Here is a 72,089-nt window from a genome sequence, read left to right as displayed (position 1 = left end):
ATCTTTTTGTCAAGTAGATAACAAGAGAAAAGTTTTTAAGAGGTTTATAAGTTTTGTTTAAGGGTTTAGTGTTTGTTTAAAAAGCTTTTAAGCATTTGAGTGTTTCGGTTTTGTGATTCAATTCTACAAGAGCTTGAGGAGATCATCTATTGGTGTTTGGGCATTCAACTATTCTCCCTCCAACTCTTGATATATTGAGAAGTTTTCTAAACTCTATTTCTAGCTATTTTATATATTTGATTATCATTGTTATTTAGCTAGAACTACATTGAGTTTAGTTTTAATTTATATCTCTTTGTTCACACACAACCTTTTGAGCTTATTGTATTTACATTCATAGTATAATTTGGGGTTGTGGGTTTGTGACTAAGAGTTGTGCTTAATTGAGTTCTCACCTTGTTTTGAGAACAATCATTTGTCATATTTGTGCTTATTATGAGAATCACTTTGTAATACACTTGTACACCGAGTGAGGAGTGTGTGGTGAGAGTCGGGGATCGTCCCAAGAGGAGTGGCGTCGGTTGACGTGCCTAAAGAGAGGTTGTAACCGAGCACTTGAGGGAGACACGGCTAGGTCCAACACTTAGTGGGTGTAGAGTGTGATTGCAAGAGTGTGAGTTGTAGAGTTTTCGGTTAGCTAGAAAACCGAGTGTGTAGAAGAAGTTCCGGCTTCCAAACCGGATTGTGTTAGTGGATTTCTCCCCGGGAGTGGGGAGCGGAGACGTAGGACGGAAGGTCCGAACTCCGTGATCATATCTTGTGTTTGAGTGTGCTTTGGCGTTTATTTATACTTGTGTTTATATTTCTTATAACCCCCCCCCCCCCCCTCTAGGGTCTAACACATAAACATATAGAATATAATAATATTACCTTGGAAAAATTCTCATAATTAAGATCCATGGTTATTAGTATATGATCTTTCCTTAGGAGTCTATTAGCCTCATAGGATATACCATTAAAGTGAAAATTAATTATCAAAATTGTAAATGGTATAAAATACTGTGAATTCGTGCAAGTTATAAGATGAAACATAGGATTGCGATGAGAATGAAATTATTTGCATAAAAATTATTTTTTTTCATAAAAGGATCTTGACCTTCATGTAATTTTATTATAAATTGTACTTAATGTAAATTGACTGTGTAATTTTAACTTTGGTTATGATAGTTTTAATACTTCCGATTAACTATATAGTATATAGACAATAGATTATTTTACTTTTTCACATAAAATTATTTCACAGCCGAGTTAACTAAGAAAATAAAAAAAAAGATAATAATAATATTTAATCACGCGCAATGCACGTGCATCTAATCTTGTAACTATAAATATAAGATATCAGGAATGAGTAATCAACTTACTCATTAATTAAGGAACAACATGACCTATCAAGAGATATAATGATCTGCATAATGAATTAACTTCGCCGTCATCATAAGTTTAAGCATCTTATTGAGCAAACTCAGCTGTTAGTAATAACTATTTTTCCACCCGTATCTCGCGGTAAGCGATAAGTGGAGAAAAAGAAGAGTATGAAGTGACATCTCAATTGATTATCACCAAACACACAGTTTTTCACCAAAAACATACACAGGTACATGCATCAAGACATGTAAGCGAGATAGCCACTTGAGGGCACAATAAAGGACCAAGTGTGCATAGAATAGATATGAGAATGAAACAGTACAACAGTACTCAAAGGCATAGAGGAGTAAGCCTAATCCCCAGCATCCATTCGAGCTTCGTACCCAAAGGGCATAGAGGACTAAGTCCAATCCCCAACATCTATTCGAGCTCCGGATCAGTTGAGTCTTCATTGTACGGCACTTGGGCGCACATTGTAAAACTACCATAAATGGGGGTGCACCCCAGATATAAATGGCAAATCCTCTTCTTGTCTTTTTTTCACTGTCCTCTCGCAAGCATCTTATTACTCAACACAAATACAACACAGGCTTTGAGTGAGGGGAACACTCACGCCCTATGGGATTTGAGCTTGAGCGCCTGACCCTCGTAAAAGAAAATCTTCCAACCATTTCAAAGAACAAATAAACTATTGAGGATTTTATTAAGATTGTGTGTAATACATTGGTAAATATAGAAAACCCCCTTAACATTGGACGGCTATCAGAAAACTCCATTAACTTTCAAAATATGATAAAACCTCCATTAACTATTGGGATTATAACAAAATCCCTTCAACTTTTAGATTTTGCCGGAAAATCCACTTTAACTTTGACATTTTATCAGAGGGTTTTCTAATATTTTGAAAGAAGGATATTCTTTAAGAAAACCCCTCAGGGAGTTTTTTCCTTAAAAACCCCAAACTTAAGGTTTTTTTTTTGATATTTTGAAAGTTGAAGAGGGTTTTCTAATGACCATGCAAAGTTAAAGAGGGTTTTATGATGTTTAGGCTAATATATTTATTAATATAATATTATGCTCTAGTCAAGAAGGCCTCTTTAGGGGGAAAAGAATATTAACAGATGTAATACCAATTTTTTTTGAATGGGGCTAAGATATACCAAATCCCATGTTTAACAAACAAACCCCCCATCCTATAAAATCTCTAACCACCTATCAACATTATCTCTTTAAAACCTCTATCCATCTCCTCTACCTTTTCTTCACTTTAACTCCGAAAAAAAACGAATACAGGGAGAGGGAGAGGGAGAGAGAGAGAGAGAGAGAGAGAGAGAGAGAGAGAGAGAGAGAGAGAGAGAGAGAGAGGCATGGAGGTTACTCAAGCCGAGGGAACAAGTAGGGAATTCTAAATTCAAAGTTCTAATCTATTTCTCGGAAAGCATTTTCTTATCCTTTAACTCTTTTATTTTCATGATCTTATTATCTGAATATTCATATTTCTTCGTAGAAAATCATGAGGAATAGATTGTAGTTAGGTTTTATTTAAGTTTGATTGCGATGCTGTAAGAAAAATCTTTACACCTTATGCAAGCATTTTTTAACTTAAACTCTTTTATTTTCATAATTACCTTGTCCAGTTACTAGTATTCTCCTCCTAGAGTTATGATTGTAGATAGTTTTTATTTCATTTCTAAGCAACAACATTCAATGAGAAAATAACCTCTCTTTTCAATGAAAATTTCTTCTATAAGAATTTTTAACTAATAAAAAAATAGTTTATTATTTTTTCGAAACTATTTTATTTCAATTAGTATAGTTTTATAAAATAATAATAATAATAATAAGTAATTTTAAAGATTTCTAACTTTTTTCAAGATTGTAGTTATAACAGAGAATAATTTTAAATTGTTTATTGTAGTCAATTTTTCACAATGTAGTGGTTGGAGTTGTGGTTAGATGACTTAGTTATTAGCTCTTATGTCATGGGTTTGAATCCTTTACACTACAATTTTCAAGTTTCAATGAAAATTTCTTCTATAAGAATTTAGGGAATTTTTACCTAATAAAATAATAATTTATTATTTTTTCAAAACTGTTTTATTTCGGTTAGTATAGTTTTATAAAATAATAATAATAATAATAGGTAATTTTAAAGATTTCTATTTTTTTTCAAGATTGTAGTTATAACAGAGAATAGTTTTAAATTCTTTACTGCAGTCAATTTTTCACAATGCAGTGGTTGGAGTTGTGGTTAGATGACTTAGTTATTAGCTCTTAGGTCATGAGTTTGAATTCTTTACACTTCATTTTTCAAGAATATTATAGTTATAACAGAGAATAGTTTATATTGTTTACTGCAGTCAATTTTTCACAATGTAGTGGTTGGAGTTGTGGTTAAGTGACTTGGTTATTAGCTCTTAGGTTATGGGTTCAAATCCTTTACATTTTATTTTTCTTACAAAAGCGATTTGGGTCTGTTGTGAACTCAAACCCGACCCAGTTAGGATCCAATATCAGAATTTCAGACCCGTTTGGGTTTATAATTCAAATTGCAGACCCGTTTGACCCAGTTTGGATCCAATATCATATTTCAGATCCGTTTGGGTTTATGATTCAAATTACAAACCCGTTTGACCTAGTTAGGATCCAATATCAGATTTCAGACCCGTTTAGGCCTTTTGCTCACTAAAATCGGTTTTGCAGATTTCTATGCTGTCAAATTAAAAGCGTTTGGTCCACTTTGACACTACACAATTATGTTAATTATTTATTTTCCTTTTATTAAGATGAATGATGATATTGTTCGATCTCTTGATATTTATTGGATCACCTGATACTATATTTGATCACCTAGTGACATTTAATAGGGTTGATTGTGCATGAAGACGACTTTCGTTAAGAAATATGATTCATAAACGTGTTATCATAGCATGGTTATACCATCGACGTCTATATCCCGATGTGAGGAGTTTCTCTTTATTGCTACTATTATTATAATAGCATTGACTAGACGATGCATTCATCTTGATTGGACATGTTCTAGTCATGGTTATTTTTTATAGTTTTACGGAAGTCGTTCCACGAAAACTCTATGGTTAGTGAATAATATTTCATGCACAATCACTTAAAATTTACAGATAAACGCGGGTTTTATAAAGGGAATTGGACGGTGTATATAAGCGGGCTCATACGCATTTTTGATATCCAGATTTATATATATATAAGCTAAGGGCCCATCCTGACTTGTAGCCGTGTTCCCGGACAGTTTACAGGAACCCAATTTATATACATGAAAATATTCTTCTCTAATCCAAACAACATCTAAAATAATAATGATGTGTTTGTGTGCCTTGTGATAAACCTTGTTTGATATCTACAATTAGCCTTTTTCTTTTATCACATTTAATTGAGTTTTTATCTTTTTTTTATACCTGCTACATACACTTACACATGCACAATTTTCTCATTTTACATGTTTGTTGGGAGTTTTCTGACTCCCCTGGGGTTTACGCACCCCATACTCGGGAACTGTTCTTTCTTCGTAGGATCGAGAATATTTTGAGGAGTAAGTCTAGTGACAATGATCACATTTTAGTCCATTAGTTCTTCAGTTCAGTTGGTTTAGGTAGTTATTTGGTTTAGACTTTTTCTTAAGTCACACATGACTTTTTTTTCTAGACTATGATGTAATTTTTTTTATTACCCTCTCTCTTTGAGGATAATTGTGAGCTCATAGTTGGACTCTGCCCTTTTGTAGGTTTCTTCATCTATATAGTACTTTTATTGTCTTAGTTACATGCTCTATTGGTGTAGTTTTGGCTTTATATCTATATACACGATGATCTAGAGGCGTGAATGTGGTTGAATGGTTGTATTGTCGGCCGAGTCACATTCTAAGTTATTACATTTTAGAACCGGGGCGTGACAATAAAGAAACCTTTTCTCTTCAGGGGTTGTTTGGTTCGTTTCCTAGATATAAGGAAATGCATTTCCATATACAAAAACACAAGTTTTGAGTTTTCCAAACTTTTCCAAGAAATAGATTGTTTCGCTTTGGTTTGCACAAAAAAAAAATGGTGGGAAACCAATGTATTTATTTTTCTTGTGTTTGGTTCGCATGGAAAAAAGGGAAAACTTTTGTTTATATGGCAAAAAGCCGACGTGGCTGCAGTTTTCGTCGATTTCATAAGGTTGAGGAAGGAAGTGGGGGAGAGAAAAAAATCTGATGTGGTGGCGATTTTCACCAAGTTTCCCTTCTTCAACCCTAGCAAACCAAAGATGAGAAAAGAAACCGACGAAAAGCTTATATCATACGTGGCCACGAAAAATTTGATGTGGAGGCGGTGTAAAACTTTTCCACTGAGTTAAAAAACGAACCAAACAGCCCCTCAGCATGCAATTGAGAAGTTCAAATTAAGGAACGTAATAATAAAATCCCCAACACATTCATCCCCGAACTCATAAATGGTATGAATCAATCCCTTAATGTGCGAGATTCTAATAGAATTTAAACTGTTTTGTCTCAATCCATTTAAAATTTTCTTGTTGCCAGTATGAATCCTATCGGGACTGTTATTATAGGAGTAGAGTGGTTTATAACATAGATAAAATAGCTACAATTCTTAAATTGATTGTCTAACCATCTGTGAATTGTATAGATTGCACCATTTCATGAAGTGTCCTGATAAAATATTTACTCTCTTGTTACCAGCTACTGAGATGAACTTGATAATGTGAGAAGTTCTCCTTTAAGAGAAAAGACTTTATTAAGCACTTCCATTCCGTCAATAATCAAAAGAGTTTCATTTTCCCCCTTTTGCCTCGTGAACTAGTATACGGCACAGTGTTCTGTGAAGGGGCGTTATTGGTTGGGACAAGTTGAGACTAAGTGGGATAATTATTTCAATGGAACAATTTTCTCAATTTGGGATATTTTGAGTGGTGTAAAGTGGGACAATTTAGGATAATGTGACAATTTGAAGTTTTGATTTGATAATTCATCAGTGATAATTGATGATGTGATATCTTATTAAAGTACAATATTTATCTATCAATTAAGTCTAGATAAATTTACCTAATTGGTTTAGTATATTATTTGGTATGTTATTATAATACAATACATTATTTTATTTTATACTGAAATATAATATATTATATTATAATTACTAATTAATTATAATTATATTTAATGTTATTAATTAATATGATATAATATATTATAATAATATGATATATTATATAATAATTGATATAATATACAAACAATATATTTAATATAATATTTCAATAATATAATATTTAATAAAATATTATAATATTTTTTAATTTAATATATTATCATACTTTAATATATAGTACTTTATTATAATTTTTATTGTAGTAATAAAATATTATTTAATATTATAACTACCACAATATTGACAATATATTTAAGACTATTAATTAATATAATAAAGTATAATAGAAAATAGTAAATTATTATATAATAAATTATATTATAATATAATTAATATATTATTATATTAAATATATAAAAACTATATTATAATACAACATTTTATATCATAAAAATACTAAAATAATATTTTTATTCTAACTAATAAAATATATATTAAATAATATAAAGTAATATGATAATAATATAATACTAATATTATAATATATGAAATATTATTAACCAATATGTAATAATGATATACAATAATGTTATATTAAATAATATTATATAAAATTTATTATCTTATGTTATAATAGAATTTTATAATATAATATAATTAATACATATTATATATTATAATACAATTAACATATATTAGATATTTAATAAATTAGTGCTTCAAAGTTATCCCACTTTTCTCGTGATTGTCCCAAAGTTAAGAATGAAGTATGTTTGAAGGTTGGAACAAGAAGTTTATAAAAAAGTGGGATAATTTTGGAAAAAGTTGGGATAATTGTCCCAATCTCATTGTCCCAATGAATAACACCTTAAAGTGAAATCCCAATTTTATTGTCCAAATGAATAACACCATAAAGTAAAGTCCCAAAAATTATCTCACTTAGCATAAAATTACACTAACCAATAACCCCTCCTAAGCTTATGGTATCAGCAGATCAAAATATATATAAGTGAACTATCACACTTTTTCTTTATTGAATGAAAATAACCCTCATGACATGAGAAACTAAATCACAAGAGAAAGTTAAAACCTGCTTCTCCCCTGTGGACCACATTTTGTCTGTAACCCGGACCACACTGCATGTAGGTCGCTCAAACCTTTTTTTCTGACTGGCCAGTGACTCCGAGCTGGAGGAGTGAAACCAAATCACCAAAAGATGTCTCTGAGTGAAAATACAAACTGATAAAACAAAGAAACGATACCAAAGCAAAAGAAGTCAGTGAGTTAGGACCAGACATCCTCTCGGTCCCTGGGAACAAAATCTTCAAATCCCCAAAAACCAGAAACCAGAACAGAGCAATGCCACTACCCCTGCGGGTCTGGTAGACCATTGCTGCCTTAGCTTGACTCAGCAATATCCGGAAGGCCCGAGCTGTGAATGAGCTTTCTCAACTTGATAGCTTTCTTAGTGGAGGAGGCCCCTGACCATAAAAGAAGAAAGTGAACAGCCTTGTTGATGATAAGCTGAGGTGAGGAAGACAGATTTGAGAAGATGAGGTCATTTCTAGCTTTCCAAAGGACCCAACAAACTGCGGGAAAGCTAAAACTCCAAAGCAGCCGGGCCAAGGCAAGTATGGTCTGGTCTGAGCAGATGGAGAAGCAGTGGTAGATGTTGGTGGGAGGGGAAGCAATACCAATTTTTGGTAGCCAGGTGACCCAGATTTGCATTGAAAACTTGCACGTGAAGAAAAGGTGGTCGTGGGTCTCTGGTTCATTGCAGAATGCACAAGAGGAATCTGCCATCCAGCCCTGAGCAGATAATCTGTCCTTGGTTTTCAATCTGCTATGGCTAAGAAGCCAAGAGAATATCTAAACTTTGCTAGGCAAGAGCTTATTCCAAACAAGAGCGTTGAACGGAAAACGATGACCTCTATCCGAGATGAATTTATACATGGATCACACCGTGAAAGACCTAGAGGCTGAACCTGGCCACAATGGTCTGTCAGCAGAAGAAGAGGGAGCAGAGTTGGAGGCAAGAAGAAGTTGGTTAAGAGCATGCACTTGGCCTCTATCCTGATCAGAAGTAGGTCGCCTGAGAATAGGTCTCCAAGACCAAGACCCACCCAATAAACGCCCTTGGGACTCAACAGATACCTGATTGGAGAAGGCCAGGAGGTAGGCATTGGGAAATAAGCTAGCAAGGGAGTTGTCTCCTATCCATTTGTCTTCCCAAAAGAGAATTCTAGAGCCTTTACCTAGAACCCATTTGACAAAACCATTAAAGAATTAGTAGCAAGAGGTAACATCCTTCCAGAATTTAGAGCAATGGTAAGCAGAGGAGGGTTTGTGCAGGTTGGAGTGATAAATGGACTTGAGGACCTGACCTACGTGATTGCCATTATCAAGGAAATTCGAAAGCCATTTGGAAAGCAGGGAGATGTTGAATAATTTAAAGTTGGAGACTCCAAGACCTCCACATGCTTTTGGAGAGCAAACAATATCCCATTTGACAGGGTGGATGGGTCTAGGATTAGCATTCGATCCTCCCCATAGGAAATCACGTCTGATTCTATCAATTTTATTGATGAGCCAAGCCGGGAGTTTGAAGAAGGACATGTAATAGAGGGGAATGGATGAGAGGACTGATTTGAGGAGAACTAGCCTTCCACCTATGGAAAGCTGCTTACTTCTCCATATGGAGAGCTTGCGGTGGAGAGAATCAATCAGAGGCTGCCAGTCTACCCTGGAAAGGGATCCTCTTTTCAGGGGAAGGCCTAGGTGTAACGCCCCGCCCCGGAATCCCGAAGTCGGTACGCTATTAGATCTGATGGACAGGCCTCACAAATCACCACATGTCTTTTCAGCACGTTTTGTCCTCACTCACGTGCTCCCTAGAAAACTTCCCAGGGGGTCACCCATCTTAGAATTTCTCCAGGCCAAACACGCTTAACTTTAGAGTTTCTAAGAGTTGGGTTCCCGAAAAGAAGATGCATCTTGGTGGTATGAGTATTCCAATCAAATCTATCAATACTAATCACATCACCCTCTCAAGGGTTGGGGTATTACATACTCCCCCACTTAAATTCACAACGTCCTCATTGTGCCAAATCATATCATCCAAGACCGTACCATCCGCGTGAAATTCTAGAGGTGGCTCCTACGGCCTCAAGAGGTGGCTCCCGCCCTCTCGACGTAGCACTTTGCGCCGCATAGCACTTAGCTCTCACAATTCCGGTTGGCTTGGCTCTGATACCATTTGTAACGCCCCGCCCCGGAATCCCGAAGTCGGTACGCTATTAGATCTGATGGACAGGCCTCACAAACCACCACATGTCTTTTCAGCACGTTTTGTCCTCACTCACGTGCTCCCTGGAAAACTTCCCAGGGGGTCACCCATCTTAGAATTTCTCCAGGCCAAGCATGCTTAACTTTAGAGTTTCTAAGAGTTGGGTTCCCGAAAAGAAGATGCATCTTGGTGGTATGAGTATTCCAATCAAATCTATCAATACTAATCACATCACCCTCTCAAGGGTTGGGGTATTACACTAGGTATTTAAAGGGAGGGGATGCAAAGGAGCACTTGAGAATATTGGCTAGGTGGGGCCCCTTGGTAGATGATTTACCACTGTAGAATAAATTAGATTTGGAGAAGTTAATGGATAGGCCAGAGGTACATTCAAAGAGATATAGAATAGATTTGAGATTGTAAATGTCTGAGGGGTCAGCCTTGCAGAAGACAAGTGTGTCGTCTGCAAATTGTAACGACTTTATGTCATTGTGGGAGCCTCTCAAATGGAGCTCAGCAAGATCCCCGTGGTCGCAACTGTTGTGAAGCATCCTGCACAGGACGTCTACCACGAGAAGAAACAACATGGAAGATTGGGGGTCCCCTTGTTTAAGACCCCTCTGTAGGCGTATAAAACTACTTATAGGTCCCTTAGCACAGCTCGGCACAAACTGACGAACCATCGGGTGACGTATCTAAACACGAGCGTCAGTCCACAACACCGAAGCCAAGTGACACGCAACGAAGCGGATTAACGAGGCGACGAGGTTAACGAATTGCACGCAAGCAACGGAATAGATCCACTCGCGTGCAGAATCAAGCTAACGGTTCGGCGAGTCAAAGAGTCATCCAACTGTAGAACGGATTCAAACTCGAACACCGAAGCGGATTTACTGCCATATCGGGATCCAGACTGCCATATCAGAGTCCAGATCAGCGACGAAACTCAGACGAAGCGCAAAACCGGACAACGGACACAACACCTGGAGGACTCGGCCAAAACCGAGCCACCTCTAGGTGATCGGCCCAGATCTGTGCCAATGCACAGATCTGAGAGCCTATAAATAGGAGGGCATGGTTCATTTTTGAGGGGTTGGAACTTTTGGAGCCGAAACTCTGCCGGATTGAGAACTCACCATCGGATTTTCAACTTAGAAGACTTGGACTTCCAGATCTGGTTCTTGGCGATCATCCACGCCAAATAAGACAGGAGTTCGAGAGGGATCGGATCTAAGATCTACGCAGTTATCCTCCGCATCAAAGCTTGGCCTTTGATCCCGAGAAGGCTACTATTTCCTTGGTGAAATAGTACCCCCGATTGTTATTTCCTTCGTGAGATAACACCCGTTATACTGTGTAGATCCGACCGGATCTAGATCACGCGGTAGTCCACGAATAAACCCCGGCACAGGCGAAGAACCCACAAAAGCGAGTGACCGCAAAACAGGAGCTCGCGATTCGTTCAAGGAAAGTTATAATTTTTATTTCTTTTTTTGATCTCGTTGTAACCGGATCTTAAAAAAAAAGACCGGATCTTTGTAACCGATGGAATCAATGAAGAAAGTAATTTTTCCCGCGAACAATCTGGCGACCACAGTGGGAGCCACCGATCTCACTGCCGAGATTGATGCGTCGCAGCCGCGGATCTCAATCCCGGTCGAGGAGGAGGTCGAGTATGAATTTGACCAATAAAAGTTCGAGGAGTATCTGTCATCCTCGTCCGGATCCACCTATCCTCGCAAGTCCAAGAAGTTCTCCTCCAGGAGAAAGGTACGTTGGTACGAAGAAGTTGAAGCTACCAACGACGATCTCACCCTGATTGACGCCAAAGCTGCGTCGGGTGAGGCTCCACCAACCTCCAACCAGATCAAGCTGGTTCCAACCAATTCCTCCGTCACCAAAGGAACGGTGACTCTTTCAAAGAGAGCCCGCCAAAGGCAATGCCAACGCTTGGCCAAAGAATTCGCCAAAGCGATGGAGTCCACCGACGGAATCTGCTACAACGCGAGTCTGAAGAACAAGGGAGGCAAACAGCCTCAACGACTGATGAATGGCAGCTCCTCCAAGCCGCCAACAAATGAATGAATCCGTGTCAAACGGAATCGTTCAACACTTGAAGAGCGCATTCGCAAGTGCCGCGCAATATCAGCGCAGGCACGGGCTCAAGTCCAAAAGGCCCGTAGAAGACTGCAGAAGGAAGTGGCCAAGAAGCCGCCACCAACCCGTCAAGTATGGAGGCCGAAGTCTGAAGCGGCGATTCAGACTAAGGCACAATCAGTGCAGCCTTCGAAGCAGGTTCAACCTCCGGCGAACCACTCCAAATCGCCGATAATTCCCATGGCTGCTCCGGGAAATCATGCAGAATCATCCCGAAGGAAGAAGCCAGTTTTGGAGCGCCTCGGTCCACTTCCCGATGAACGAGGCAAAGCTCCAGTCCAAGATCGTTTGGGCCCGATAAAGAAGCCCAGAACGACTCAACACGCTGGGGGTCGCCGTCACTTCCAATATGACAAAGAAATCAGGGCAGCAACGCGCACCAATTTGCGCATTGAAGTCCAGGAGCCCGCTGAGAACTCACGCCCACAAAGGCATGTTTCGAGGCGTGTAACTTTTGAAAACCCAAAGAAGACAGTTCACCCTCAGAAGGAAACACTATCGTCAGATGACGATAGTGTTATACCTGAGAAGTCGTGCCCACACACGATAGGTTACTCCGACTGTCAACTGCATCAAGACGGTCCCCGAAAGAGTTTCGGTCTTCGAAAGGCTCAGTACCGAAATGCCAAAACCAAGGACTAGGCGTTTCTGACAAAGAAGAACGGTAGGTGAAGACGGAGAATTCCCGAGGGTCACCACCAATATGACCAGCAAAAGGACGTCGACACAGGATAATCCCGAGTCGATTCTGGAAGTACCCTGGCGGATGACCCGTCTGTAATCCAGAGCCATCATACGAGGAACTTATGGTAGGGTTCGGACAAGATTACCGTCAGAAGATGAAGTATCAGATTCCTGCTCTGCTGTCGCATCAGACAATACGGTATCCAGCGAGGGACAACCCCGCGAGTCATTTATGATAAGCGCAGAACAAGTGGCCAAGATGCTCGAAGAAGCCATGGCTAAACAACAGGAGAGCTTCAGGTTCGAAATGCAGATGACCATGCAGAGTATGAGAGAAATGCATGACCAACAAATCCAAGCATTGACGAACCAGCAAGGCGAGCCAAGTCGTCGTAACCAGGTTCATCAGGAAGATGAGGACACGAATGCGAACGAGACTCATAATGCCAATAATCCTCCCGTCAATGCAGAGGGTGGTAATGAGAATTCTGATGAAGACTCAGGTGAAAACCTAAAGATTAAAAATCTCAAGAGCAAAATTAATACGTGGATTTCCGCTCAAGAAATGAAGAAGACGGGCATCCCTTGTCCATACCCACGAGAATGGGAATCAATCCCCTATCCGGCGAAGTTCAGTCTGATTAACTTCACGCCGTTTGATAGGAAGGGTTCACCCACTCAGCATTTAATTTACTTCAAATCGCACCTGGGTGTTATCTTTGGTAATGAGCCTCTGATGGTACGGTCCTTCGTTGGCACTCTTCGCGGAGCCGCCTTCGATTGGTATCGTCGCCTCAAGCCAGGAAGCGTGAATAGCTGGGACGACATGGAGACTAAATTCCTCGCTAATTTCTTCGACGACGACACAGAGATATCCATCGAGTCGTTGCTTGACGAGAAACAGAAAGACGGGGAATTGGTTGACACCTTCGTCAAAAGGTTCCAGAACAAGGCGATGAATTATCGGGACCCGATCACTGAGGAGTTCATTCTCCAGACTTGCCACAACAACCTCGCATTAGACGTGTTGGAAGCAATGGGGACAGCACCGTCCAAAACATTGAAGGATTTGAAGGTCCGAGGAGAGCAAGCCGAGCGATTCCTCAAAAGGAAGAAAGCTGAGAGAAGCCGACCAACGGCTAATTCTCCAAACTCGAACTTTACCTCCCGTGGTAAGGGCAAGGCATCTGCAGCTGCTGTTGGTACTAATCAAATGTCCCAACAACAATCCCGAAGGCAGCAAAAGACTTCGGGTCTGAGACTCCAAAACGAATACTCTTTCAAGGACGAAGACGTTCCAGCCATCTTCGAATCCCTCCTTGAAAATAACAAGATCAAGCTACCACCTATCACAAATCAGGAGGAAGCTGACAACACGACGGACCCAAAGTACTGTGCGTACCACAGGAGGGTCCTTCATCTCACCAAGGATTGCTTTGCTCTCAAGAATAGCATCCAAACATTGGTTGAAGCCGGCGTTATATCGCTCAATTAAGTTGAATGAAGACTCCGACGAGTATAAGAGTATAAACTGCTTCTCAATCCTCCGACCGGTATAAGAGGTTAAACTGCTCCCTGATCCTCTAACAGGTGCATGAGGTTAAACTGCTTCCTTACACACTCCGAAGAGTATACGAGTATAAACTGCTTCTCACTCCTCCAACAGGTGCATGAGGTTAAACTGCTTCCTTACATACTCCAACAGGTATATGAGTCTAAACTGTTTCCTTTCTTTCACGGGAAGTTCCTGGAGAATACCATGCCTGATATTCTTAAGGATAACCCGGACACCCAACTGAGTACAATACCATACCCAGTTTTGCAAAGGAAGCTGGGGGTGGATGATTCATGTAACGGGAAGTTCCCAAAAGAAATCCATATAGTGTATTCTTAAGGATAACCCAGTCACCGCAGCAAGATGATGAATAAAAAATTCCTATTCAAATTCTCACAGCGTCTGTGCACTCAACACTCTCATTGTTAGAGTCTGGACATAATATTCGGAATTGGTCAAACCTTTCTACAGTTAGGACCAAAACCAAAACCCCCTCTCGATTCCCCCAATGAACGAGAGGTCCACAAATCGAGCGATCAAACCTTCCTACAGTCAGGATCGTCTCAAACCTCCCAACTGGTCAAACCTTCTTACAGTTAGGACCACAGTCAAAATCCCCTCTCGATTCCTCCAATGAACGAGAGGTCCACTTTCAAATCGAGTGATCAAACCTTCCAACAGTTAGGGTCACCTCAAACTCCTGTTTGGCCAAACCTTCCTACAGTTAGGGTCAAAACCATAATTCACTCTCGATAAACGAGAAATTCACCTTTAGTTCGGTAATCAAACCTTCTGACAGTTAGGATCATCCGAAGTTTTCGATTCTCGGAGTGGAGGTCCCACTCCTAGTTTCATCGTTCCGGATTCTGGGGGTGGAGATCCCACCTCGAGTCTCCTTTCCAGCTGAAGATAGAATATAAAATTCTTCTTCTTCAGTGTCGGGAGATAGAATATAAAATTCTTCCTCTCCCATTTCGGGTTCGTCTTTGCCCCAAGAGAAGACACCAACCTTTTCCAAGAATTTGTCAATCTAGGATTCATCCTAGGAAGTTTATCTCGAATCCTAAGCAGGGATAAGTCTGCGCCTAACACGCGATGCCGGTTTAGTCTTTTTCCGTAGAAAAAGACACCAGAGTTCGATTCTGGGGTATTCCATCCTGAAACCTAAGCAGGGATAAGTCTGCGCTTAACCCGTGCTGCCGGTTAGTTCTTAACCGTTAAAAAGAACACCCGCCCGCATATTCAACATTATGACAGATTGTTATTAATAACACCAAAATCCATGCCTTACACGCATGGGGAATTTCATCCTGAATCCTAAGAAAGGATATGCCGACGTCTAACACGCGTCGCCGGTTTAGTCTTTTTCCGTAGAAAAAGACACCAGAGTTCGATTCTGGGGTATTTTATCCCGAAGCCTAAGTTGGGATAAATCAGCGTCTAATACACGTTGTCGGGTAGCCTATTTCCGTAACAATGGCGAATTCTACGTATTCGAAGTCGTAGCGCCAAGTCTAAGAGAATTCACTCTCTTAGCACAACGTTACATGCGGAACGGATTTAGACAATCCGCATGCTAGCCCGACTCAAACGGTAGTCGGTAAAGGCTAATCAAATCCGTTGAAGGCTGGGGGTTAGCCAAAAATCCTAAAGTCAACGCCTAACACGCGTCGCCGGGTAGTCTATTCCCGTGAGAAAGACGAAGTCTACGTATTCAATATCGTAGCACTAAGAGCGTTAACTCTCTTAGCACAACGTCACATGCGGAACGGATTAGACAATCCGCATGCTAGCCCGACTCAAACGGTAGTCGGTAAAGGCTTATCAAACCCGTTGATGGCTGAGGGTTTGCCAAAAATCCTATAAATACGAGAGTCACTGACACATCAGCTTCATTAGTTGGTCTCGTGACTTGAGCATCCGACGACATTCGAACCCTATGGTCAACGCCAGTCAACGCGTAACACTAGGTCAACGCCAGTCAACGCGTTGCGATCAAAAAGTCAACATACAACGTTCAAAACCCTAAGGTCAACGCCGGTCAACGCGTAACCCTAGGTCAACGCCAATCAACGCGTTACGATCAAAAAGTCAACGTACGATGTTCGAAACCCTAGGGTCAACGCCGGTCAAAGCGTAACCCTAGGTCAACGCCTATCAATGCGTTGCAATAAAAGAATCAATACTCCGAAAAATATACGAGTATAAACTGCTTCTTAATACTCCAATAAGGTATACGAGTATAAACTGTTCCCTATTTTTGGTTGGGAAGTTCCTGGAGAATATTTTTCTAAAAAATATTCTTAAGGATAACTCAACAACACTACGCCGGACAACGCGTCGCAAATAAAGACTCAACGCCAACAATCGATGGTCAGTTCTATGTTGAACCAACAAATACGAGCTAAAAATCAGAAAACCAGGAATCGACTTCAAGTCCAAAATTCCGACAACGGTCAGACAATAAATGCAGCACCGGAATCCTTACAGACATTCGACAAAGCACCGAATAGCCTGAAGGATTGAAGGAATCAAGAACAGAAGCCATTCCAAGGTCCCGCTACACCGACTGAAGGTTGGGACAATCATATCCAAAGTATTCCAGACTCTTCTATAAAAGAACGAGACTAAAATACTTTGGAGGAGGTATCTGTAGGCGTATAAAACTGCTTATAGGTCCCTTAGCACAGCTCGACACAAACCGATGAACCATCGGGTGACGTATCTAAACACGAGCGTCAGTCCACAACACCGAAGCTAAGTGACACGCAACGAAGCGGATTAACGAGGCGACGAGGTTAACGAATCGCACACAAGCAACGGAATAGATCCACTCGCGTGCAGAATCAAGCTAACGGTTCGGCGAGTCAACGAGTCATCCAACTGTAGAACGGATTCAAACTCGAACACCGAAGCGGATTTACTGCCATATCGGGATCCAGACTGCCATATCAGAGTCCAGATCAGCGACGAAACTCAGACGAAGCGTAAAACCAGACAACGGACACAACACCTGGAGGACTCGGCCAAAACCGAGCCACCTCTAGGTGGCTCGGTGGCCGAGCCACCTCTAGGTGACCGGCCCAGATCTGTGCCAAGGCACAGATCTGAGAGCCTATAAATAGGAGGGCATGGTTCATTTTTGAGGGGTTAGAACTTTTGGAGCCGAAACTCTGCCGGATTGAGAACTCACCCTCGGATTTTCAACTTAGAAGACTTGGACTTCCAAATCTGGTTCTTGGCGATCATCCACGCCAAATAAGGCAGGAGTTCGAGAGGGATCGGATCTAAGATCTACGCAGTTATCCTCCGGATCAAAGCTTGGCCTTTGATCCCGAGAAGGCTACTATTTCCTTGGTGAAATAGTACCCCCCGGCTGTTATTTCCTTCGTGAGATAACACCCGTTATACTGTGTAGATCCGACCGGATCTAGATCACGCGGTAGTCCACGGATAAACTCCGGCGCAGGCGAAGAACCCACAAAAGCGAGTGACCGCAAAACAGGAGCTCGCGATTCGTTCAAGGAAAGTTGTAATTTTTATTTCTTTTTTTGATCTCGTTGTAACCGGATCTTAAAAAAAAAAGACCGGATCTTTGTAACCGATGGAATCAATGAAGAAAGCAATTTTTCCCGCGAACACCCTCTGGCTGGGAAAAGGATTAGTTGGGGATCTATTAACCATAACAGACGAGGTAGACGATATCAGGATGGAGTGGATCCAAAAACACCATTTGGGGCCAAAGCCTCTACACTGAAGGATGGACAAAAGGAAGTCCCAACTCACATAATCAAAAGCTTTGTGAAAATCGAGTTTAATGATACAGGCTTTTATCTTATTGGAGAAGCATTGGTGAACCATCTCATGTCCCAGAATGATGGAGTCCATGGTAGATTTGCCATGCTGGAAAGCCGATTGAGTGGGGTGAATTAAGGATAGGAGAAAATGGCTTAGCCTGTTGGCTAAAACTTTGGTGAAGATTTTAAAAAGGCCGTTGAGGAGACATATGGGTCTGAATTCTGAGGCCTGGGTGGGGGAAGATGTTTTGGGGATAAGGTGAGATATATGTGTCTGAGTAGAGATGTTTAAAAAAAGCTTGGATGTCAGGTTTGAGGACATCCCAAAAGGATTGATAGAATAGGATGGAGAATCCATCTGGACCAGGGGCTTTATCTGGGTGAAGACCAAAGACAGCAACTCAGATTTCTAGCTCTGAGAAAGGGCTGTCTAAGGAAAGGAGAAGAGGGTTTGAATGAGGGTAAATGAGGCTCCAATCTAAACCTACTTCGCAAGAAGTCAATATCCAAACCTATTCCTGTGTAGATTTTTTATTTTAAAGTTTTGACCACAACAATTGAAATCTACTACAACCGTTATTTACTTGACATGAATAAATACATGCAGACAAACACAGAATCATTATATATTGCCCAAACATATAATGCTAGCAAGCAGCAGTTATTTATACACTTATTTATCAAGCAAAACTCAAAGCTCAAATGATTGGTAGGAATCTATCTCCTGTTCCCAAAATCTTCATCATAACATGTACATGACTTTCTAGAGAATAACAAGACAGCATGAATTTAAAAGACAGAAACAAGGGGAACAATGAAGTTACAGCCTCACAACCGTACGTACACCCATCACATTATTACAAACCTATGATTTTTACCCGCACCACCACCAAACAAAATCCAAATTTCAATCACATGCGCCTGTCCTTTCCGCCAACCAATTGAAAACGCCACCAAAATTCAGTTCTATTGTCAAAGAAGCAATAAATCAATAAAAAAAAATTCTGGAACATCCTCATCAAGATTAGATAAATATTCCTCCAATGATCATAGCATCAAGTAAATATGATCAGTAATAGCAAAAACCCAAAACCCCGAACCTAAATCTCAATCAAGCAGCAACCACTTCAAACTCCAAGCCAAACTAAATCAAGAACTCAACCTGAACTACTACACACAATAGTAGATCTGATAGCTACTAACTATTCGAAGTACACACAACTAAAGCCTCAAGGAGAGATCAACGTCACCGCTGTCTTCACCGTTAGAACAACTATCACCCCCCTCACGACTGTCTCTCTGATGAGAATAAGAACCTCTCCGCCAGTTAAGGCAATCAATCGCCGTCGTCGCTTCCGCAGCAGCGGAATCCACATTGGGCCCCACAACGGCCGGTTGATGGGCCCGGAATCGGGCTGCTGGGCCGTAGCCAAAGCTCTCAGGGGGATAACTCGTCATCAGAGAGTGGGAGGCAATTGCAAATGGAGACTGATGGTTCATCGAAGGAGAAGTATAGTGCAAATGTGCGTTCAGTCCAATGCTCCTCTCCTTCTTGTGTGCATTCTGGTGGCCGCCGAGGGCCTGAGACTTGAGGAACTTCTTGTTGCAGAAGAGGCAAGGGAACAATCTCGTGTCTCGACCATTGGTAGCTGAGGTTGGTGATGATGAGGATGAGGATGAGGATGAGAAGTCATGGGAAGGGGAGAGGGTGAGAGAGAGGTCAAGGGGATTAGGGCTTGGAGGCTCTTGCTGCATACTTTGGAAGAGGGCTATCGCTAACAGGCTATTTTCGGTTAAGTGATAACTTGACAAGGGACTACCAACTTATATAAACATAAATGACCCAGTTCAATAGTTCATCACATGGACAAAATTGGACCAACCAATTATTTAGAGGAGGATGGTAACTGGCGCCCTCCTTCATGCTGTATTAATTCAGGGTGATATTTGGGGGGTGTACAGTGTAAATCTTATCATAGGAGGGTGGTAGTGAGTTCCGCCATCAGGTCAGGGATTTGTGGACGGGGAGCAGCAGCTCCCAACGGGTTGGTCGAAAACTACATAGGACCAATAACTGCAGCAGCAGCAGATTTTTCTCATTAAACTAAAAAAAGAGTCCGTACAGATATGGCTGCTTATGGTAAAGGTTTTATGTTACTGATTTTACTATACAATGAAAATCAGTGGGCACCCGTGCAAAGCATGACTATCATTTTTTATTTCCGTTACAACAATTCTATATTTAAATACAGTTTTTGTAAGTGCTACAGTAATATTTTAAATGCTACAGTATCCATTAGAATAGTGTTACAGTAATATTTTAACTGTACAGTTCCTGCGTGTGCTACAATAATAATACTACAGTAAATTATTGTAGCCTGCATAGTGAATCTTCGCTCCTCCTGTCTATGCTACAATAATAAATGATACAGAAATTTGCTGTAACATGAATAGTGAATTTTGGATCCTCCCATTATTATAGAGGAATAGATGGCCCGACCAGGAACTAATTCTTCTCTGTATATATACATCTCTAGTGCCTGCCGCACTAGCGTATAATCTCGTATTTTGTGATTATTGCCTCTTCGAACATGCGTAAGGGTGTCCCGCCCAATAATTGCTTAGAGGATGAGATAAGCTCCAGCCTTTGTGCTATTATCTTCACACTGAAGGGATCAATTTCACAAAAATATCACAATTTTTTGGGATAATTTGTACTTCGGTGTCATAAAGTTGTCACCTTGTTTTAACTGTCACGTGACAAAGTTAACCTTAACGTTGGGTAAAGTTGCCTTTTGGAGCAAGTTTAGACTTAAAAAGAAGATTACGAGCGCCAAAGTGTCAAATATAACCTTCGTACTTCGTAGCATCGAAGTTAAAAAGTCAGGACAACTCTATGGTACCGAAGTGCAAATTTTAGAGAAACTATCACCTGCGTCGAGACTAAGTTGTGACACGCACGTGTGACATGCTTTCAACATTTTTACCCTAATGTGTTTAATTAATGTCAAGCCAGGCAATTCATTCTCCTAATAACAGTACCTACATCTAAGTTGACGCTGGTACTATATCTAGCATATATATACAGTGAAATTAATCGTATATCTAACTCAAGAAACGATAAAGGATATATATCATCCAGGAGAGGCGACAAGTCAGATTTTGGATTAAATCATAGCCATTTATGGATCCATCAGATGTTTGTGGGATCAACTTAATTTGGAAATCCTATGTGATCTAAATAAAACAAGAATTGATGTAGGACACTTAATCTAAGTTGGAGTCTATTTAGATTAGGAAATATAGATTAGAAAATAAATTCAATTTTAGAGTCAAATTAGATTAGAAAACAAAATTTCAATTCAGCGCGAAAGTGATAACCTCGGAATCCACTAATGGTGTTCTCTGAATCCACAAAGAACGATCTCCGAATCCACGAAGAACTTCGAATCCACGAAGAAATATTAAAAGAGAAATTTTATTGATGAAAAATTATTCTCTTTTGGGAAATACTCCTTATAATAGAGGAAACAAATCATGAATCAAAATTGATTTTGTTTCCTAATTTAATTTGACTCTAAAATTGAATTTATTTCTTAATCTATATTTCCTAATCTAAATAGACTCCAACACAGATTAAGCGTCCTACATCAGTCTCCTCTGCTTGAAAAGAACTCGACCCCGAGCTTACACTTGCATAAATAGTTGTTTCTTATGACAGGTAATACTCAAAAAAATCGGCAACATTGAAACTAGGAGAGATACCCAAATCCGTAGGAAGGTCAACCACATAAGCATTGTCGCTACTCTTTTTCAATATCTTACAGGGATCATACTTCTTATTCTTCAGCTTGTTGTAGGTGTCCACGGGAAAACGTTCTTTTCATAGAAACACCATCACCATGTCTCCCTCTTCAAACACCTTCTTCCTCCTGTGTCGATCAACATCATCCTTATATTTAGCATTAGACTGCTCTATCTTCTCCTTGACTTCATGTTGGATAGCCTATATCTTTTCAACCATATGATCTGCAGGAAAACTCTGTCTGGGAAGCTTAGGCAGTGAAGCAAGGTCAAGATAATAATTCGGAAGCCTTCCATACACAACCACAAATGGAGTCTTGCATGTAGTTCGATTTTCTCCATACAGTTATAAACAAATTCAGCATGTGCCAGAGCAAGATCCCACTACTTTGGACGATCGCCAGAGATGGATCTAAGAAGGTTACCGAGAATGCGATTTACTACTTTAGTTTGGCCATCCGTTTGAGGGTGATAAGCAATACTGAACTTATGAGAAGTATTGAATCACTGCCACAAAGTCCTCCAAAAGTGGGATAAGAACTTAGAATCACGATCGGATGTGATGGATTTTGGCACTCTATGAAGGCGAACTATCTCCCGAAAGAAAAGATTGGCAACGTGGCTAGCATCTGCAGTCTTCTTATATGGAATGAAGTGCGCCATCTTTGAAAACCTGTCAACCACAACATAAATAGAATCCATACCTCGTCGGGTTCTAGGCAGCCCCAACACAAAGTCCATAGAGATATCATGCCATGGCGCATCAGGAACAGGTAAAGGTGTATACAATCATATATTCTGAGACTGTCCCTTAGCAACTTGACAAACTGGACAACGCCGCACATATTTTTCTGCTCCCTTCTTCAGCTGAGGCCAATAATATCGCTCTTCAATAGAAGCAATCGTCTTGTCTCACCCTAAGTGTCCTCCTAACCCGCCAGCATGAAGGTCTCTAATTATCTGCTCTCTTAGCGAACTCTAGGGTATGCACAATTGATCGTCATGAAATAAATAACCATCCTGAATATGAAAGCCTTTGACTGATATATTCTGTTAGCAGTCATCCCAAATCTCCTTAAAGTCTTCATCCTCTGCATATAGCTCCTTTAGGTATTCAAATCCAATCACTTCTGCTTGCAAAGTCACCAACAAACCAGCTCTCTGACTGAGTGCATCTGCAACCTTATTCTACTGCTCAGATTTGTGCTTCAAAACAAAGGTGAAATGCTGCAGATACGCGATCCAACGAGTATGCATACGGTTGTTGGTAGTCTGACTATTAAGGGACTTCAAGGCCTGATGATCAGTGTGAAGCAGAAACTCTCGTGAGATCAAATAGTGCTCCTAATGCTTCAAAGATTGAACTATGGCATATAACTCTAGCTCATATGTGGTCCATTTTTGCCGAGCTTCGCTGAGTTTCTCGCTGTAGAAAGCAATTGGACGCCCTTCTTGAGATAGCACACCACCAATTCCTACGATGGACGCATCACAATCAACTTCAAACACCTTTTGAAAGTCTGAAAGTGCAAGCACTGGTGCAGTGGATAACTTCTCCTTAATCAGTGCAAAGCTATGATCCGCTTCTACTCCCCAATTAAACTTGTCTTTCTTCATGCATTCAGTGATAGGAGCTACTATACTGCTAAAATTTCTGACAAATCTCCTATAGAACGTTGCTAGGCCATGAAAACTACGAATCTCATTGACAGTCTTCGGTGTAGGCCACTATCGAATAGCACGCACATTCTCTTCATAAACATGAATGCCCTCTGCACTAACAACAAAGCTTAGGAATACAAGGCTACTGGTCATGAAGTTGTACTTCTTCAGATTGATGTATAACTTGTTCTCCTGCAAAGCTATTAGTACCTTCCTCAAGTGGTCCAGATGTGTAGTCTCACTCTGGCTATAAATCAGGATATCATCAAAGTAAACTACAACGAACTTGCCGATAAAGGGTTTTAATACCTGATTCATCAAACGCATAAAAGTGCTAGGACCATTAGAAAGATCAAAAGGCATGACTAACCATTCGTACAGGCCTTCTTTTGTCTTGAAAGCAATATTCCACTCATCTCCTTCTCTAATCCAAATCTGATGATAACCACTCTTGAGATCTATCTTGGAGAACACTTTTGATCCAGATAACATATCTAACATATCTTCCAGTCGTGGGATAGGAAATCGATACTTCACGATAATATTGTTGATAGCCCTACTATCCACACACATGCGCCACTCTTCATTCTTCTTTGGGACTAGTAGCGCTGGCATGGCACACAGACTCATGCTAGGTCGTATAAGGCCTTTCAGGATGAGGTCGTCCACCTCCTTCTGCAAAATTTCTCCTTCCTTTGGGCTCATTCGATAGTGTGAAAAATTTGGTAGTCGAGATTCCGGAATGAGGTCGATCTGATGCTGAGCATCTCGAAGTAGTGGTAATTCAGATGGAAGATCGTCAGGCATCACTGCATCGAATTGCTGCAAGAGGGTCTGTACTTCAGGTGGAATTTCGGCGGTGGTAGAATCCTCTTTTCCCGAGACAACAAGAGCATAAACATCATCAAACTGCTTCACATCTTTTATAAATTCTTCATTATCAACGACCAAAAAAGTCTTCTTTTCAGCAATATTAGTTTTGACAGGTCCCTTCTCGGTTAGAGGCTTGAGCACAATTCGTCGACCATCCTTCTTAAAGATATAAACATTATCCTTCCTTCAATACGTGGCATCAACATCAAACCGGCATGGCTTGCCTAGCAGCATATGACAAGCATCCATCTTAACTACATCGTACAATGCCTCATCAACATAAGTTCAGCCAATGGAAAAAGATACTCGACACACCTCATCAACCTGCATGTCATTATCCTTATGAATCCAACCGATCTTGTAGGGAGCGGGGTGCTTCTCCGTCTTCAAACCTAATTTCTCCACCATGCACAGAGAGATAATATTCTCACTGCTCCCACTATCAATGATGACATCACAGATCTTCTGTTTTACTGTGTATCTCGTGCGAAAGATGTTATGCCTATGTAGTGGTTCTTCTATCTTTGGGGCCAATAATAGTCACCGCACAACACATGAGAGTTGTTCTCCATCATCATCAGGATCCAATCCACCATCATAGTCTTCAGCCTCGTCTTGGTCTATGTCCTCGTCTTCGTGATCCACCATATTCACAACACCTCTTTTAGGGCACTGATTGGATCGATGACCAGACTGTCCATATCTATAGCACTTGATCGGGTCAGGCTTGGCATATGGGTTCGGTAGTGTAGTCTTCTTTCTTGTTGTTGTTGTTGCTGGACCATTTGCCTTCTCCGTTGTAGCATCTTGATCAGAAATAATTTGAGACTGTTTGTTCCCACCACGATTAAAGCTCGTACACAACCTTTCGAAAGCTGCCCATGATCCTTTACTATTTCGTCCGAGTTGTCGCTCCACCTTCTCAGCTAGGCTAACCCTGTCAGCTAAAGTATAGGTCTGCTATAAAGATACACGATCCTGAATCGCCATCCTCAATCTCTCCGTATATCTGGACATCTGTTGTGCCTCGCTCTCGTTTAAGTTATTGCGGGATGACAGTCGATGGAACTCCTGCGTGTACTCATCCGCGGTTCTACCACCTTGCTTACAATTCTGGTGTTGTCCAAATAAAACTTGTTCATAATCACTTGGCAAGAAATAGGCTCTCAGTAGTTTATTCATCTTTCCCCATCTATCGACCTTCGGCTTTCCTTGACGAGATCGATTCAGACAAACAGATTCCCACCAAGCTGAAACTCCACTTTTGAGTCAGTAGGCCACCAATTTTACCTTACGTTCTTCTGGAATCTCTATATACTCAAAGAATCTCTCTACTTCTGCAATCCAGTCGAGGAATTCTTTGATGTGAAGTTGCCCATTGAAAGATGGCAGATCCATCTTCATCTTGAAACCTCCAGCATAATAATTATCCCTTCCTCGACGGTCTTTGCGATAAAAATCACGACATGGGGCTGCATAGTTATTTTCCTCGCTGTCGGATTCATCATATGGAGTCGGTGGAGTCGGATCACGTCGTTGGCGACCATCAACGCGATTTTGAACTCCCGCCATGTTCAGACGCTCAACTGCTGCCGCAAGTCGCTCCATGACAGTCTTCATCTGATTAACATCGGCCTTTAGCACGTCGAACTCAGTTCGAGAAATAGGGGCTTCATCACCTACCATCTGATCGGAGGAACAAGGTTCTGATACCAATTAACGCAGCGCGGAAGTGATAACCTTGGAATCCACCAAGGGTGTTATCTGAATCCACAAAGAACGATCTCCGAATCCACGAAGAACTTCGAATCCACGAAGAAAATATTAAAAGATAAATTTTATTGATGAAAAGTTATTCTCCTTTGGGGTTACATGACTCTTCTTAAATAGAAAAACAAATAAGACTCCTAGTAAGATTAGAATTATAAAAAAAACAATATCAAATAAGACTCATCGTAAGACTAGAATTATAAAAAAAAAGTGTTAAATTCTATCCTAAAAAGACTCCTTATAATAGAGGAAACAAATCATGAATCAAAATTGATTTTGTTTCCTAATCTAATTTGTCTTTAAAATTAAATTTATTTCCTAACCTGTATTTCCTAATCTAAATAGACTCCAACTCAGATTAAGCGTCCTACATCAAGAATCCACCAGATGATTTAAATTATAAACTTATTGTATTTGAATTTAGATATTCAAATGAAACAAAGTACGAATTAGTTTTCAAACAAAATTATCAAATAATGGATCTCAAGTGCCTCCTTATCTGTATCAATTCCAACATAGATTTTTTTTTTGTAATACTTAAAAGATACTAAACCGTGATCCTAATATTTACCTCTCAAGCAATTTCCTCAGGGAACATGATGCTGATGAAAAGCCATTATTGTTGAGATGCTTTAGTCCAGAAGAAACTGTTGGATTTAAATCTAATTAAATCTATTTGTGGTCACATATGATTAATCTGTGTGTATTGATATCCTTCAAGATGACCCACTAAAGTGATCAATCAATTTGGGTTAATGGATATTTAAATATAATCATGGGGTTATATGTGCAGATACCAGGTTGTAATTGTGATTTGATGAGGGGCCAAATTGTAAATGTACAATATCTATAAATAAAGAGTTATGGTCCCTAATCTAGGATTACATTCTCTAATTCTCTTCACCTCCATCTAGAGAGAAATTTGGCTAGAGAAACCCTAAGGTTAGAAGATCCAAAACCCATCTCAAGTTTAATCTATGGATTCAGGTATAAGCTTCCGCTCTTTTCTTTTGATTCTTGTAAATCTCTTTGAATTAATCATGGCTTTATGGTTTAGATCTCAAATTTTTATAAGATCTGATTCTTGTAAATCTCTTTGAATTAATCATGGCTTTATGGTTTAGATCTCAAATTTTTATAAGATCTACAAGTGGTATCAGAGAAACCCTAAGGGTTCGTGAGTGAAAACGTGGTGAAAATTAAGGAGGTGGTTACCTCAGATTTTGGCGAGGCTTGAAAGCTTCAAACGAACTTCGCATTCGTTCTCAGGTGAGCCACGTGCTCAATTTAACCGAACTTCGCATTCGTTCTCAAGTGAGCATCGCGCTCAAATCAAACGAACCTCGTGTTCGTTCTAAGGTGAGCCTCGCGCTTAGTTCTAAGGTGAACCTCACGCTAAATTCTTAGGTAAGCCTCGCGCTCAGTTCTAAGGTGAGCCTCGCGCTAAATTCTAAGGTGGGCCTCGCGCTCAGTTCTAAGGTAAGCCTCGCGCTAAATTCTAAGGTGAGCCTTGCGCTCAGTTCTAAGGTGAGCATCGCGCTCAGTTCTAAGGTGAGACTCGCGCTCAATTTAAGTCGAACCTCGCGTTCGTTTTCAGTCGAACCTCGCGTTCATTCTCAAGTTGAACCTTGTGTTCGTTTTCAGTCGAACCTCGTGTTCTTTTTTCAAACGAACCTCGCGTTCGTTCTCAAGTTGAACCCTGTGTTCGTTTTCAGTCGAACCTCGCATTCATTTTTCAAACGAACCTCGCGTTCGTTCTCAAGTTGAACATCACATTCATTTTCAGACAAACCTCGCATTCGTGCTTAGGTGAGTCTCGTACTCAATACAGACGAACCTCGCGTTCGAAGTCAAGCGAACTTCGTGTTACTATGGTTAAGCTTCAGCTTCTCATATTAAATTATGGGTCCACTTTGGTATACTTAATTTATTCAATTAAGTTATGGGCCCTATTTAAGCTATGGAAATTTAAATTAATTTAATTTAAATTTAATTTGGTTTTTAATCAATTATTTAATTCAAATATTATGACACTAAGGTATTAAGGTTGTCTCTCACTCCAATTGATTAATTGAAACAAGAAGTTGCCAAAGTAACCTCTCTTGTGTAGATTGTTCATGAGGAATGTGAGATGTTTGTGTGTATGCTTTCGTGTAAATATTTAATCGGCCCAAAGGAAGGTTAATATTTATCTAGACTGTATACACATATGCGATGATAAGCGTGTGACAATTATAAGGTTTACAAGTGAATAATGAATCGATCCAAAGATAATTTCATTATTTGACATGAGTTATTGTTAATGTTTAATCATTGCAACAAGGTATCACTTACAAATTAATATTACTGTCCAAAGACTTGATATTAATGTTATGCCAGATATCTTGGATGTGATTCGTTATTATTTGAATTTTATTGATTACTAATTATGGTTATTGATGTGAGCATTTTTGTTTTATTTCAGCTAATGCATCTGCTGCAACAATTTCTGCTAACATCAACTCAATTCTCATGCTAAATGGGACAAACTTCAAGGTTTGGAAAGAGAACATATTAATTGTTCTTGGCTGCATGGATCTAGACATTGCATTAAGAATTGCACAACCCCAACCTCTCAATGCGGATAGCACTCCTGATGCAAAGAAGGAGTATAAGAAGTGGGAGCGTTCAAATCGCATGAGTCTTATGATCATTAAGTGCGGCGTTCCGGAAGCCTTTAGGGGCATAGAATCCGAAGGGATTACTAAGGCTAAAGATTTCCTTGCCGAAATTGAGAAGCGTTTTGCAAAAAACGATAAGGTAGAAACAAGCACGCTCTTAGCTCGCTTGATTTCAATGAAGTATAAGGGAAAAGGAAATATCAGGGAGTACATTATGGAAATGTCTCATATTGTTTTAAAGCTTAAGGCACTTAAACTCGATCTTTGTGATGAGTTATTGGTGCATCTGGTTTTGTTATCTCTTCCTGCATAATTTAATCAGTTTAAGATCAGTTATAACTGCTAAAAGGAGAAATGGACTCTAAATGAGCTTAATTCATACTGTGTGCAAGAAGAAGATAGGTTGAAGCAAGATAAGACAGAAAGTGCTCATTTGGCCTATGCCAGAAGAAGATAGGTTGAAGCAAGATAAGACAGAAAGTGCTCATTTGGCCTATGCCTCTAAGGATAAGGGTAAGAAAAGGAGCAAGATAAGACAGAAAGTGCTCATTTGGCCTATGCCTCTAAGGATAAGGGTAAGAAAAGGAAGAATGACAATGAAGGTGCTAAGGGTCCAGTTCAGAAGAAACAACATAAGGATAATCAGGGTTGTTTCTTCTGTAACAAGCCTGGACACGTAAAGAAGGATTGTACAAAATATCACGCCTGGCGTGCTAATAAGGGTACGTTCCTTACTTTGGTCTGTTCTGAGGTTAATTTAGCTTCAGTACTTAGAAACACTTGGTGGTTAGACTCTGGTACTATTACTCACATAAGTATTTCTATGCAGGGTTGTCTGAGCTACCGAAAGCCAAGTGATGTTGAAAGACACATCTTTGTGGGCGACGGACAATCGGTAGATGTGGAAGCAATTGGTCACTTTAGGTTGTTGTTAGGAACTGGTTACGGACAATCGGTAGATGTGGAAGCAATTGGTCACTTTAGGTTGTTGTTAGGAACTGGTTCTTATTTGGATTTTAAAGATACTTTTGTAATACCGTCTTTTAGACGAAGTTTAATTTATGCTTCTGTATTGGACAAATCAGGTTATTCTTGTTTATTTGGAAACAGTCAATTCAGTTTATCTTTTAATTCAATCAGGTTATTCTTGTTTATTTGGAAACAGTCAATTCAGTTTATCTTTTAATTCAAATATTGTGGGAACTGGTTACTTGAGTACTTATGACAACCTATATAGTTTATCTTTTAATTCAAATATTGTGGGAACTGGTTACTTGAGTACTTATGACAACCTATATTTGCTTTATACAATTGCTTCTTATAATGAATCCTTGTATGTGGAATCACGTGGTACTAAGCGTAAATTAAATAAGAAAAATTCGACGATATTATGGCATAAGCGCTTGGGTCATATCTCAAAAGGTAGAGTTGAGCGTCTTGTGTCTGATGGCATTTTGGATTCCCTTGATTTTTCGGACTTCGACGTATGTGTTGAATGTATCAAGGGAAAATAGACCAAAGCTAAGAGATTAGGTACCAACAGATCTTCGGATGTCTTAGAATTGATACATACGGATATTTGTGGGCTATTCCCTACGGAATCCTGGAATGATCAATAATATTTTATATCATTCATAGACGATTACTCACGTTATGAGTATCTATATCTTATTCATGAAAAATCTGAGTCTCTGGATATGTTCAAAGCCTATAAACCTGAAGTTGAGAATCAACTCAACAGAAGAATTAAAACCGTTAGATCTGATCGTGGTGGTGAGTACTACGGTAGATATGATGGTTCAGGTGAACAACATCCAGGACCATTTGCTAGATACCTAGAGGAATACAGTATCGTCCCATAGTACACCATGCCGGGTTCACCTAGCATGAATGGTGTAGCTGAAAGACGAAACATGACTCTTAAGGATATGGTAAAAAGTATGATTGCTCATTCTTCTTTACCAGAGTCTCTTTGGGGAGAAGCACTAAAAACAACAGTTTACATTCTGAATAGAATACCAAGTAAAGCAGTTGCTAAAACACCTTATGAGCTTTGGACTGGTCGAAAGCCCAGTTTAAAGCATTTACATATTTGGGGATGTCCAGCTGAGACAAAGCCTTATAGGCCAAATGAAAAGAAATTGGACTCCAAAACAGTTAGCAGCTACTTTATTGGTTACTCTGAACGCTCTAGGGGCTATAAGTTTTATGATCCCACACTAAGAAATATTTTTGAGACGGGAACAATAACATTCTTTGAGGATGTTGAGTTTGGGGGAAGAAATAAGGTTAGAGACATTAGTTTTGAGGAGGAATTGGCTTCAGATTCAATCCATACAGTTACTTTTGACAATATTCAGGTTCCTATACCTGTTGTTGCTCAAGAAGTAAATCCGGAACCTCAAGATGATAATGTTGAACAACTCCCTGTTCCAGAAGAACAAACTCAACAACCTCAAGAACCAGTGCCATTAAGGAGATCCACGAGAGAAAGGAGAAATGCTATTCCGGATGATTATATTGTATTTCTCCAAGAACATGAGGAAAGTAGTGGAATGTTAGAAGATGATCCAATCAACTTCTCTCAGGCCATGAAAAGTTCTAACTCTCAACAGTGGATTGATGCCATGAATGAAGAGTACAAGTCTATGCAAGACAATAAGGTTTGGGAACTTGTCCCATTACCAGAAGGTGCAAAACCAATTGGTTGTAAATGGATTTTTAAAACCAAGCGGGATGCAAACGGTAATGTGGAGAGGTATAAGGCACGTCTTGTGGCTAAAGGCTATACTCAAAAGGAAGGCATTGATTATACAAAGACTTTCTCTCCGGTTTCATCGAAAGATTCTTTCAGAACAATCATGACACTTGTTGCTCATTATGATCTTGAGTTACATCAGATGGATGTTAAGACTGCATTTCTCAATGGATACATTGATGAGATAATTTATATGGTGCAACCAGAAAACTTTGTGTGAGGAGACCCAAAGAATATGGTCTGCAAATTAAGGAAATCCATCTATGGACTCAAGCAAGCTCCTCGTCAATGGTATCATAAGTTTTAACAAATAATTATCTCGTTCGGTTTTGAGATGAACATTGTTGATGACTGTGTATATCACAAGTTCAGTGGGAGTAAGTATATCTTTCTGGTTCTGTATGTCGATCACATATTGCTTGCCACTAATGATATAGAAATGCTTCACAAAACCAAGAGATTTCTATCAAAGAATTTTGAGATGAAAGATCTTGGGGACGCCTCTTTTATATTAGGAATCCAGATACATCGAGATCGCTCTCGGGGTATTCTTGGATTATAACAAAAGAGCTATATCGATAAGGTACTTAAAGATTTGACATGCAAGACTGCAGACCAGGAGACACCCCTGTGGCTAAAGGAGACAAATTTAGTCTTAATCAGTGCCCTAAAGGTAACCTTAAAATTCAGAAAATACAGAAGATTCCTTATGTTTCGGCTGTAGGAAGTCTAATGTATGCTCAGGTATGTATGCGTCCGGATATTACGTATATTGTTGGGATGTTAGGCAGATACTTAAGCAACCCTGGTATGGATCATTGGATATCAGTCAAAAGGGTTATGAGGTATCTTTAGAAAACAAAAGATTATATGCTCACATACAGAAAATCAGAACAGCTGGAGGTCATTGGGTACTCTGATTCTGATTTTCCTGGATGCCAAGATAGCAGAAAGTCTACATCAGACTATATTTATATGTTAGCAGGAGGAGCTATATCATGGAAAAGTGTTAAACAAATACTTGTAGCTTCCTCCACTATGGCAACATAATTTGTAACTTGCTATGAGGCATCCAATCAGGGAATATGGCTGCGAAACTTTGTCACGGGACTGCGCATTTTGGAAAATATGGAAAGACCACTAAGGTTATATTGTGATAATAAATCTGCAATAATGTATTCCAATAACAATATGAGCTCAACTAAGTCAAAACATATTGACATTAAGTTCCTGGTTGTGAAAGAAAGGGTACAGAGTGGACAGATATCCATAGAGCACATTGGGACAAACTCCATGATAGCTGATCCTCTTACTAAGGGATTACCACCCAAGGTCTTTCATGAGCATACTGCTCATATGGGTGTGGTATTATTTGAGGATATTATGTTTTAGTGGGAGTTTGTATTTGTGGTGCTTTATGTTTGGTTGTATTGTCTGATCAGAATAAAGTATTCAGTTAAGACACTCTGTTACATTATGTTTGGTTTTGACCTCACTAAGGAGGACCAGTTGAAAATAGACATGTACTGATCACATTGCATGTAATTTTTATGCTGTATATCCATGATTGATCTATGTCATTTGATTGTATTGGTATATGTGACCATTGATGGGTCGAGTCACGATAAATGTGACGAAGACCGCTTTGATCCTATATTGATATAGTTAATGGACGAGATTGTTCGAAAATACCTTTTCAGTGATAGCAATTTTGAGCTCATAAGGTTATACATAATTTAAGGAATCATATGGTACCCAAGTGGGAGATTGTTGGATTTAAATCTAATTAAATCTATTTGTAGGCACATATGATTAATCTGTGTGTATTGTTATCCTTCAGGATAACCCACTAAAGTGATCAATCAATTTGGGTTAATAGGTATTTAAATATAATCATGGGGTTATATGTGCAAATACCAGGTTGTAATTGTAATTTGATGAGGGGTCAAATTGCAAATGTACAACATCTATAAATAAGGGGTTATGGTCCCTAATCTAGGGTTACATTCTCTAATTCTCTTCACCCCCATCTAGAGAGAAATTTGGCTAGAGAAACCCTAAGGTTAGAAGATCCAAAACTCATTTAATCTATGAATTCAGGTATAAGCTTTCGTTCTTTTCTTTTGATTCTTGTAAATCTCTTTGAATTAATCATGGCTTTATGGTTTAGATCTCAAGTTTTTATAAGATCTAACAGAAACATGAAAATTTTGCATGAAATCCCAAACTTCCAGACGTTAATTAAAACATTTTCCAGGAATGACACAGAGTCGTTTCCGAAAGTTCTGACCCAAAATGCTTCCACGAGACATCACCAAAAGGGACCAGAAATTCAACAATAGGTTCAAGTGTCTACATACTATATTCATCTACGTAGTAACATCCCCCAAAAAAGAAAAAAGATAAGAAAAAAGACTGCAACGATCTGTATTTATTATTATCATAACTTTGTAGCATATATCTCATTTTAGCGCCTCCAATCAAACATATACAGAGGCTAGAGTTATGCTACTATTTTAGCGCCTTCCATCAAACATATACATATTATAAACAACCGGTGACTTCTTACCTAGTGCTACCACAACAATTTTATATAATATGATGCGTAGTACGTATCTAAAATATGTGTCTTATACGGGAATTGATTATTAAACAGTTCTGCAGATAGCTTTATGCGATTTGATGCACTACGGCCAGAACCAATACGAACGCTAGCTTTGTGCGTAACTGATGAAGTAAACTTGTATAAAGTTATTAGCTAAGAGTTCCCGTGTACTTTCTAAACTACAATATAGAGAATAGGATGTGAACTGCTCAAGTGCAAACAAAATCTCAATTAAGTTACTAGCAATAGATTTGGTTATAGGTCTACAAATAAAATTAGTGCCCAGACCAGCTGGCTACACAACACAGAGTCGATCTGCTGCTCAAGCCGCCTTCAGTTAAGCTACATACTTGGCCATCAGGATCTCACTTTCAGTTTGCCACTGAATCTACAAAGAAAAGCTTCAGCAAGAGATTGTGAAGAACAATTATCGACCAGTTCCTGCCTCAATCCACTTATTTGCTCTAGCATGATCATCCGCAACTCACACAATCCAGAACCCATAGGATGAATCAGTTAGCATGGCAGAACCTCCGGTGAAAGATTTCAAGAGATAGGCCATGGTAGTTCAAAGATATTTTGGCGCAAGCAAAGTTATTCTCCTACCGACAGCTACTAGTTTTACCCTAAATTTGAAAGTGGTCGTTGCATGTCAACTTTGAATCCCTATTAGACAGTCTCGTATGAGCTTTAAGGATAATGGTCCATCCATAGACCTTTGCTGTAGGTTCACCAAGCCAAACTCATAAACTCATGCCTACAGTAATATATCGTACAGTCATCAGCATCTATGCATGTCTTTTTGAGCAGTATCTCAAGTTTCAGTATAAAAGCCAACTCTCTCCTATAGGTTCCTTTTCTCATGTTCCCCATCTTTTGCGTGTGTGTCCAAACCATATTGCAACACATCCTAACCTGGGCCATGCACTGTAAACATAACTATCAAGCATGATATACAAGAACCTGAAAAATTAATGTAAGCTGGCTATAAAATAGTATTACGAAACAAATCACAAAAGAACTGTTGCAAATAATAGATGGCATAACTTCATCATCATCTTTTCAAAAGGCACAGATGGTAAATTGAGGTCATAGTCAGGGCGGAAAATTCCCTTACCTGTTAGAAGGAGAATAGTAGATCGCATTGATAACCTGATCAATTGATGACAAGTTGTCCTGCACGAGTTACTTATAATAGCAACTCCGATTTACAGCTTTTATTGTGCTTTAGATGACAACTGATCGATCTGCAAAGATGTATTATGTTATAACTTTCACTGCTGCCTGTTACCTAAGTTCTCAAAGCACTAAATTCACATCGTAGGTGCAAAGGTTAAGTAACAGAGATCATAAAGACTCTGGTTTTTAGATTAGTCCTCAATGCTTTGTTTCTCTCTAAAACACAAGGCTTTATAAAGCACTAATGAAACTGAAAAGAATAAACCAGTAGTAGCGCTGAAAGAACCTGGCTGGAGGGGAAAACAAAGGACAACTAAAAGTCCTGAAGCACTGACAGTGGCGGTACAATGAAAAACCAACTAGGGTTCTTATCCCCACAGCATGAAGGAAATTGGAAGAACTGCAGGAGAATCACTACAATCTGCAGTTTATACCTTGGTATAATGAACTTTGATATAATGAATGGACAGGTGCATCAAATATATACTCAGAATTGGTCCTGTCAATTTTTACAAAAGGAATTGACGAAAGCAATATAGAAGGTAGTTAAATAGTAGCCTCCAACGATCAAAGTTGCTAAGATGAAAATTTGAGGGCACCTCATGAAGTAAGATCTCAGCTAGTACCATAAAGAGGTTGCATGTAGTTTAGATAAGATAATAGCTGGCGATAATATGAAAAAGAACAAAGCAAGATGGACGAAATGGTCAAATGCTGTACTCGTACCTTCAGGACAAAAGTAAAAGAGTTTATGAACATATCTAAAAAAGAATATAACATTTAAAATGATCTTTAAAAAGTAAGCAATTTCTATGTTGGCGCAATACTACAAATATGAGCTCTTATTAATTATTTGCAGCAGTAAGCTTCAACCAAAACAAACTATTGGAGAAGGAAATACTATATATAACATCTTGGATAAAATGCTTTGGTGAAAGATGCTGCATTCACCAGACAATCAAATTACAATAAAGCAAAAACATCCTCAAAATCCCGGAGAGGCAAAATACTGCACTCTTCACGGAGTAATATTAGAAGAATGTAATTTATGAGACTGTAATGAAGATGGATTATTATTCCGACTGGAAAAAAGAAAAAGAAACCTCTAGCCAAAAAGGCCAGAACCTTTAGGTCTTGTTAAACCAGAAACGTGCATATTCCACGGAATGGCTAAAGAGATGTTGAATTTTTAATTGCCAATAAGAAAGCCTTTATATCCATAAATGTTCTCTCCGATATTCCCTCACGATGACCGGCACACTTGTAGGTGGGAGCTGCACAGTATAATCAATTTCAAAGTTACAGAAAGAAGCTTGTAAAAACAATTTAACTCAGTTTTAATTGAAAATAGCCAAACTTGAATTTAACTCAGTTTTAATTGTAAATAGCCAAAACTAAAGTCTTAGTTAAAACTTAAAACTAGTTCTACGAAAACCAATTTATGCTTATCGAGGCCAAGTATAGCTAGAGTAGCAATAATCTGGTTTAGTTTGACCCCAAGGGTAGAAAAAGCTCTGTTGGAAAGTATGGAGCTCAGGACAGAACCATACACCCATACAAAGAGTTAAGAGTTACTATCTAAACATACAATCCTAGTTACTCAAAGACTTCATGCGCAAACTTATAATTTATGACAAGCTTATATCAGTTTCAAGCTGCTCCTAATCGTATTAAAATTCCTTGGAAGTTTAACGCTTCACCCTTGTTGAACCGTAAAGAAAGAAAAGACTTCTCAACGATGAAGACTCTTCATTAACCGACATAATACCTAACAGTTAACTGTTGCAGTAAACCATAAAATGAAAACAGAGAAAACCCGGTAGCTTGCATCAACTTCTTTAACGTGGGATCAAAGTTCATGGACAACTGCTACACAAGACACAGAGGGGGAGCTACAGCTAGGAGTACGGTAACTGCGGTAGATAATGTTGATAATGATGTTTCTGCAGCTGAAACAATTGACTAATGAAGCTGAATTTATTTTAAAGTGTTCTCTTTTTTGCTATACATATGGATCGTAGAGATGTTTACTGTTGATCTATGGAATTTTATACTTTTTGTCATGGTAGGGTTATGGGGAAATATAAGGGCCAGATATTTTGCATTTTGTTTTGACATATACTGAAGCTATCTCTATGGAGCTGGGGAAATAGCTGTATTTTTTGTAAATAACCATTACGGGCAACTGTAGGCATGGCTATGTGGTTCTTTTTAACCCCTCATTCTTTTTTTTAAGGTGGAAGCAAAGTTAATGGCCAAATGGCACACATTAAACATAAACTTTTTGGTCATTCGGTTTAAGCTCATGCAACCAAGAGAAAGATTTTCAAATTTCCATATGTTTCATTCACAAAACTAAAGCTGAAGATAGTAGCTGCAAATTCATATCTAAAACCAACAGTAAATGCTAATAGAATAATAGATACATGAACTTCAACCAGATATAATTCACAATAAACAAGTTCAGAGTTTGAGAAATCAGTGATGTCTCACCATTCCATAATCTGTGACGATCATTGATACGTAGTCAGAAGGTGTTGCATCATAACTGTAAAACAACATATCAGAATAAGGTTTCAACATATCTCAGAAAATATATAATAGATAAATTATTTACAAGTTAGAGGAGATACGTTAGGTTCAAAAGTTGGAGATTCTCATCTTCAGCCCAATTATCCAGATGATTTAGATCTTGTCTTCCAGGAATCTTTGCTATCACATCTGGATCACCTATGGAATAAAATATATTGATCTTCACAAAAGCATCCACAACTAGTGGTGATTAAAAATGAAGAAAGCTGAAGATACATCCATAACAGCAGGTCTTAGACATACCAAGTTCATTAGAGCAAATAGAATCTAGTTGTACCCTCTCATGAAATTTATATGCCTCACAGCATATCAAAACCGGAACATGGAAGGCATGAGCGACCATAGCAACACATGCCGTTCCAACTCTTGAGTAAACTGTTCCATTAGATAAAACTGAAGAAGCCCCGAGAAACACTCGTGTAACTTCATGCATGATATAGGAGACAGCATTTATGTGAGTATAAGTACAGCTAAGCCCCTTTGCAACCAGCCTATGAAGCAATGCTTGTCCTTCAAGCTTTGGGCGTGAGTCAACTACCACAACACGGAACTGCTTTCCAAGCTCATGAGCATATAGCAATATCATTTCCACAACTGTGGATGATCCATAAGTAAGCAAGACATCACCATCTCTGATCTTTGTAACAGCATGCCTAACAATGACTTTGTCAGCAAGTATTATTTTCTCATTTATAAATCTATCAATATCTGATTGTAGACTTGATTTCTTTTCTGATTCTGACAAGCTGTCTGGTAGCTTTGCAATCCTATTCTTCAAAAACTTAATAGCATTTCCCATGCTAACTGAAAGGGGTCTGCATTCAGTAAAAAATGACACATAGCTATTGATTTTTGCAGTCAAATCTCGAATAAAAAGCTTTTTTGCTGGTGTAGAATAATCTTTTATTGCCTCTCTAAATGCCAGAAGCATTGCAATGCAACGAGCATTACCACCAGAAATATCCCCTGATAGGTATTGAAGCCCAACCTGGTAGAAATGGATAGTAACCACGTTAGGTTAGGCAAAAGAAACATTGTTCGATCAAGTGATATGCCAATTTACATTGGACCTAGGACGACCGTATTAATGTCATCTGCTCAAAATACAGTTAAAATGAATTCAACACTCATTAATCACCAATTTTCTGGCCAATTACACACAACTTGGTCTTGTTTTCAGTCTGAGTCCGTCCTCACTCTTTGTCTGAGCTTTTATCTAACCAAGCAATTTTGAAAATGTCCACACACAAACCAAACTATCAAATTGAGTTTTGGCTGGATGAAATCTCTAAAGTTGCAACACAATGTGCTTCAGAAGAAGCATTTCTATAGGACATCACAAACAAATATAATTAATGTACAATTTTTTAGCATGTCTTCTTTGGAGTGAATTGGCAATGGAGAGACCAAGTTGACTGCATTAATTAGCAACATAACAAGATGTGTCTAGCTTTCTCATATAAGTGAATTTAAACTAGTAGAATTAATTCAGAACAATGCCTTGCAGACAGCTACAAACTCTTAAAGCTTAAAATATGAACTTCCTCTTGCAAATATTTATATAATATTAAAAGGAATTAATTACTTCGAGAATATAAATGTGACTAAAATATCATGTACATTTCCTTGGTCTGTCCAATGACATCCAACTTGGACTTTTGTCAGTCGTAAGTCTATCCATACTTTTGGTTTGATTTTTTCCCCCTTCTGATTCTAATAATTCTAAAAATGTCAAATAAAACAAAACCCATCTATCAAAGTATGTTTTTAGCACGTTAAGTTTTCTTAATTTGCAAACCGCTTCGGTAGCATTATTTCTAAAGGATGTCACAAATAAATATAATCAAGTGACGTGATGTTTGTGCATGTTTTCTTTTAGTGGATTGACAAGGAAGAGACAAGGTTGACCGAGATAATATTAGCAAGTCTGAGATGACATCATGCATCTAGCTTTCACATATAGATCAACTAAATGAAAGCAAAAGAACTAAAAAGACAGAGTATGACATGGCAAAAATGGATGGGCATAAGAGAGGGGAAACTGAGTAAGACCGGATAAATACATGTTCAAGAGGATGATGCCTTCACTGAAGAGGAAATTTGGTAGAAGCAATTAAATCGCAAACATCACACACATTTTAATTTACACATTTTAATTTAAACACATCGCATTGAACAGATTCCCTCAAATGTATGCTCCTTAAAATCAGTATTGCCATAAATACTTTCTATCAGTCTACAGTCTATACATTACATAAAAGCAAACACCATGGAAAAAAAATATCTTCATGAACCTTGTATCAGCAAGGAATCAAGGCATTAATGTCATGCTGCATGCACAGCAAAAAGATGTAGCAATATGACATGCTATGTATGGTTTAAGTTTCAAGTATGGTTTCAGAACTGTCACAAGCAATCTAAGACAACTACTAATTTGAATACTACAAAGTATAAATTTGTGAGATGCAAATAATTATCTTGTTTTAATGGGACTATGGTGTGATGCACAGTATGCTGGCATACAACATAGTATACAGGGTTCTTAAAATGATTATTTGAAGCATAAAATGCATAAGAATTATATGGTGGAGAATAAAAAAACTCATTATTCTATATAGATGTTTATCAATTATCTGGTTTTAGAAACAACAATTTCTCGATCAATCTTTAGAAATAAACTAGCCTGCCCATGCCATGGTACTATTATTTAGGCTGTTTCCAAATAAGCATATAAAGTAGGCTAAATCTCAATGAAGTAACATTAACTTTGGGTTGTTTCAGCATATCACTCCTCAACTGTTTCAATGGCACTAATCACCCAATAATGGTATTTATTTAGAAGAATAAGTCATTAAGTTGTAAATAATCTCCCTCTCCCTCTCCCTCATGAACTGAGGGGGTGAAAAGTACGTTCATTCTTACTCAAGTCTACATACATGCTTCAATATTTCTATGCAAGAGCTGGAATTCTCTGTTTTCATCAATCATACTTTAACTGAAGCATCAAGAGGTTATAATATCAAGAGCTGCCTTTCATTGAGTAGACCAAATTCTTGCATGAAATTGAAATTTGAAAATTAGCACATTATGTTCTTGCATGTTGCTGCAGTAGAAAAAGCAGAAGAAAATAGTAACAGCCTTATACCTTATACACAGAAGGATGCATAGGCTCAAGCTGAAAAAACTTTGACTCCAGATCTGGAAGCTGTGTTCCATGAACATACTGAGGCAAATGTCTAAATAACTCAACTCTGTTTCTGGCTTCAAATTGATTGACAACTGCACGTCGCTTAGCTTTTTCAACCCTATGCTCGTCATCATATTGCATACGAGGTGGAGGAGCATCTTTCTTTCGATCTTTTTCAGAAGAGCGATCGCTGACCTTCTTTTCCGAAGTTGTAGAGGCAGCTGTAATCTTTGTTGCATCTTTCTTCTGTGGAGGTGGTTTCCCAGGCTTACCCTGCTTAGCGACCCCAGAAACAGTAGAATTCTTGCCACCTCCGCCTATAAATGCCACATTTGAGGAGTAAGCATAATGAGATACAATACATACTATACAAACCGCCAACAGTCAAAATTACTAATATTACAAGCTCAAGGACATATAGTGAACCATCAAGATAATCCATACCAAGAATCATAATCTACATTACTGTAAACTGTTTCCTAATCTTTAATTATACGGTGGAGACTTCCACACCCATGCATTGTGACGTTGTAAATGAGAATGTTTTCAAACCTAGATAAAAGAACACATGATTAAGGTAAGATGCCCTCACACGATTCCTAATCCGCATCTTTTCAAGTAGGTAGCTCAGAACTTGGATTATCTCTAGGATGGTTAACCACATATCATTGAGAAATGAGGGTAGCACTTTCATATACATACTCCTCACTTATAGGTATACATAGTTTAATGAAGCAAACATAAAAGTGTAGAATAAAAGGTGTGTGTAGTGGTGAGGTCCACCAGTTCTAACATGAATCGCATGAGTCTCCCCACTAGTCCATCTATTGTAGCTAATTTTACTAAATAAGCCCATACCCATATCTATACACATGCATGCACGTACAAGCACATAATATTATCCTATAGCTGAAACCCTGAATGAGATATATCCGTTGAGGGGCTGTTTCTTTTGCAGTAAACTGCAATTGCAACTACAGTTGCAATTTCCAAAAGGCGACTGTGATTGTAGTTGTAGCTGTTTTCTTCGATTTTCAGCCCTTTTGGAGTCGTGGTTACAAAAAATGAGCCGTCTTTGCAAAAAAACCTTGCAGTGCACTTGAAATTAATTTCACTGCAAGTTGTTTCTTGCAAAAAGTGGTTCCTTATGCAACTGCACATGCAGAAGGCCCCAATTGCAGTGAACCAGACAGCTTCAACAACAACTTTTTTTGTGAATTAGAATTGCAAATATCTTTACATTCTTTTCCCCTTCTAAACTGCCCCTAATAGCCAACATGGGAAAAAAAACTTGAAACATCAAGATATTATTGTCTAGTATTATGAAGCAAGAAAAAAAACATGAGCAGACAAAGAACATGTAAAAAGGGGGCACAAGCTATGTACATCTATGACTAGAAGAGTTACATATAGGGCATCATTGTTTACCAGATTCCTTTGCAGCAGCTTTTGCAGCACGTTGAGCTTCTTGAAGGGCACGCCTATCAGCTCTAGTTGACTTTTGTTTCAGAGGTTTTGAATTTTCAGCCCCTTCATTTTGTGCCTCTTCATTTTTTTCTGCAAGAAACACTCATTAAATTGACCTTTAAATAATAATAGTTTATGTAGAGATTTTGCAATAGTATAGATTAACCATAATTCTAGTTATCTTATAGGTCTGATTTAGAAGAAAGATAAAAGGAAGAAGAGCTATCCCTTTACCTATCCCTTCTTTAAGATAGACATTTTAGATAACTGAAATTTTAACTAAGAGATCAAACTAATGTATAAATGTCTGCCAAAAAAATGCTTTATTTCTAGATACTCCTAATAAAGGTACATAGACCTTATGTTAAAGAGAGTGCAAGTTCTGAAGAATCCATTAACTATCCACCATACTTTGACGAGAATTTCAGATAAAATCAAGTCACTTCCAAATATCTCCAATTAGACACATTTCACATCTGCATAAGATGTTAGTTTTTTGGGAAAATTACTTCCAGCCCCCAAAACCGCTTATAATATGCTCTGTTTACCCCCAAAACCGCCCCCGATTTTCTTCCAGCCCCCAAAACCAATCCCCAGGCGTAACGCCGTTTAAACCCCGCTCGAAATGCCCAAAATACTCTTACGTTTAAAATTCCCCGTTATGAGTTACCTCCTCGTCCGTACCCTGTCATCTCTCTCTTCTACAAGCAAACCGACCCCAGAAACCCAATTCAAAACCCTAGCCCTAAATCAACCGACCTCAACGCAAACCGAATCAAAGCAAAGGGATCAAAATGGCGGGCGATTCAACCCCCAAAGCCAACCTCAATGCCGACCACAACGAAAGCGATGACGCCCAGCGGTGCGAAATCTCAGATAGTGCAGTGCGGAATGAATCTGAAGCTCGAGCTGCGATTGGCGATGTTCTAGAGGACATCGCAACCAGCCATTCTCATCCAAGAAGCCCGGCTCAAAATTTAAGTGTAGGCCCCCGCGAAGGTCTAGAGGGCAGCACCGGCACCACCGACGCGTCCAATGATGCCACTAGAGCGCTCCTTGGTCTATAGAGAGGAGAAAAAGAGCAGCACGTGGCAGCACCCAAAAGGTAATTTTTACCGCAAGTTTTATGTTGTTAAGGTTATGGTTTGATTGATAATGCTCTTAGTCTGGTGGGAAGGTCCAAAATTACGGTGTCTGTTAGCTGTTGAGGTTACTGTTAACATGCAAGGTCTATGTTTTTATTGTTGAGGTTGTGTTTGGTTGTTGAGGTTAGGCTTTGGTTGTTAAGGTTAGGTTTTGGTTGACAAGGTTGTGGGGTTGTTAAGTTTGTTGGTTGATAAGGTTATGCCTTTATTGTTGAGGTTGTTGTTTAGTTGTTGAGGTTAGGCTTTGGTTGTTAAGATTAGGTTTTTGTTGTTAAGGTTATGGGGTTGTTGTTAAGGTTGTTGGTTTACCCGCAAAGTTTACATCATAGTTGTTATGTTTACTGATTATACTCAAAAATGCTCTCGTCTTGTGTTTTTGTTTTGTAGAAAAAGAGCAAGGCCAGCTATTACGTTGCGGCCCACCGCCAGCTTCGGTGCCTATCACGACTTCATGCAGAAGTTGGTGACGTGTATAGGGCCAAGGCATTTTGCGGCCTACGAAGATAGTGTTTTCAGACACTACGTCCAATTTGGCCCACCTGGCGTCGATCTTCCCACCTTTGAGCACATTTTGAGTCAGTGGGACAAGAAGAGCAAAAAATTCGTCTTCACCGATAGGAATGATGGAGAAGAGATCCCATGCTCATTCAACCTTGAGTGGGTAATGGAGCATACATGGTTCTCCAATGAGGGGCTTCATGTTGACCACAATCGGGACAGAAAAAATAGGATTTGGTCCAGGTTCTTTAACAAACCCGAGGCGGGGGGTTCCAGCAGTATAGCTCCCCCCAAAGGAGGCCCCACCAGACGCAATATGGAGGAATTGTTGTTAAAGCTGGTACTATCTTCTGATCGCCGAGATGTGAAGGACTTTGTCCTGCTACAGATCCTTTATCAGCTAAGCATGATTTGGTGTCCAAGCAGTGTTTCCGGCGTTCCTAGGAATTTATTCAAGTACGTCGACAGCATCGAACAGGTCAACAACACTGCTTGGGGGACCTATATATTCAGTGAGACATCTGACGCGATAGAGAGGGCACTGAAGGGTCCTGAGCCACGTAAGACGACATTATATCTGCAAGGGTGTACCCCTCTAATTTGTGTAAGTAATCATGTTTTTTACTGATTGTGAAGGTTAGGGTTTAGTTGTTAATGTTACAGTTTCGTTGTCAAGGTTACGGTTTGGTTGTTAATATTACGGTTTGGTTGTTAAGGTTACGTTTTTATTGTTAGGGTTACTTATTAATTGTTACGGATGAAGGTGTTTGTTAAGTTTTTATATCTCTAATGTGCAGTTGTGGTATTATGAACTCACCGGCATCAAGAAGCCAGCACTTGGTTGTACGGTGAGGCCTCCCCTGACAAATTGGGTGAGACTTGGGCACGTTGCTGGTTCTTTGAGATTGGCCATTGTTGTTGCAAAAGCAAGCAAAACTACGATAAAGCTTCCACAACAACATGGACAACTTCAAAGAATCGAGGGAGGTTTTTGGGGGAAGGAGCAGGGGATAGAGAAAGAGAAGAGGAGAGAGAGAGAGAAGAGGAGGATTAAGGGTCCGGCTGCAGTAGACGCCGGCAGGGCTCGTGGTCCAAGAGACCTTCACAAGAAGAAGAGGAGAGCAGAAGATGACGACATCCCAATTGATGCACTTGTAAGAACTTAGCAATCGTTGATTTCATTTGTTTTTGAATTAATTAATCCTTTTAATAGTACTCTACCTGTCCGTTGCATATGTGATGCCACAGGATATTGATGAAGACGCCAAGCAGCCAAATGATGCAGTTGAGCAAATGGATTGGCCTCAGCAAGTTATTTACTGGAAGAGCATCGCGACAATGAACGAAGCATTACGCCGTGAGAACGAGAATAAATTCAAGGATATGATTGCTGCAGACCGTGTAAAGATAAGTGCTCTTTCTGTGAAGGTGGCTAAGCTGTCTGCTCAAAACAGAAGACTGAGAGAGGAACTAAGCGAAGCACGATCCGGAACCCTCTCTGTATACAAGGATAAGAGCCCTACAGGATTGCTGTCCAGCCTATTGATGGAGCCGCAAACTTGTACAGGTTAGATGTGGCTTGCAATTACGTTTGCGTGTTATGTTTAAAAATTGATTGATAAGTATATGGATTTATTGTTAAGGTTAAGAATATATTGTTAACTTTACAGATCTAATGTTAAGGTTAGGGATTTATTGTTAAGGTTAAGAATGTATTGTTAACTTTACGTATCTAATGTTAAGGTCAGGGATTTATTGCCAAGGTTGGAGATTGATTGTTAAGTATCTTGGTTAGTTTTAAGGTTATGTAACTGATGCTATGTTTTTTTTGACAATGAAGTACCTAAGCTCATTTGTGTTTATTTTTTGAATCAGACACTCCAGGCATCGTGGGTGATATTGATGTACAGTACGAGGGGATGTTAATAAATCATTATTATTTGATGAAGCTAATAAGGAGAGCGAGGCCCCTCCAACAGGGAGGGCCTCTCCACAACCATTGTTTTCTGATATCCACAAGGAGAGTGAAGATGCTCCGTCAGGAGAATTACCTCCACCAGAGGCATCTGCTGTTGACAAGGCCCTTGAGGCAGAAATAAACGAGGGAGAGAAGGTGTCCCCGCCAGCGAAGGAGCTACTAACTTGTACAGGTTAGCTTGCTTTTGTACTATATATTAGAGATTGGTTGTTATGTCTACGTATTGGTTGTTAAGCTTTTTATTGTTTATACTCTGAATATTATCAGAAACAGGCACTCAACGCGAGGGCACTGGAAGGGAAATAACGTCGGCGGTTGAAGTCCCTTCTGCAGGTGATGGGGAGACACAAACTTGTATAGGTTAGCAATTTTTTCACCATGTGTTTAGGCATCAGTTGTTAGGTTTACTATGAAATTGTTAAGTTTAGATAGAAGGGGCTATGTTTTCTTAATATTTATACTTCAAATGGGTTGTTTGGAATCAGACACTCTGCGGGAGGACACTGGGATGGAAATAAAGCAATCAGAGAATGCCCCTCCACCAGCAGTAGAGACATCAACTGATGACGAAGATGCTCCTATTGTGTTTTCAATGGCTTTGAATAAGAGAAAGAGGGGTGCAACGGGGGCACGCGGGAAGGTGGCCGCTGCTGCACCCCCTAAACGGAAGAGATGCAAAAGATCGGTGAAGCCTTCCAAGTGGGTAGTCACCCCTTACACTGAAGGGAAGAAGAAGAAAGAAAAAGATAACATAGGGGACAAGGCTATAATAGAAGTGGGTGGGGAGGAGGAAGCGCAGGTGCAGGAAAACAATGCAGAGTTGGCTCCTGCTCGGGTACAAAGTGACCCCCACTCTATCTGGGAAAAACACATGAGTTCCCCTATGAGTTCAGCAGAAGAAATGTACAGAGATAAGCTGAACAAGGGGATTCCCTTTCCAGATGGCTTCATCATCAAGTTTGTGAGCGACAAGGACACATTTGTGCATAACTATAAGGTGTCAGCAGATGTTGCCGCGCTACTGACGGAAGAGGAGCAAAAAGCTCTTAACCATTTTTGCATTTGTAGATGTAACAAGTAAGTATTTACCTCACATCTCAAGTATTAACGTTTGTTGTTTAGTTTGCGGGTTTGTTGTTATGGTTTTGGGTTTTTTTGTTATATGGTTATTGATTTGTTGTTTAGGTTAAGGGTTTTTTTGTTATAGTTATTGATTTGTTGTTAAGGTTACGTGGTAGTTGTTAAGGATACGTGTTTGATGTTAAGGTTACGTGTTTGTTGTTATGGTTACGGGTTTTTTGTTATGGTTATTGATTTGTTGTTTAGGTTAAGGGTTTTTCGTTATAGCTATTGAATTGTTGTTAAGGTTGCGTGATAGTTGTAAAGGATACGGGTTTGATGTTAAGGTTACTGGTTTTCTTGTTATGGTTATGGGTTTTTTTGTTATGGTTATTGATGATTTGTTTATGTTAAGGGTTTTTCGTTATAGTTATTGAATTGTTGTTTAAGTTGCGTGGTAGTTGTTAAGGATTCGGGTTTGTTGTTATGATCACGGGTTTTCTTGTTGTGGTTATTGATTTGTTGTTTAGTTTAAGGGTTTTTCGTTATAACTATTGAATTGTTGTTAAGGTTGCGTGATAGTTGCTAAGGATACGGGTTTGATGTTAAGGTTACTGGTTTGATGTTATGGTTACAGGTTCTTTGTTATGATTATTGATTTGTTGTTTAGGTTAAGGGTTTTTCGTTATAGTTATTGATTTGTTCTTGCTGCTAATTGTTAGTTGCTAACTATAATTTTTATTTTGGCCCTATTTGTAGGTCGTCCAGTATAAAATTCGGGGTGGTCCCTGTTTGGTTTAGTGTAAGTTTATGTCTGGCGTGGCGTACTCCTAACTATCAGCACATAATCTATGTTAAAAGGAACCTGATCGGGTTAATTCTTTATTGCAGCACCAGATACATGTGCCGAAACCAGATTACCAAGTGCTGCATGATATCTACATCAAACGCTTGGTCGATGAAGGGTGTACTAACCTCTTAGTTCCCATTGTCCAGGGCGATCATTGGCATCTTCTGGAGTTTGATGTCGAAAATGATATTGCCAGGCATTACGACTCCTTGAAGGAGAGATCTGAATATTGGGACCCTGTGCTCAATATCGTCAAAGCCTTTAACTACATTAAAGCTGGCTTCAATGAGAACCAATTGCGCAGCGTATTCGACCCAATCAAAGTTCCATGCGAGGAGCAAAAGGGGTCGTAAGTTTGCCGGAACCCTTGTTGGAATTCATTGTTGGAAACTGGTTGTTAAGGTTACGAATTTGTTGTTATGTTTTGATTGAAAGCAACAATGGTCTCAATGCTTCCTTGTGGTTGTGTGCAGGTATGACTGTGGGATCTATGTCTACCAGTTCGTACAAGCGATTACCGAAGGTAGAGATGTCCTGCACGTCACGCCCGAAGAGCATAACACATGGGTGGTTCGTGCGAAGCTAGCAGCGTACTTACTGATTGAAAGTAGGAAGAGGAAAAAAGAGGTGGGAAAACGTGACGATGATGACGTTGAGATGTAGATTTTTTGTAAATGGTATATTACAATTCTTTGGTGTTAATAACAATATACATGTAAATATTATAAGGTTGATATCAAGGGATAACATTAACAGCAAACCCATGAGTTCAACAACAAAACCGTAACCTCAACAACAAACAGCAAAGCTTAACATCGCAAGATTCTGCTAACTTATGCTTCAAATGCAACCAAACAAAATTCGAAAAGATTTCTGTAAATGATATATTACAATTCTTTGTTGTTAATAGCAATATACACGTAACTATTATAAGGTTGATATCAAGGGATAACATTAACAACAAACCCATGAGTTCAACAACATCGCAAGATTCTGCTAACTTGTGCTTCAAATGCAACCAAACAAAATTCAAAAAGATTTCTGTAAATGATATATTACAATTCTTTATTGTTAATAGCAATATACATGTAAATATTATAAGGTTGATATCAAGGGATAACATTAACAACAAACCCATGAGTTCAACAACAAAACCGTAACCTCAACAACAAACAGCAAAGCTTAACAACATCGCAAGATTCTGCTAACTTGTGCTTCAAATGCAACCAAACAAAATTCGAAAAGATTTCTGTAAATAATATATTACAATTCTTTGTTGTTAATAGCAATATACACGTAACTATTATAAGGTTGATATCAAGGGATAACATTAACAACAAACTCATGAGTTCAACAACATCGCAAGATTCTGCTAACTTGTGCTTCAAATTCAACCAAACAAAATTCGATATGCTAGATCCCCAAGGGATAACAAAAACAACAAACCCATGAGTGAAATAACAAAACCGTAAACTCATCAACAAATACAAAAGCTTAACAACACACTACATTAGCAGAATCATATTAATAGGTAGTTAACAGAGCGTATCATCATCAAGTTCAGCAAAACATTTGGTAATTTACAATTAATGATAACCTAGGGGCCGACTGCTCCTCCCCCGCTCCCCTTGCTCGAAGCGCGATCGTGGTAGGAACCCCTATCGCGAGGAAGGGTAGACGGCCCAACACCTTGGGCCCGGAGAAATCGTTGTCAGAGCTCTTTCTCCACCGTCATTTGCCTGCCGTCCCAAGACACTTCAATCAATTCCGGATCGGCACGGGAAGGCTGCGGTTGCTGGCTTTGAGGTTGGTCAACGGACATGTCGATGGGACCTTGCTCATTGTTTGACTGCTGCTCACGGTCTCCACTTACAAGCTGAGTGACGACGAAACCTTCCATCAAACGAAGGTCCATGGGAGAGGTGTAACGAAACCTAATCCTCTTAGGGATATCCGAATATTCCCTAATCTCTAGCAGCACCCTGCAGTCTCTGAAGTTTGTCTTCGTAGTGACGTCAGCGGAGCAGTACACGCATTGGCCGATGCCCTTGAACAGTGATTAGAGGAACTCCCACTCCCAGAGGTGGTAGGGGAGATTGAAGAGGCGGACCCACCTAAACATGGGGTACGACAATGCTCTTAGCCTGAGGTCCTCCCGCCAAAGCCTGAATCTGCCCACGAAGGACCCAAGATTTACAGGACTGAGCTCGACGGCTTGATCTAGTAGCTCATCAGAGGGGAATTTAACCATGAACCTATTTATAGATACCCTCTTGATCTCATAGGTTCAATCCCAGACGTTGAAGCGATACCCTAGCATCTCTCTGAGCTCGTCCAAAGATGGCAGACCCACCTCAATAGTGAGGAGAGCGAATGTAGAAAGCTCCTGAATGTTGCGGGCGACGCTATCTGGAACGGGGAGCAATCGTGGGTCGGCGTGAGCTACAAGACCATGAGGGCAATCCCGGGAGATATGCCCCGAGCCATGGCAATGTATACACGCGCTATCATCGTGAGACATGATCCTTCTGGTTACGAAACGAAGGTCGTGTAGTTGTTAATGAGGCTGAGATGGGGAGAAAATGGCGGTGATGGGAAGATTGATGGCTGCGTCGAATGATCTTATCATGAATACAGGGGAAGGGATGAGGGTTAATTAAAGCGTGGTGGCTGGGAAACGCGAGGAGACAGATGATAATACTGGCTGTCTTGGAAACATAATCTACTATGGAAGCATTTAATACAGATAGAAACCCACTAACTTTTTCCTTGATCACCTTGACAACTAAAAGGCTAAAGAAGACAAGAGAGCGCTATTAGCTAATAATCCATAAGCTTGACAACAGAGCGCTAACATTAGCAACCTATCCATAACATTGACAACCAGTACATAACCTTGATAACCAGACCATGATCTTAACAAAAAAACCCATGAGCTCAATAATACAACCTTGTATAATGCCACGTTCTTCTTTACAGCCATGCTACAACCTTAACAACCAAAAAATTAGCTATCAACAGACAAATAAGCCTAACAACAGAGCTTAACGTTACAACAGGGAGCTAACGTTAGTTACCATTCCATAGTTTTAACAACAGATAGCTAACCTTAACAACCAATACATAAGCTTGACAATTAACAGCTAACTTTAACAACAGGGTGCTAACCCTATTAGTAACCAATCCATAAGCTTGACAACCAATCTACGATCTTAACAACAAAACCATAAGCTTATCAATTCACCCCGTGATCTTCTCAACCAATAAGCTATACAGTAGAGCTAAACGTTACAACAAGGAGCTAATGTTAGCTGCGATTCCACAAGTTCAAAAACAGATAGCTAACCTTAGCAACCAATACATAAGCTTGACAACAAAGCGCTAACTTTAACAACCAATCAATAAGCATGACAACAGGTCGTCAACCTTAGCAACCAATCCATAAAATTAACAACCAATAAATAACCATGTCAACCAGTCCTTTAACAACATAACAATAAGCTCAACAATACAACAATGTATCCTGACACGTCCTTTACAAGCTTGCTTACACCCCTACCAAAAAAAAAAGCTTAACCGCCACGCAGTGATATTAACAAAACACTGAACTTAGTATTTGACAACCTTGTATCAGCGACGTCCTTCTTTACCGTCATTCTTAACATAAAAAAAATAAGCTTATCAACAATCCCGTTATCTTCTCAATAATTCCCTAAGTTCAACAAATCAATGAGGTCTGCTACAATCTTAACAACCAATAAATAAGCCTAACAACAGAACTAAACGCAACAACAGAGGGCTAACCATGAGCTTGGCAACAGAGCGCTAACCATAGCAACCAATAAATAAGCTTGTAAATACAACGCCAAACTTCACAATAAACACGTAAACTTAACAACCAGTCAATAACCTTAACAGCGAGTCCATAATATTTCTTGATAAATCGTTAAACTTAACAAAACAACATGTATCCAAAAATAATTTCCTTTACAATCATGCTACAACCTTAAAACAAACAAATAAGCCTATCAACAACCCCGTAAACTCAACAAATAAGCTTGAATACACGATGACTACAGCATGTATTACCATTGTCTCTACTCTATGTCCCATAACCGTGGGTGAATATAACTGGCTCCATTTAATAAACTTGTTCAATAACAAGATAGTTAAGATTCATAGGTGCGTGGAATATGATAAATTCAGATGGATCAATGTGTGAATCACCTAGGAAGGCATGCGAAAGCTGTTGTAGATAGTCTTCTGGTTTACGTTTACACTGTATAGCTATACAGTGTTAACGTAAGCCAGAGGACTATCTCCACCAGCATTCGCGTGCCTTCCCATATGATTCACGCATGACCCATCTGAATTGATCATATTCCACGCACCTATGAATCTTAACTATCTTGTTATTGAACAAGTTCATTAAAGGGAGCCACATGCATTCACCCACAGCTAATGGAACTAAAAGCAAACACATAAGGGGATAACGTCTTCATCAGCGTGAGGGATACCCAAGATCTTCATCAGTGTGCGCAAACCTCGTCGCCATGGCCTTCATGGGCGTGAGGACTAGCGTTAGATCTTCTGGTTTTAATGGCGAAAGGAGAACTTGAAAGGTTTTGGGGAGATGGTAGCTTTTTGTTCAGATTAAATGATAGAGGGTCAACAGAGAATAAATGATGGGGAGATCGAGGAAAGATTGCGCCGAAAAGAATATCTGCGCTATCCTGTAGCTAAACAGGCGAAGGGATGGTGGTGTTGCCGCGTGGAATGTGGGGATAGGTAGGTGTCCAGGTTATATTAACTCTCCTCCTTGGGAACTAGGAGGAACATTGAATGCAGTAGCAGAGAATATACCCCGGTGACCGTGACAAACAAGCGCAAGTGAATAACAGTAACAGACCTTAACAACAGGACGCTAACCTTAACAACCAATACATAAGCTTAATAACAGAGCGCTAACTTTATCAACCAATCCATAAGCTTGACAACAGGGCTCTAACCTTAGCAACCAGTCCAATCCATGATCTTTAATAACAAAACCATAACATCAACAATACGACCCCGTGATCTTCTTAATCCATAAGCCTAACAACAGAGCTAAGCGTTACAACAAGGAGCTAATGTTAGCTACCATTCCATAAGTTTAACAACAGAGAGCTAACCTTAACAACCAATACATAAGCTTGACAACAGAGCACTAACCTTAACAACGGGACGCTAACCTTAACGACCAATTCATAAGCATGACAATCAGCACATAACCTTGACAGCCAGTCCATGATCTTAACAACAAAACCATAAGCTCAATAATACAACCATATATTTTGCCACGTTTTTCTTTACAATCTTGCTTACAACCTTAACAATGAAAAAAATAGCTTAACAACCACGCCGTGATCTTAACAAAGAAAAAATAACCTATCAACAACCCCGTGATCTTCTCAACAATTCCCTAAGTTCAACAAAACAATGAGGACTGTTACAACCTTAACAACCAATAAATAAGCCTAACAACAGAGCTAAACGCAACAACAATGGGTCGTCCTTAGCAACCATCACATAAACTTGGCAACAGAGCGCTAACCATAGCAACCAATAATTAAGCTTGTAAATACAACGCCAAACTTCACAATAAACACGTAAACTTAACAATCAGTCAATAACCTTAACAGCGAGTCCATAATATTTCTTGATAAATCGTTAAACTTAACAAAACAACATGTATCCAAAAATAATTTCCTTTACAATCATGCTACAACCTTAAAACAAACAAATAAACCTATCAACAACCCCGTAAACTCAACAAATAAGCTTGAATACACGATGACTAATGCATGTATTACCATTATCTCTACTCTAAGTTCCATAACCGTGCGTGAATATAACTGGCTCCCTTCAATGATCTTGTACAATAACAAGATAGTTAAGATTGATAGGTGCGTGGAATACAATCAATTCAGCTGGATCAATGTGTGAATCACCTAGGAAGGCACGCAAATGCTGGTGGAGATAGTCTTCTGGCTTACGATTACACTGTATAGCTATACAGTGTTAACGTAAGCCAGAGGATTATCTCCACCAGTATTCGCATGCCTTCCCATGTGATTCACGTATGACTCATCTGAATTGATTGTATTCCACGCACCTATCAATCTTAACTATCTTTTTATTGTACAAGCTCATTGAAAAGAACCACATACATTCACCCACAGCTAATGGAACTAAGAGCAAACACATAAGGGGATAACGTCTTCATCAGCGTGAGGGATACCCAAGATCTTCATCAGTGTGCGCAAACCTCGTCGCCATGGCCTTCATCGGCGTGAGGACTAGCGTTGATCTTCTGGTTTTAAAGGCGAAAGGAGAACTTGAAGGTTTTGGGGAGAGGGTAGCTTTTTTTCCAGATTAAATATAGAGGGTCAACAGAGAATAAATGAGAGGGGAGATCGAGGAAAGATTGCGCCGAATGTCTGCACTATCCTGTAGCTGAACACGCGAAGGGATGGTGTTGTTGCCGCGTGGAATGTGGGGATAGGTTCCTTATATTAACTCTCCTCCTTGGGAACTAGGAGGAACATTGAATGCAGTAGCAGAGAATATACGCCGGTGACCGTGACAACCAAACTCTGCTGAATGACAGTAAGGGACCTCTCCACAAGAGGACGCTAACATTAGCCATCATTCCATAAGTTTAACAACAGAGAGCTAACTTTAACAACCAGTCCATAAGATTGACAACAGGACTCTAACCTTAGCAACCAACCCATAAGCTTGACAACAGGGCTCTAACCTTAGCAACCAGTCCATAAGCTTGACAACCAGCACATAACCTTTGAAGTCAATCCATAATCTTTAATAACAAAACCATAATATGAACAATTCAACCCCGTGATCTTCTTAACTCATAAGCCTAACAACAGAGCTAAGCGTTACAACAAGGTGCTAACCTTAGCCACTATTCCATAAGCTTGACAACAGAGAGCTGACTTTAACAACCAATACATAACCTTAACAACAGAACGCTAACATTATCAACAGGGCGCTAAACTTAACAACCAATCCATAACCTTAACATTTGTAACGATATACTTGACAATAAATCCATGTGCATGACAATAAAATGCTAAACTATATAGGCCTGTTCGAGTATAAGATTTCTTGGATTCTGACTGTATGATAGCATCAACCATTTGAATGCTAATAACCTTATTTATTCCCCATTGTCAATTCTCTAAGTTCCATATAACCTGTGCTTGAATATAAATGGCTTCCAACAAAGAGCTTTCCAGCAGCCTGTTAAGTTAACGGAAAGCTCTTTGGAGAAGGCCATTGCTATTCAAGCCCATCCAAATAGAATGGCGGGGATGGGAAGATAAAGAAGATGTAAAGGTGAGGAAAAATGTTATATAGTTCGGTTCTGTATTGGAACAATCCGAGGGATGGTGATATTACTCTACTGCCTTGGGAACTATGAAATGCATTGAATGCAGTCAAATCAAAAATATCTCGGTACCCTTGACAGCCAATTGCAAGTGAATAATAGTAACCTTAACAACAAACAAATAAAACTGACAACCAAGTAATAACCTTAACAACCAAGCCAAAACTTCAACATTAAAGTGATAAAATTGAAAACCAAGTAATAACCTTAACATCCAAGCCATAAAACTTAACAATTTTAACGATATACTTGACAAATTAAGTTAACGATCGGTGATACTAACAACAAAGAGCAGGTGGATAGCAGGTGTATACAATAAACTTTACATTCAATCGATAAACATAACAATCAATCAAAAACTTGAACATTAAAGTGATAAATTTTGACAACCAAGTAATAACCTTAACAACCAAGTCAAAACTTCAACATTAAAGTGATAAACTTGACAACCAAGTAATAACCTTAACAACCAAGTCAAAACGTCAACATTAAAGTGATAAACTTGACAACCAAGTAATAACCTTAACAACCAAGCTATGACCTTCTCACTTGTAGTGATATACAGGACAACAAATCCATATACATGACAATAAAACGCTAAACTGTATAGGCTCGTTACAGCTTGCACGATTGTGACCCTCCATGTTCAGCGACCTGTTGTTTATTCGTCTAGTGCATGGTCTGCCATATCTTTTTTTTGTGAGAGGAGGCTTCAACACTCGCTCTTCTGACGGTACAAAGCGCTTCTCGTAATCTGGGATGAAATAGATGATCGGTGCATAGCTTGCTCTGAATGCGTCAACAGTCATGTACCAATCGCAATATTGATAAATTTCTCGTCCCATCCATGAAATTACAGCGCACGCATGTTTGCAGGGAATGCGGGTGATGTCCCAGGACCTGCAAGAACAAGTCTGATTCTTCAAATCTACGCGGTAAGTTTTATTGGACTCGACCTCCACAATATCTTCCGTCGAATGTTTAATCGTCAAGCAGCTACCATGCTGAATGTTATCACTCAGCACCAACTCCGCTTCCGGGCATAAGTATTCAGACCATTTCTGACCCAATAGCCTCCTTTCATGCATGCGCTCCATTATTTGCTTCCGTATGATCTCAACCAAAGGTAAGATTCGCAACAATCGTGCCTTTCTTATCCAGCTGTTGAAGGACTCAACAACGTTTGAAGTAACATGGCCATACCTTAACAACAAAGAACTAACATTAACAATAAAACTATAAACTAAACATTAAAGGCCTAACCTTAACAACAAATATCCTAAACTTAACAGCAAAACCCTAGCAGAATAACTCTAACCATAACAATAAAAATCTAACCTTAACAGAAAACTGTAGGATAACTCTAACCTAAACAACTATAACAGTGTTGTAACAAAATAACGTTGGGACCAAGCTATCTTACCTTATACTAGGAAAATGCGCGTTTGCCCATCTCTCCGGGGAGTATTCCATTACAGTGACGTAAGCCCTGTGATCGATCGCTGCCAATTCTTTCATGTCATTATCCCATTCAGATATTGCGAACTTATAATCCGCAGATTGTAACAGCTCGCCCAACGTAGTCACGATATTTGCCTTGTGCCCAAAATCCTTCATCTTCTTTTTGAAATTCTCGACTAGATGCAGAACACACCTTGAATGGAATGCATCTGGAAAGAATTCCTCGACTGCTGCCCTGATACCCTTGTCGGCGTCTGAAATCATTACCAGTCGATGTGGAGGTTGGTAAGGATTTTCCCTATCATACAGTAACGTCCATAATCCTTGTAAGAACCATTTCCAGTTAACCTCATTCTCTTGGTCGCATACGCAATAAGCTAGGGGAAATATTCCCTGGTTGCCGTCATACCCAGTAGCGCTAAGTAGTATGCCTCTGTAACGATCTTTAATAAATGTTCCATCCAAAAACAATAGAGGCCTACACCCAGCAATGAACCCTTCAATACAGGCATTATAACTAATGAACAGTCGCCTGAACCTCCCGTCATCAGCATCAATAACAACACGACTCCCTGGATTAGTTGCATGCACCATGGATTCATACCTGCATGAATATAACAACAAAGCAGTACATTTAGCAAAGGATTCATAACCATAACGAATGATCTTCAAACTTCACGACCAACACGTATACTTAACGACGAACCAATAACTTTAACAACTAATACGTATAGTTAGCAACCAAAACGTAAGCAGTAGATTTAATAAAGGATTCATAACCATAACAACTGATCTTCAGACTTCACAACCAACACGTACACTTAGCGACGAACCAATAACTTTAACAACTAATACGTATAGTTAGCAGCGAAAAGGTAAGCAGTAGATTTAGCAACGGATTCATAACCATAACAACCGATCTTCAAACTTCACAACCAACCCGTATACTTAACGTCGAACCACTTTAACAACTACTACGTATAGTTAGCAACCAAAAGGTAAGAGTGATTTCAGAAGAATAAAAAAGATAAGGACCATCTCAGTGAATCGTAAGCCTCATCATCGTCACCGAACAGGTCCTGTTGAGCTGTCTCCTTGCTCCACCACGCTTTACTGTAGTTAATCTTGATGCCAAAATTAGAGAGCATGTCGTTCTTGATATCGACCGCACGAAGATCTGGCCTAACCTTCAAAACAGCTTGTATTTGGCTAGCAATGAACTTCCTTGATGCCCTTGAGTTGCCAGCATTTGCTCCATGTTGACCGCAGGTGTGGGTAGACTCGAAATTCTTTATGGACATGATAGACGAATTTCTGAGCGGGGAAGCAAACAACATCCAAGGGCAACCATGTGTGTTTGAATCGACAATAGACTTTTATGCGTCTTTGTTCATTGTCGTAAAAATCATACTCGAACCGTTTAGCAATTGAATAATATTGAAGTGTTAATCTAACTTCAGCAGCACTATCAAATTTCTGACCAACTTCACGTATGGAGGTGTGCCACTCAGTTGGGATCTTTGTTTGGTGATTAAGCATGTCTTCCAGCAGCATGATCGAGTCGCCGGTGGGGTTGTCATTAGGAATACGCTCATCATTACAGGTTTGGGTGAACGGGGTATCTGCGCACCGCGAATTTTCTGTCGGTATTGTCCTGAAGTATAAATCAAAATACATAGCCTTAGCAACGAACTGATAACCTTAACAACGAACTCATAAACGTAACAACCTACACATATCCTTAACAACTAACCCTTATACTTAAGGGCAGACTCGTGACCTTAACAACAAACGCATATACTTAACATCAAACACCATAACTTAGCAACCAACTAGTATACGTAACAGCCAACAAATAACTTTAACAACCAGTGCTTAACATAACCTTGACAGCCAACACATTACCAAAGCAACCAATGCATGAGGTTAACAACTAATGGCAAAACCTATCAGTGAACTCAAAAGGAAATCTGGAGTGTAATTCCTACGCAGTTTCCGGCGTAGTCTGCGTGTTCTGCGAAGTTGAGGATTCCGCAGCGGAGGTGGCATACAAATTCGCGTCTGTAAATCCATTACGCCGACAATACTCGAACATCAAATTTAAGTCGTCGTCATTGTCAATTGAAATGCTGAAATTCTTTTCCCTTTCGCATATGAACTTCAGTGAAAGAGATTGCATTGGTATTTTAAGCCTTTTCGCCACTCGATATCTCAAGCTGATTATTTCTGTATTCTCTTTGATAACGACGAATACACTGTCACCACCTTTGTTGCTTTTTGCCTTCGTTACCACGCATAGAAGAGATCCATCCGCCATTTTATTACAGGGAGTGGTTGAAGAATCGAAGAGGCTTTTATTGAGGAGAATTAAGTGGAAGGAACAACTTAGCTTGAAGGGGAATATAGCTGGTGATAATATCTGATGATAATTTTGGAGGGAAATGGGAATTTCCCCCCCAAAAAAAGCCATTCTAATCACCATTTAATGCCTACAGTCGAAACGATGGGTTTCCGTCGTGAGAGGGCGACGAACACAGGCTGCGAAGGGTATTTTGGGCATTTCGAGCGAGGTTTAAACAGAGTTAGGCCTGGGGATTCGTTTTGGGGGCTGGAAGAAAATCGGAGGCGGTTTTGAAGGTAAAAGGCACGTTGAAAAAGTCTTGGGGGGGCAGAGCACGTTTTGGGTTGTTTTGGGGGCTGGAAGCAATTTTCCCTAGTTTTTTTTATGTTTCAACTCATTATTTTGATCTTTTTCCCAATCCAGCACTTACATTAAAAGACAACCCTAAAAGTAGCCTTGAACACGACCTATGTTGTATATCAGTGGCACTATTGTAAAAAGCGGTGAATCGCGGCGCTATAGCACTGAGAATAGCAGTCGCGGGGCTTCATCGTGCCGCTTAAGGTGTTTGCGGGTGGTTTAGGCGGAGAAAACCACTATTTGCTCGAATAGCGCTGAAAAGCGCTAAATTCCGCTAAAGTAGATAATAAGTATCTCCCTGAACCCGACCCGACCCGACCCGTATCCATTACACTTAAACCCTCTCACCTTTGATTCTCAAACCCAAGTGTGCCCTAGCCGCCTCTCTCCTGACTCCCGACTGTGCCTCTCTCGATCACTGTCCAACAACGACGACTTTCAGCACCGTCAACGTCGCCGCCGACGACTTCCAGCACCGACTCTCTCACCAACAGCAACAACTCACCTTTCTCTCTCTCTCACTTCCTCTGGTCAAACCATCTCTCTTTCACTGTCTCTCTGGTCAAGCCAACAGCGCCGACTCCCGACTGTGCCTCTCTCGTTCATTGTCTCTCCGGTCAAGCCAGCTCCCTCTCTCTCCGGTCAACAAAGAGAAAAAGATAATAACTAATAAATAATAATTTAATTTCTGATGATGTCACATTTATTCATTAATACGACAAGCTTATCAATTGTTATACCTTTACTGATAATACAAGAAATTTACAACTAATTATGTGATACATGACTTTTGAATGTTATTTTTAATGAGATTCATCATCAGAAAAATTAAAGTAACAATCAAAATAGTTGTCATAGACTCATAAAGAAAGCATGAGCTCAATTATTCATATCTGATCTCACAATGTCGTATATTTAATCCAGTCATAAATGTTCGCCAAAATAGTTGTAGGTCGTGGCTTATTACTGCATGTTTATTTATTTCTTTTATTACTCTTCAATGTTGTTCAGTATAAAGGATATAATTGAATGGAAATAAACATCTTAAAGAACTTTATGTAAAATTGTCTGATTCGTGATGTTTAAGAAAATAAAAAGTTGTCGACTTTCACTAAATTAGTACTTTTATAGCCTAAAGTTTCTTCAACTTTATTGCAAATGTAATTGTAAATGTAAAGTTTATTGTAAAAAAGTTGAATATTATATGTTGATAAAGGTAAATAATAAATATTGTAATTGTAAATGTAAAGTTCTAGTACTTATATTGTTACTTATTCTTGTTCATTGAATAGGCATAATTTCAACCATTATATGGAATTGTCCTCTACAGCATCTAATCCATTGATGAGTTCTCAAAATCGAGAGTCGGGTAGCTCCTAGAGCCGACCAAATCTAGCTGTCGAGGCTCGAGCTTCGGTTCAACACCCACATCCGCGTCCTTCAGATGATATTAGATAGGATTGGGCAATTTATCCCAAATGGCCTAAGAAGAATAAAATCAAGTGCACTTTGTGCGGACATGAAACCACTGATGACATTTCCCGCCATAAAGAGCACTTAGTTGGTAGTTGGGGGAATACAAAACCATGCAAGAAAGCGATACCTGATATTATAGCGAGGGTAAAAGCAGTAATGGCTGAAAATAAGGGTAGGAAGTCAGACAAAATAAGATATGAGATCGAGCATAGGCAGGAGGTCGATATTTCTAGTTCCAGAATTGAGAATGCGGAAGAAATCACTCATATTGGAAACAAGAGGTCCCGTGAATTTGGAGCTATCCATCGATATGCTACATTCTTGCCAGAGGAGCCTAATTGGAAACAAGAGGTCCCGTGAATTTGGAGCTATCCATCGATATGCTACATTCTTGCCAGAGGAGCCTACATCATCTTCGACTATGAAGCAAACAACAGGCTATCCATCGATATGCTACATTCTTGCCAGAGGAGCCTACATCATCTTCGACTATGAAGCAAACAACAGTTGATGCAGCTGAACGCAAAAGAAGAAAGGAGTTGGTCCATGAATGGGTCTCTCTTTGGACCTATGAAGCAGGAATTCCATTTCATGCATTGATGCTCCCTTCTTTCAACAATATGTGTGAAGCTATTGGCCAGTTTGGTCCAAGTTATGTGAACCGACGATGTATCAGTTGAGGGAGCCTTTGTTGAAGAAGGTAGTATCTCGTACTTCAGTTGGGTTAGAGCCACATAAGAAGCTTTGGGAGACTATCGACTGCACATTGATGATAGATTCGTGGAGTCATGGACTGATCGAAAACATAGATGTGTTATGAACATGTGCATTCATTCTAGTGCTGGAGTTATCTTCTATAACTCGATAGAGGAGTCTGCTGAATCTCATACCAAAAATTTTATTTTTAAGTGGGTTAATTAGTGCATCCAGGAGATAGGGGCAGACTATGTTGTACAAGTTGTCACCGATAATCACTCGTCGAACATGGCTGCAAAGGAGAAGCTAAAAAGTGAGAGGTCGAAAATCTTTTGGACTTCTTGTGCGGCGCACATAACCAATCTTATGTTGTAGGACATTGAAAATTTGACAAAATTTAAGAATACAATTGAGAAGGCAAGGGCATTGACTGTTTTTATCTATAGCCACATCGTGACAAAATTTAAGAATACAATTGAGAAGGCAAGGGCATTTGACAAAAATTAGAGTTGTTTTGAAGGGTTAATCACTCACTACCTTGTTTTAATTTTCATATTCAATTGTTTATATTTAAAAAAATAAGATTGAATTTGAAGTCATTGAACAATAAATGATAAAATGATAATTTGAAAGAAATGATATTTTTATGTTTGAATGCAGATCCACACAAAGAAAAGAGATAGGCTCGATAGCAAGAGATTGAGCGATCTAGTCTATGTGCAATTCAATTTGAGGATTAGAACTAAGATGGATACAACCAGAAAGGATGGAAAGAAGAGGGACATCCTACTTGCTAAAGACGGTCGGCACGCTTCTTCATGGGTGGTGGATGAATATAACTCTGAGGAGGAAAAGGATTATTATCCAGGGGCTGACATTCCACTAGGAGTTATCTCCAAAGCAGGTGGCACAGACGAGTTCTTGTAGCCGAGGAGGACCACAAGGAGGGCGAATATGGCTTCTAGTTCAAGAGCCCACGAAGAGGTAAATTCGGAGGACGATGAGGTAACTATTGATGACTCAGACTCAGATGAGGAGGATATCCAACTTGACGATGATGATAGCAACAATGATGCTTTGAGAGATGAGATTTTGCTACTTGGCACTGCTGATGATGATGAGGATGATGACTGATGATGAGTCATTGCTTGAATTCAGACTTTAGTCAATTCACTTTTGAGACTTCCAGCTTTTATTTTGTTTTGATTTAGACTTTAAAGTGTTGAGTTTGGAGTTTGGACATGTCATGTGTTTGGAGTTTGATCTTTATTGCTTGCTTAATATCTATAGACTGTTATTATCTATCATGATATTATCTTGCTTTGCTTATTTAGTCATTTATCTATACTTGAATATTTTATTTTTTAGGTTAAATTTATAGTAGTTAATATAATGATGATGTTACTAATCAATACTTTTTTATTGTTGAGCATTTTTATATTAGAGACTTGAAAGTTAAAGAAATGAGACAAATAACAGTCTTTTTGATAAACAAGTACGTTTTTGAATTATTTAATCTTTATAATTATAGTACTTTGTTAATATTATGTAATTATTACACATCTATTTCATGTTTAGGCAATAATTATAGTACTTTGTTAATATTATGTAATTATTACACATCTATTTCATGTTTAGGCATCAAGTATGTATTTGTAGAATTTTTAATTAATATTATGTAATTATTACACATCTATTTCATGTTTAGGCATCAAGTATGTATTTGTAGAATTTTTAAATTTTTATATGATTTTTCTTATTATTTAGAATATTTAAATATATTTGTATTTGACCGCTATTTGATTGTGCGCTATTTGTAGCTATTTCGTCGTAATAGCCACAAATAGTCTTAGCGGTACCTCGCCGCGACGCGCCGCGATCCGCTATCAGCAATCTTGATCAGTGGCAATTCTAGAAAATTTTCCTTTAGGGGCGGACAACAAGAGTTCATTTACCTAAAAGTGAGTGTGTTACAAAACTATAGTATCTGGTGGGAATGTACCTAGTATATTTTATTGTTGGAAAACTATAGTATCTAGTGGGAATGTACTAGTACACTTTATTGTAGGAAACTAAATAGGTTATTACTTTTCAATGGGCTAATTCAAATTGTTACTAATTTCTTTTAACTTTTTTAGATAGCTTGGGCTTCTTCTCAAAGGATCCGCCCCTGGATGTATTACTCAATTTCAACCTTCTTGTCGGTGTCAACTCAAATTGCAATAATCTTTTATCTGATGGAAAAACTAGAATTTGTAGTTATAAGTCAGCAATAAAACAGTATAGTAACCACCATTTCATACGTTGCGAGAGTTCTACACCAAATCTAACTGTGACCATTAAATCTAACGATAATTCGAATCAATGATAAAAATAAAAAATAAAAACAATCAGAAACAAAATTCAAATATACCACTAATTCCAGACACTGTCTTCACAATCGCCTCAGCCGCCGCCGTGTTCTTCGCCTTCAAATCCCCTCGAGCTTTCATCGCCATCATCTCCCCACCACTCCCCGGCATCGAGCTCGCCGCCCTCGAAACCGACACGTCATCGGAAAACTCCGACCCCGGATCGAACCTCGAGCTCTCCGGCGAGGTGCCAAGCAAAGAATCGTTCACCGGATTATAACTCCCAATTGGGATCTGGTGGCTATCCCTTCTGAGAGGAGAGAGAGTCACAGGCACGGCCACGGGCACGGAGTTTTGACGCGGCGGCGGGATCATGACCGGAGAGAGGGAGGTGGTGGCGGATAGATCGCCGGAGGGAGGGTAGGATGATGACGTGGCGTCGGCGGGGAGGGAGAGGGACCGGGAGGGGGAGCTCGGGCGGGTCCCAGGGGTGACGAGACGTGGCGTCGGCGGGGAGGGAGAGGGACCGGGAGGGGGAGCTCGGGCGGGTCCCAGGGGTGACGAAACCGACTTGGCGAACCATCGGATTGCTCGGGGCTCGGTTGGGGCGTCGGGGATCCATTTGTTAGGGTTAGGGTTTCGATTTGATTGAGGGGTCGATTCTAGGGTTTTCAGGGGTCGGGGTTTTTTGGACTGCGGAGGATCATCGAGTAGGCGAGGATGGGAAACGGAGAAGGGGAATCATCTGAGAAGTTTACAGAAGACCCCCTCTCATTCGACAAATTGTGCTAATGCCATAGGGCTTGTTTGGATTGAGGGGAATGAGGGTGAAGGGAAGTTAGGTGAACAATTCACTTCCATTCATCTTGTTTGGGAACACTTAGGAGGTGAAGTTAATTCACCCTAGTTCTCCTTGGTTCACCCCCTAATAGTATAAAATTTGTTACCCCCAAATTGGGGTGTAACCAAGGGCGGGCTTGTTTGGATTGAGGGGAATGAGGGTGAAGGGAAGTTAGAGGAACCATTCACCTCCATTCACCTTGTTTGGGAACACTTAAGAGGTGAAGTTAATTCACCCTAGTTCCCTTTGGTTCACCCCCTAATAGTATAAAAATTGTTACCCCCAAATTGGGGTGTAACCAAGGGGAAGGGAATTCCCTTCCCTTCCCTTCACTCAGTTTCCCTTAACTTCCCTTCACCCCCTACAAATCCAAACAGACACGGCCTTCCCTTCCCTTCCCTTCTCTTCCCTTCTCTTAGGGCCTGTTTGGATTTGTAGGGGGTAAAGGGAATTTAAGGGAAACTGAGTGAAGGGAAGGGAAGGGAATTCCCTTCCCCTTGGTTACACCCCAATTTGGGAGGTAACAATTTTTATATTATTAGGGGGTGAACCAAGGGGAACTAGGGTGAATTAACTTCACCTCCTAAGTGTTCCCAAACAAGATGAATGGGGGTGAATGGTTCCCCTAACTTCCCTTCACCCTCATTCCCCTGAATCCAAACAAGCCCTTAGTTTCCCTTAACTTCCCTTCACCCCCTACAAATCCAAACAGGCCCTTATGGAAAATAACAGCACGGTTAAAATCTCATCAATGACAGTCAGATTGTCGATATCATGGGCTGTCTGAACCCTACCCAAACCCCACCCACGTTTTTTTTAATAACGATTTGTTATTTGTTTGCACGGGCTGTGCTATTTGACTCGCGGGTTGGGCAACTCGCGCCCAACTCGCAGTCACTGAGTAGGGGGGTGGGCCCCACAGCTTTGTGGGGCCTACCCCCTACTCAGTGACTGCGAGTTGGGCGCGAGTTACCCAACCCACGAGTCAAATAGTATTTTTGTTGTTTGCACTGATGGTTTTATTTTCCCCACTCCTACTTTTTTTCCCCAACTCCTACTTTTTTTTTGCCCGTAAAGAAACATCTACGACGCAAACACGGAGCACTGGACACCAGAATAAAGGCACGTAAAAGATTCTAGGGATCATCCAGAAGAACGCAAAGAATTTTTAACCCTACTATATAAGATAAAAATTCTGCAACCCAATTTCCTTCATAATAGATGTGAGCAATCTCTATCTGTCAATTACGATACATTAAAATATTGGCTTTCTCCAGTAGCGTAATATCAATTTGATCAGCGTTCCCACACTTGAGCGTCTTTATCACATTCTTTGTGTCACATTCCACGATAACTTGCCTTAGTGTGTGTTTTGTTGGTTGCGGAGGAATTGCAACTAGGGGTGCTAAACTATATCCGTATCCGAGTAAATATCCGTAACCGTATCCGTTAAGATACAAATATGGTTACTCAAATCTATAACCGATAGGATTTGGTTACAGATATGGTTTTGTAGTGAAATATCCGTATTCGTATCCGAAATATCCAAATACATATTAGTCATACTCTTACGATAGTTTCGATTCTTAGATTATGAATTTGTGGTTAATTTTGATGATCAATATGTCTAATCTTAACTTTTCAGTTATAATCGACATATTAACGAACTTTTTTGTATCACATGAACTATGTTTTTCTCAATACTATCTAGTTTTTGAAATTACTCTAGGAGGGGGGGTGAATAGGGTATATGCTAATCTAATTAGATATTAATGTCGATTTAAAACTTAATTAACAATTATCCTAGCAATATGATATACAAGTGATATATGTAAGGATAAACAAATAATCAATAGGCGATATAAACATGCAACAATGGCGATATAGAAAGTAATAAACAATGAGCATAAATAATACGTCAAGGCAAACTCAAACACACAATATGATCATGGAGTTCGGTCACCCTCGACCTAAGTCTCTGCTCCTCACTCACGAGGAGAATCTCCACTATCACAACTAGTTTTCAACGTTCACCGAAAACGTTTACAACTCACACAATTACAATCACACATCACACCCTCTAAGTGTTGGCCTAGCCCGTGTCGACTTCCTCAAGTGCTCGGATTTACAACCTCTCCCTGGGCTTTACTATCGATGCCACTTTTCTTGGAATCGACCTCGTCTCTCACTACACACTCCTCTCGGTGTACTTGTGTATTACAATGTGTTCTCACAATAAAAGCTCAAATACAAATGGTTTGTTCTCTAATAAAGATGAGAACGAAATTAAGCTCACTCTCAATGAATCACTCACAACCCAAAATATACTAAATGTGAAAATACTCAAGCTCAATGGTTGTGTGTGAAACAATAAATAAAATGTAACTGAACTAGAAGATAAGTTTAGAAAAACTTCTCTAAGAATCAAGAGCGATGGAGATGAGAAATTGAAGCTCAAATAGTAGATGAAAAGATCTCATCCTCTTGTGAAACTTTCTTCACATAAACACTTGTAAAACAAACTTAAAACACCCTTAAACACTTGTAAAAAAACTTGTTAAAAACTTTTCTTTAATATCATGAAGTGTTAAGGGATGAGAGATATTTATACTAACTCAAGACAACAGCCCAAAGACAAGGAAACATACAAAAACCCCAAAGAATTCGGGTCTGGAAAACTAGCCGTTGGCTTGCAACGGTCATCAGTTCGGTCGATCGGATGACACTGGTCGGTTGACCAAAGGGTGTCCATCGGTCGACCGAAACAAAGTTGTCGGTCGACTGAGGAACCCTGAGAAACAAAGCTAAAAAAACTGATTCTAGTCGGTCGACTGGCAAAGCTTGTTCGGTCGCCGAAAACTGACATATGGGATTTCTAGAAACTGGATTGTAGAAATTTGATTTTTAAACACCATTTAAAAATATCAAATAAATTCTAAAAAATATAAAACTTTGGAAAATATTTATAAACATGAATGTAAACTTGTTTGAAGAAGAACTTTTCAGATAGTACCTCATATTTATGAAATATTGTTGATTTGTGAAAAATGTCAAAAACACGAGTTCATAAATACTTGATTTTAACACAATAATTGTATACATATTTTAAAACACTTTTGAGTAGGCTAATGGACTTGATAAAGATATAAAATATTGTTGTTAAGTCAATAACCCAAAGCTTTGATGTTTTCTCAAAAATGTGTGTGTGAGTTGAGCTTGTAAGTATAATACACAAAGTATAAAACCTAAATTAGAAACTATATACCCAAGCTAGAAGGCCTTCAATGAGCTCGTCTTGGTTTTCGGATGAAGCACGGTATTGACTCTAACTTGAATAGCAAGTGGCTTCATTCCTATTTTTCACCGACCTCCAAGATATCGTCGTTAAGCTCAATTCCATCCAATCTCTGACAATATCCTTATTATGCTCAAATATATCCTGAATGCATATTGGATACAAACACAAATGCTAGAAACAAGATTAGAAATTGTTGGGTAATCATCAAAACAATATTAGAAATGTGGGCTCATAAACATGAGACCTAACAGTTTTCTCATATCTGTTTTGTATCTGCATGCATATCCGCTAATATATCTGCATGTATATCTGTAACCGTATTCGATTCTAGCGGATATTGTTATAAATTTTCCTTACCAAGGTATATTTGTATCTGTATATAAGATGAGTGAATGGATATGGATATGGTAAGCATTATATTCGAGCCGTATTCGGACCGAATGCATCCCTAATTGCAACTATCGGCCCATGCAATTGGATCATCTATTATCCAGCTTGCAAGTTGCAAGTGTTTGCTTTCATTTCAACTCGATGTAATAGTTGCAATAACAGTTGCAAAATATCCCTCTAGTTGCAGCTTCTGACTTATGCAATAGTGAGTGTAAATCGCACACTTCCGCTTACAACTAACCCAAAATTAATAAGAAAATAAAATCTCAAAATAATTATTTTAAATTTCAAAATATCTGAGAATTTTGTTTAAAATTTAAAATAATTTGATATAAAATATTTAAAACAGTATTTTTTAAAAAAATATATCCTAGAAGATTTATTTTTAGGAAATATTTTTTCTAAAATATAAATTTAAAAAATAAATTTAAAAAATAAATTTTCCATGAATTTTTTGAAAAATACTATTTTCAAAAATTCATTTTCTAAAAAATACTATTATTTTTATAAAAGTATAAAGTTTTAAAATATATCATTTTTAAAAAATATTATTCTCCTAAAAATATTATTATTAAAAATAAATACTATTTTTTCTAAAAAATAATTTTATTCAAAAGTTTTATTATTTTTCCAAATATATAAATTTTCAAATTAGTATAGTTTTAAAATATATTATTTTAGAAAAATTCCATAAAAATATTTTTAAAAATAAATTAATATTGTAGACAGATAAATTTAACTAATAAATTTTTAAAAGTAAAAATAAGTTGCATGCGAAAAGTTACAAGCAATAGCAAACAACTATAACTACAAGTTACAAATTTTAAAAATGTAACTAAATAGTTGTAACTGTGGTTACATGTAATAATTATTGTAACGTCTCAGTTGCTTGCAAGCGATACTTACATTGCAACTACGGTTGCAATCTACCAAACACACCCTTCCTTCTTTGTCTCGTGGCAAAGTAAGCTCCAACATCATCTCCCATAAACTCTGTTTTTTGGATTGTACAATCACCTAAATGGCACAAAAAGTCCCCATGCCAATACCTATGCCGATCCCTCAAAACTCTTCCAGAAGCCATCCTCATCGGATCGGCCATTCTCAAATCATCTCTGTTGATTTTCCACCAACCATTTCTTAAGATACCCAACTGATGAACCTCGTATCCTCACTGGTATTTATTGTTTAAAATTTTCTACTTTTGTTAATTGATTGATTTATAATTGACAAATCATTTCTGTTGATTTTCCACCAACCATTTCTTAAGATACCCAACTGATGAACCTCGTATCCTCACTGATATTTATTGTTTGAAATTTTCTACTTTTGTTAATTGATTGATTTATAATTGATAACGAAGGGTGTACCATATTTACCTTCAGTGGTCCTAAATTTTACGGATAACTCCAGCTCATTTCCGGAATTTTACTCATCCTTTAAAAGAGCAATGGATCCACAAGCAGACCGAAATCTACTATTAACATACTAGCCTGATCAAGGCCCAATTTATTGATTACATGGGCTGGGCGGAGCTCACCTACAGTTCAAAGTTCTAACTCAGGTTCAAATTCAGCGCTATTCCTAATAGAACTCGGATTAAAAGCTCAAGTCGACTCCTACTAGGATTATGGAAAGTTATTGTCAATAAAAAGAGCCTCAAGGCTCCAATAATTCATCACAAAAAAACTCTCGTTAAGCTTCCAACATGGAGAAATCAAGTCAAGGCAATGTCAACGCCAAGAACAAGACAGAGTCCGAGTCCTCTCCCTATGGAATCCCAAAAAGCGTGTTGTTTATGATCAGAGATCAACTGAGTCCAAGTGGCCGTGTGAGCTTTGCTAAGAGTTGCAAGCATTGGAAGTACATTGCCGATAATGCTCCGGCGATGTCTACATCGAGCGGAGGCGATCATGGTCGACCATCGTCGGAGAAAGAGGCCGGTTGGTGAAGTTGATGGAAGCAAGGGTTTTAGTCTTTATTATTAAGGAAGTTTTCTTCTGTTTTTTTTTTGGTATGTAGGGTCTATGCTCAATTTGTGCATGGACAATGACAATATTAGTTGTCGATTAGTCTGTGATGGTCCAATTTCTTTTCAGGATTATGCAATAATGATTTTTTAATTTTGTTATATATTGATTTCAACTGCGTTGCGAACTACACCAGTTTCGATTTTGATGAATGCATTTTTGAGAAAGTACTGAGGATGCAAAGAGAATATCATGGACTAAGAGCAAGTCCAGCAAGCTCCCAGTTGGGAGTCCTAGTCAGCAAGCTCTCAAGAGCTCTCAAGCATTTTGGTATAAAAAATTATAAAAATAGGCCTTGGGAGCATCTCCTTATTTTATGGAGCTCCAACGAGCTCATAGTTAGGAGCTCCAACAATATCAAAAAAACCCCTCTTCTATTTTAATATTTTACCCATTACTTTTAATTATATTTAAACCTCTTGTATTTTATTTCTAACCGTTGGATAGGTCTTCGAGGGAGCGCACACAGTCTTCGAGGTAACACGCGGCTTTCGAGGGAACGCACACGGTCTTCGAGGTAACCCACGGTCTTCGAAGGAACGCACACGGTCTTCGATGTAACCCGCGGTCTTCGAGGGAATGCACACGGTCTTCTAGGTAGCTCTCGAAGTTCGAGGTTGGGCACGAACTTCGAGGTATCGCAAACTTTGGCCGTCAACCGACTGATTCCTATAAAATTCGATGCCTTCTCACCTCAACCCATCGTCTCCCAAAACAAAATGTCTAGCTCATCTAGCTCTAGCGATGATGAAATGATGAAGACGTTCTTTCTTATGGGAGCTGCTGTCGTCGAGGAAGAAGAACAAGGGAAAGGTTCAACTTCAGTTCAACACAAAAGACGTATCGTGCTCCATCAATACCGACTGGAAGGCCACAATCGGTTGTTCCAAGATTATTTTGCTGACACACCAATATATCCTCTTCATTATTTTCGTCGAATATTCAAAATGTCGCGTTTGTTATTCCTTCGAATCCACGACGCTGTCGTCGAACATGACAAGTACTTCGTCCAAAAGAGGAATGGTGTTGGACAGTTAGGACTATCTAGCCTTCAAAAGATTACTGCAGCTATGCGGATGCTCGCATATGGAGCATCCGCTGACGCCGTTGACGACTATGTTCGGATCGGTAAAAGCACGTCGCTTGAGAGCGTGAAGAGGTTCGTTCGATCGATTATCAACATCTTTGGGGAGGAATACCTTCGTTCACCGACTAATGAAGACATTGCACGCCTGCTCGAGGAAGGTTCACAACGAGGTTTTCCTGGTATGCTTGGGAGCATCGACTGCATGCAGTGGGTATGGAAGAACTGTCCAACCGCCTGGCAAGGTATGTATACTGGGCATT

At 39.2% G+C, this 72,089-nt stretch overlaps 3 protein-coding genes across 3 annotated transcripts in view; 1 reads left to right on the top strand and 2 right to left on the bottom strand.

Moving 5' to 3' along the window:
• LOC109847876 (zinc finger protein 7-like) lies at positions 19,183 to 19,716 on the bottom strand. The gene has a single exon (XM_020417110.1). It carries the CDS (start codon positions 19,714 to 19,716, stop codon positions 19,183 to 19,185), a length of 534 nt encoding a protein of 177 aa, XP_020272699.1.
• LOC109848562 (translation initiation factor eIF-2B subunit delta-like) lies at positions 36,095 to 64,959 on the bottom strand. The gene is made up of 8 exons (XM_020418116.1): positions 64,732 to 64,959; positions 64,246 to 64,664; positions 42,480 to 42,608; positions 41,010 to 41,368; positions 38,108 to 38,852; positions 37,906 to 38,002; positions 37,766 to 37,820; positions 36,095 to 36,546 (listed from the first exon to the last, which is right to left on the bottom strand). The coding sequence occupies exons 1-8, from the start codon at positions 64,803 to 64,805 to the stop codon at positions 36,484 to 36,486; spliced, it is 1,941 nt and encodes a 646-aa protein (XP_020273705.1). The 5' UTR covers positions 64,806 to 64,959; the 3' UTR covers positions 36,095 to 36,483.
• Positions 71,462 to 72,089, top strand: part of LOC109847874 — a 1,057-nt gene continuing 429 nt past the window's right edge. The window contains exon 1 of the mRNA XM_020417109.1: positions 71,462 to 72,071. Within this exon, the coding sequence (XP_020272698.1) occupies positions 71,462 to 72,071 (610 nt within the window). The remainder of the gene's footprint in view (positions 72,072 to 72,089) is intronic.

Source organism: Asparagus officinalis, chromosome 7, assembly GCF_001876935.1.
Source record: "Asparagus officinalis chromosome 7, Aspof.V1, whole genome shotgun sequence".
NCBI lineage: Eukaryota > Viridiplantae > Streptophyta > Magnoliopsida > Asparagales > Asparagaceae > Asparagus > Asparagus officinalis.
The sequence above is the reverse complement of the archived record's forward strand: the minus strand, read 5'-3'. Positions and strand labels throughout refer to the sequence as shown.

Excerpts from the sequence above, each read along its gene's own strand:
- LOC109847876 (XM_020417110.1), bottom strand. The coding sequence starts at position 19,716 with ATGCAGCAAGAGCCTCCAAGCCCTAATCCCCTTGACCTCTCTCTCACC.
- LOC109848562 (XM_020418116.1), bottom strand. The coding sequence starts at position 64,805 with ATGGATCCCCGACGCCCCAACCGAGCCCCGAGCAATCCGATGGTTCGC. Across the intron at positions 41,369-42,479 it reads AGCTGCTGCAAAGGAATCTG|GCGGAGGTGGCAAGAATTCT; the intron begins GTAAACAATGAT and ends TGGCATTTATAG. Across the intron at positions 36,547-37,765 it reads TCGTCACAGATTATGGAATG|CTCCCACCTACAAGTGTGCC; the intron begins GTGAGACATCAC and ends TATACTGTGCAG.